Source organism: Megalops cyprinoides, chromosome 7 (genome assembly GCF_013368585.1).
Source record: "Megalops cyprinoides isolate fMegCyp1 chromosome 7, fMegCyp1.pri, whole genome shotgun sequence".
Taxonomy (NCBI): Eukaryota; Metazoa; Chordata; class Actinopteri; order Elopiformes; family Megalopidae; genus Megalops; species Megalops cyprinoides.
The window spans coordinates 30,680,055-30,752,143 of record NC_050589.1 but is presented as its reverse complement, the minus strand read 5'-3'; the positions used below and the strand labels follow the sequence as shown (position 1 = coordinate 30,752,143).

At 41.9% G+C, this 72,089-nt stretch overlaps 2 protein-coding genes across 7 annotated transcripts in view; both read right to left on the bottom strand.

Moving 5' to 3' along the window:
• Nucleotides 1-20,097: 20,097 nt before the first annotated feature.
• Nucleotides 20,098-36,846, bottom strand: znf217 (zinc finger protein 217). 4 transcript variants are annotated; one of them, XM_036534421.1, is made up of 6 exons: nt 36,641-36,846; nt 28,611-30,271; nt 26,141-26,266; nt 23,603-24,985; nt 21,582-21,712; nt 21,396-21,461 (listed from the first exon to the last, which is right to left on the bottom strand). In XM_036534421.1, exons 2-5 carry the CDS (start codon nt 29,929-29,931, stop codon nt 21,603-21,605), a joined length of 2,940 nt encoding a protein of 979 aa, XP_036390314.1. In that variant the 5' UTR covers nt 29,932-30,271; nt 36,641-36,846; the 3' UTR covers nt 21,396-21,461; nt 21,582-21,602. The 4 variants fall into 4 exon arrangements, with proteins under 4 accessions (XP_036390319.1, XP_036390314.1, XP_036390316.1 ...); XM_036534423.1 differs by lacking the exon at nt 36,641-36,846 and adding an exon at nt 35,118-35,131; XM_036534422.1 differs by lacking the exon at nt 36,641-36,846 and adding an exon at nt 34,815-34,887.
• A 21,324-nt stretch (nt 36,847-58,170) lies between these two features.
• Nucleotides 58,171-72,089, bottom strand: part of bcas1 (brain enriched myelin associated protein 1) — a 17,445-nt gene continuing 3,526 nt past the window's right edge. The window contains exons 4-14 of one of the 3 annotated variants that reach the window (XM_036532448.1): nt 70,828-71,291; nt 65,815-66,000; nt 64,252-64,311; nt 63,388-63,543; nt 63,067-63,099; nt 62,175-62,402; nt 61,780-61,839; nt 60,984-61,094; nt 60,761-60,841; nt 59,860-60,102; nt 58,171-59,242 (exon numbers count right to left, since the gene is read on the bottom strand). In XM_036532448.1, coding sequence (XP_036388341.1) covers nt 59,165-59,242; nt 59,860-60,102; nt 60,761-60,841; nt 60,984-61,094; nt 61,780-61,839; nt 62,175-62,402; nt 63,067-63,099; nt 63,388-63,543; nt 64,252-64,311; nt 65,815-66,000; nt 70,828-71,291 — 1,700 coding nt within the window. In that variant the 3' untranslated portion in view covers nt 58,171-59,164. Of the gene's footprint in view, nt 59,243-59,859; nt 60,103-60,385; nt 60,443-60,760; nt 60,842-60,983; nt 61,095-61,779; nt 61,840-62,174; nt 62,403-63,066; nt 63,100-63,387; nt 63,544-64,251; nt 64,312-65,814; nt 66,001-70,827; nt 71,292-72,089 lie in introns of all 3 variants that reach the window. The other 2 variants (XM_036532449.1, XM_036532450.1) reach the window with 2 other exon arrangements.

Below are 72,089 nucleotides of genomic sequence, written 5' to 3'. Positions count from 1 at the left end.
CTCGGCAGTGACGCTTTCAAGTGCGAGGGCAACTCTCACGAAAGGAAGGGAGCGAACTATCTATCCTTTTAAGGGCTGCTCTCCAAACTTTCGGAGGGCCCGGTTGTTGAATTGGAGCGGAGGTGAATACATTTTGCATCTCAGCCCCCCACCAGGGGCTTCTCGCGTGCTTTTAAAGTGCACTTCTGGGCGGGCGCGGCTCCAGCCCTGCCCATAGAGAAACCTCGGCCCAAATCTCCCAGGGTCAAAACACTTGTGCTGGTCCGTGCATTGGGGAGCCAGGAGAACAGCCTTTTGGTCTGCATGGGTGAGCACAGAGAGACGGAGATGGAGGCTCTGAAACAATCACTACGTCACGTACTTCAGCCAGGGACGTAGCTGGCTGCCTAAAAACGGCCAACAGCTCAACTGAGCTGAACAGCAGCAGAGAAGAGAAGAGGTCACGGGGAGCGTATGCACATATGCATGCACCAGTGTGGCACTTTGGATAATTCTGTATCATGCACTACTAAGTCTCTCTTCAGCTCATAATGCTGCTCTGAACCCTTTTACCCCTCCCATAATGCCAGTTTGTGGAGGTTCATTAGTAGTCAGTCATGTGGTACCACATGGTTAAGTGCTGATATCATTTGTGTGATAGGCTCTTAAACAACAAATACAGATTTGATATATTTTATTGTCTCTTATTGCACCCAACAAAAAATACTAATCTGTTGGCTAATAGTTTAGTTCATGACAGTTTAGTACAACTACGCACAAGAGTGCCTGGAAGAACAGTCATTTCTGTGAATCATTTTGAAAAACTGAATGTGGGTCAGCAGTTCACGTCATTCGATATAATAACTCAACTTTGTTGCCTTCCTGATCCACAACCTTACAAAATGTTGAAATTGCTTAATGTCTGCCATATGTTCATAACAGACAATAACTCATCATTACTATTTCAAATTCTCCTTATTGGAATTGTGTTTTTATGTGGTATTTGTAAGAAGGACATACATCTATGGTAGACTTCTCATCATGATTTCTTATGTATAATGAGAGATATTGCAACAGCTTGATGTAAACATGTGGTATGTCTGTTTCATCTCTTTTATTCTCATCTGCAGAGCAGTTCCACACGCTTTTATGTAAATTAGGTGGAGGTGGTATTCAATATGTGATTAGTACCAAGTTGTCTCCCTTCGAGAGATGGGCTTGATTTCTTGAAAATATACAGAAAATATCTTGATGTGATGACAAGTGGAAATAAATGAACACCGCTTTCTCTTGGGCCATTTTTGTTGACTGAACCATGGTTATGGCCCAGAATTTTGCAGATCTTTTTCCCTGAATATGAATATTTACATTTATTCATTTAGCAGACGCTTTTATCCAAAGCGACGTACATAGGTTACAGTTCTTTACAATGTTATCCATTTATACAGCTGGATATTTACTGAGGCAATTGTGGGTTAAGTACCTTGCCCAAGGGTACAGCAGCAGTGTCCCAGCGGGGATCGAACCGGCAACCTTTCGGTTACAAGTCCCGCTCCTTAACCACTATGCTACACTGCCGCCCATATGCATTGTGCCCTTTATGTGTGATGGAATCTAATGGAAACAGCTCTTTGAACAAGATGAATACATCCTTAAATTTCATTAAACTGGCAATGCCTTATCCTTGTATTCACTGGGGCCTGAAACAATGTTCAAAGGTTATAAAAGAAAACAGGGGAAACTAGAATGTTTGGAGCCAAAGCATTAGTATAGCAGTGAAGTTTGAGACTAGAAACCTGAAAGCAGATGTTCTCTATAGTGCAGTGTCCATGGGATTTCAAAATGCTCAAGCCGTTTATGTCCGACCTTCTAGCTGGGCCAAAGAAAACAAACTCATCTGTGACAGGTCTCCCTATCTTAAATTAAATTAAATACTACTCGGGCAGAATCACATTCTGTCCCATTTTACATTCAAATGGGAAATAAATATTAGATAAATGATGTCACTCTTGAATAATAAAAGAGCCACAGAGTGTATTTCGCAAACACTGAGAGTGCTTTTTTTTTCATTCTGTACCATTTGTCAAAAGTCACCTCAGCGTATAAGCTAGCTTTGTGTAATAATGGCCTGTGTTATCTCTGTCATTCAATGGGCCATGCCGTTATGCCTATCCCTCATCTTACCAGGGTAGCAGAAACCTGCTTTCAGGATGGAACGATCACATATGTAATTATTACAAACTTACACAAACGTGCACGCACAGGCACGAGCAAACTCACGCTACTGCGTGGGCACATTCAGGTCTAGCAATTTTATCTGGTTTCATCTTTATTGCCAGAGTCCAATCAGAGCTGACCGGCGGCCATTGTCTGCGGCGCTCTCAGACCATGCCCCCCCCCCCCCCCCCCCCCCATTACAGAAACGTTCCTTCTGATCAGTGGCCTCACTTATCACTTCCCGGGTGACATTGAACTTCCTGTGCCCCGGCCGCGGAGACACATCTCTGAACTCGCACAATTACTCTTCATCCTCGCTAACAATTTAGTAATGAAGTATTGATTTCCAGATTCCTTCTTATGGATGATATTAGATTTTGTTTGATAAACTGTGCCGGGGCTCTAATCTCCACTGAGCCTCTCCCGCTGTCTGTAAAACAAAGTGCCACTGGAGAGATAATGACCAAGGAACATCAATGAACTCATTTCATCAATTTGTAACACTTGACAATGAAAAAGAGTCGCCGTTTTTCAAGCAGCAATGTCAAAGTTTATTGCGCGGGGTACGGTCTTATTGGGAGACGGACATCTTGTGCGGCGTTCGGCTCTGATATATGGCTCCCGGAGTGCCGGTTACTTATAAAGAAAATGTTTGTGCTCTGTGAAGATATTAGTGTTGCACCTGGGTTGTCTGATTTCGCGGCGCACAGGGGATCCATGCGTCATGTCGGACACAGGAAAAGGGAGAGGGGAGACTGAGAGGTTCTGACCATTTCCAAAGTGTGGAAAAAGCTTTGCTCCGCGTTAATCTCGCGCAGATGTGGCCACCTAATCACGCAGACGTGAAGTCACAGCTCCTTAAATAAACCCCATTTCCTGATTTTTTCACCTCCATGCCAGAGTCTCCCAGAGTTCTGTCATGCTATGGAGGAGTTTTCAATAATATTAATGGACTCCTGCAGATAAGCATGAAGAAAAGTGGATACAATGGGTGGCAGTGTAGTATAGTGGTAAGGCGCAGGGCTTGTAACCAAAAGGTTGCTGGTTCAGTTCCCACTGGGGAGCTGCTGCTGTACCTTTGGGTCTTGTACAATTGCCTCAGTAAATATCCAGCTGCATAAATGGATGATATATAAAAAAATTGTAACTTGTGTAAGCTGGTCTTGATAAGAGTGTCTGCTAAATGCAAATAATGTAATGTAAAAGCAAACAATCACAGTAACAGTAAAATAAAGTAATCATGAAGGGCAGAAATCCTCCTGAAGAGTTTCTCATCTGATCCATGATCTTGGACATGCAAGAACCCATCACTTTTATCTTCTCTTAGGATACATGAAAATCACATTGAAATCAATGAGAAAAGCAAAAATGTTGCCTACACCCACCATTAGATCTGGTGTGTTTCACAAACAAAACCCTTTTCCCCAGATTCACCTTTTTATAGGTTAGATTGTCTTTCCAGTGCATCTCTCACATTGCAGATTTCCCAAATATTAGCAACGTGACATGTATCATACAAAAGTCTTACACAGAGTTTACAGTTTTTTTGAAATATTATCCTGCTACTTTTATTTGACTGTGTAATCTTCTGTTGTATGACTGCCATGACTGCATTGTAATTATTGTGGTAATTACCAGGTCCCGTATACCTTTGGAGAAGCAAATCTGCCCAATGATAAGACATTATTACTAGTAGTAGTATTTACAGTAGTAGTAGTAATAGACGTTGTTAGTATTTGTAATGCCCCCCCCCCCCCCCCCCCTTCATTCGACGAAGAGGTCAGAAGTGACTCTACACCATAAAACAAAATGCACTGTAACATAGTGTGGTCATGTGGGAGCTGAATGAATCATGACCAGTCGCTCTCAAGTTGTGCTTGACAGAAAGATTTAATGGCTACAAGGCCAGATGTTTCACCTATGCAAGCACTCAAATTCTGTATGTCTGTGAAATTTGGTAGGAACACTGGCAGCTTCACACAAAATCCAGACCATGCACGCAAATGCACCCTTGTCTTAAAATAATGGTAAAGCAGGGATGAAGTGAAGCTGCTTTTATTCTCCAGACTTGTATTACTCCCAGAAAAGTATCAATAATCCTAGTGTTTAACAGAGTACATCATGACTGCTTGATAGTTTAATAATGTGTTGTCAAGGCAAAAAATAAATTAATTAAATCAAAACGGCGACCTACTATAAACCAGTATCTGGTAATTTAAGACATAACATAAACTGTATCAGCCTGCTGCTTTGTGCTCATCTGTGTTTTATCGAGGTGTCGACCAATCACCTCTTCAAATTAGGATCATGATATTAGATAAATCCCCTTTCTCAGCAGCTACCATAGACAAGCTGTATGCTTCCTAGCATTATGTGGAGTTACTACAAAGGTATATAGTATGGACCACTAAACTGTAAATGCCGGTTTTATAATATATATATATATATATATATATATATATATATAGGCACTTTTAGGGATATTCTTGAGCTCAACGTACATCTGAAGTTGGAAAAGGTGAATTTATAGTGATGTTCCTAAGATCAAACAAAGTTGGATTTTGTAAACAGGACCATGCTTACCTATGCCTAAGCCTATTGTATTGTGTACATCAGCTCTCACTGACCCTAAATATGGTATAGGTACTCCTTCTTCTGCCAAGAGCCTCCATCACTGTAATGGGAGCGGATCACGTCTTCAATGAGCACTTCCATGGGTCTTTATTACTACAGCGGGGCTGACAGCCACACAAACATCTCATCAGCCCTTGATCTCTACGCGGGCCATCTCCGAGACGGGGTAACGTTACACCTAACCAGGCCCGATTGACAGAGGAAGGGTGGGTTTTTTTTCCATCTCCAGCCTTTGTTCCTCACTTACAGCTGTTGAGGCTGTATTTCAGCCCAGCGGAATTTCACAGGTGAACGCGCGGCTATGGAGAGACGCGGGTGAGGAGAGGGAAGGGCGGGGCCGCTCACCGGGCCAGATGGATGACATCTCACTCAGTCCCCGGGCAAGCCACCGTCCACCGGCTCTCACCACATGACCTCCCCGGAATGGCCACTATACTTTACTTAGGGCCCTCCAGCTGTCAAACAGAGGAGATCGTGCTAACCACTTCAGAAGGGCTATACCAGCCGCTGGGCAATAGGCTTTTTTTAATAGATATCACCTCAGTTCTCCGTGACTTCATCAAGGGTTACAATTTAGATTCAAAGTCAAACCGCTTGTCTTAATGACTTCCAAAGAGGTGCGTACACATCTACAGAAACCAAAATCGTTTCAGGCTGACATTCCTGGTCCTGCTAAGAATAATCTGATTTGCCTTCCCTCTCAGAGATCTGCATGCATAGTGGTTTTCAACTGCATTACTGGCAGGTGGAGCAATGTAACCCAATTGTGAGGTTATTAACTTCTGTGTGTGCCGTATTCAGTGTCAAATCGCATAAGAGGAGGCAGGCTATTGCTTTATAGAGAAGGAGTAGCTGTTTCTTCCTCTACAATGCTACACATGCGCTCACCTCCGAATCATATTTGGGTGCAAAGTACAGAAACGGACCTTTGACTGTAAAGAGATTGAACCATGCACTATACACAAACAAAATTTTAACATAACAATTTTAACATGTTAACATGAAGCTGGAGATTACATTTGTCTACATTCAGACCTACAGTAAGTGTCAGCTTCATGGAACTGGGCTAGAAAACTGTTTGCAGATTCAAATCCAGAGTGAGGCATTGCTGTTGTACCCTTGAGCAACCTGAATTGCTGCAGTAAAATAATCAGCTGTTAAATGGATACCATATTCTTTTAAATGTAATCTTGGTAAGTCCTCCTAGAAGAGTGTTTCTACTAAGTATCTCAATAATGTAATGAAAGTATGGTATCAGATTTTTTGACTGACCATTACAGAGTGGGGCCAAAGTACATGAATGAACAGAGAGGATGTTCTTTCATCCAGTTTGATGCTTTTCACATATGCCAAACCTTGCATTCATCAGTACAGACTCTGTATTTGCACTTGCATGTTTGTAACATAGCATTAGGGGCGGCCCTAAGCAATGGTGTGCACACACACCCACAATGCACTGAGTGGGGGGGATACTCTGTGGGCCCATCCCAGGATTGACAGAAGAAAAAGAGAGATTGATTTTTGGCGCAAACGCCACACGCGGCCCCTTGTTCTCCTCCCGCCACCCTCTCCCCAACGTTGGGGCTCATTTACGCAGGACCTCGGCCGGGGCGGGGTGGGGTTATGGATGGCCCCTCCGCCGCCGCCGTTTCATCACGCGAGGTCAATCCCCGCACAAACGAGCCCACCGGCCCCACCGAGGTGATTATGGGTAAAGAACAGCGTGGCGGCGGGGACGCCGGGGGAAATATGCGCGGTGGGCTGGCCGCGGCCGCCTGTCTGCGTTGCAGGCAAGGGACGCCAGGCCTAATGTATAAATATAGGAGGGAGGGAAAAAAAATCGTCCCGCCTCCTTATGAAGCACTTCATCTCCTCTCAGATGAGGACGGAGCGCGGCGGGCAGGTTCGCGGGAAATGTAAGGAGCCATGCTCCCCCCCCCCCCCCCCGTTATAAAAAACCCTTCTGCCTGTCCTCCAGCTCCACTAATCATATCATTGTGAGGAAACAATCATCTTCCCACAAAGCTATTTTTATTGGATTTTTTTCCCCCGTTGCAATGAAATGCTTCATAGTGAAGGTCAGGTTCACGCAGGTCACAGAAAGCTCTTACCACAATGAACAAATGATGGTGGCAGTAAAGTGAAATGTGCATGCCATTCCCGTTCTGCCCGGCTCCCTGCATGAATCTGAACCTCTCACTACTCTGTGCTGAAACTTCAATAGCACTGTGCTGTGCAATTTGTAAGGGAGGGAATTTGATAATGTACCAAATCCCCGGAAATCTCACAGGCAAGCAGCTCGGACACGCTGTATAGTGACACAAATGCGGATGCTTGTGTCAGTACATCACTTCTTTTTCCTGCTTACATGTTTATTGTACAAAATACATGTCTATGCAAAATAGCTTGACAAGACTTTCATATTTTGAAACACTGTAAACAAACAATATAAACTGATTGATTACACAGTATTTTAGAGTAGTACTGTTATGTATTCTTTTGTAAATGCATCAGCCAAATTCACATTTTCTCTGGCAAGAACATATATTACTGAATATGAATGAAACGAACAATGTATACATTCATGTATTCATGTATACATTCAGAAATGAATTCATGTATCCATCTATCAATGAAATCTAACTTTGTGTCACTTCAGCTGGTTCACACTGCCCATGGTGTTTCAAGCTACCCCCTCCTCTTTTTAGCCCCAAACATGATAGACAGTGTGGCCAACCAATCAGATCATTAGAAATGAGTATGATCAGAAAGAGTGGACATAACTTTCTGTTTCACAGACATTTAATTCTGTTGAATCCAGTTCTCTCAGACATGGTCATATATTGGCTCCAACAGGAGGAGGAGAGACCCTACAAAGTGTAGCCTGCTCCCAACACTTGTCTAAATGCCGCATGTGGAATCTGTAGCTGACATGGGAACGTATAATTAATGCTGACTTTTAGGTGGCTCTTTCCAGGCTGAGAGATAAGTATACTATGCTACAGATCTGAGCCCTGGAAAGGCTAGACGTAGATCTTAGCTACTATATTGTTCTGTGGTGGAGGGACAAAGTGCTTTAAGCTGAAACTGAGCACAATTCTCAAAGGCAGTGCATGCTGTGGGATGGTAGGAATTATTTATCTGTAGTGAGATACAGTAATTGTTGTAGAATACTAATCTTAAGACCTTAACATCAGTGAAGTACCCCAGTGTGTCAAGTTCAAACGTTTGTTGGTTTGGCATTTTCCGACGGTGAGAGATGGGAACTGTGAGAGAGACCGAATTTTTTTCCCTCCATATCCTTCTATACATTCTTAAGCAGGGAGCATCTATAAGATCTATCATAATGGGCCTATTCTTCTGAGCGCAGGGTCCAAGGTCACCTAAAGGCCGCTCTAAGGTCATCCCAAGGTAACTCATGTCTTCCTGGGGACCACTTAACCGATCGAACAACAGCGCACGCCCCTGCGGGTAAATCATTAAAGCCCTGCGAGGGTCGCGATCCGCCGTCCCATCAGCGAGCCCTCTCACAGTTTCCATACACTCCTCGCCAGGGTCCAGCACTGCCGAAACAGACGGCAGAGGCATCGCACGACCTCTCCCATCCAGGAAGCCGGGCTCATAATGACTCCGCTAACAGCTCGGAGCAGGGAGTCGTAAAACTGTGCTTTTAGATCCAATTATGCCGCATAAGGTTCCTTGTTTTTATTTCTGTTTATTAGTTTACGCGATAGCCTCCGAGTGATTGCGGAGTATTGTGCAAAGACGGGGACAACGAGGCTGACAGTGACTGATGAACGAACAGCTGGTGGGCGGAAAAGTTACACCATCAATAGCAGCGCCAAATCCCAGCCATCCTTCCTGTTGTTTATTCAATTACAGGAGGCAGTGGCAGAACTGAGAGTGACTTCCATTGAGAGTGAGTGTCCATTGATGTACTAAGCAGCGGAATCTCGATCTCTATCACAGTAATTGCCACAACTTAGCTATCCATGTAAGTAAAAAGATTCTGGTTTCCAAATAAAGAATATCTTTTTGATTTGAACAAAGGTTGTTTTGCTGTGAGAGTACCATGTATTTATTTGCAGTAAAAATGGTAGCATTTGTTTTCAGAGCCCCAATATGCAAAATTGAAAAATATATAGGCGAAGTGAAGCTAGCTTGGACAAGGAAATAACCGGGTTGCTAGGCACTGCTGAGCACAATCTCAGCTGATGGTGCCTACTTTCTTCTGAAACCAAGTATTCTGGCCTTCCAATGGCTACATATGGTGGTCTATTCAAAGCTACCCAGTGCGTGGTGAAATGCATTAGGCTTCCTGCACCTATCCTCCATCCTGGCCTCCACCTTTGCTTAAATGTCCCTGAAGGCCAAATATATAGTCAAAGACAAAGTGTTTCACTGTTATTTCATTTATTATGTATATATGTTTATTTAAAAATGCAATACATTTGTTCTGTAAAAGTATTTTTTTTTCATGATTCTCCTAACTGATCCAGTTCTTCCAACTGATCTGTATTTATAGAATATAGGACAGCATAAGAGGTTTAAAAAAATCTTTCAGGTCACAATGGTGTTTATTATTATTATTTTTTGCTTAGCACAGCAGTAAGGCAAGCACTCCTTAGTTCGTAAGTTAAATCGTTTCTGCCCTTGCTTATTCTAATGGTAGGATTTTGTGTTTGGGTACACTCACAAAAACAGATAAGACATGACATGTTTAGGCCATGAAATAGTACTGCATAATCCATAAATATCCTCTTTCTCTGCACCAACAAAGGGTGCAAAGATACTGCAGTCGGCAGTTGTCAAAGGAAAAAAAAAAGGGAAAAAAAAGAGAGTTTAGGCCAACATAGTTAGGTACATACTTCAGGAGTTGTAAGAGAGTGTGGCTATTAAGTGGGAGAGTCAGTCAGTCAGGCAGCTGGAGTGTAGCTTCTTTTCTCCGAGAGGAGATATGTCCTGAACATCATTCTGTGGCCGTAAGGAGGCTCCAATTGCACCTGAGGGAGAATCTCACGGCTGTCAGCGTCTCGGAACGCCTACTGCACTGACGGTAGCCTACCATCTGCTCTGCATACGAGCAACGAAGAAAGAGAGGAGCCGCTCGAATGAAAGGCTCTTAATTTCCAGCTACCGACGCCGTGCCTCGACGTGCACGGCTGTCCTTCGACGCCACGACATCATGGCGTTCCCCCGGATCGCAGTCCACGCCGTTATCTTCGACTCGGAGGCAAAATCCCAGTATTGCTTAATGGCAGCTAATGATCTGAGCCCGACGCAGTGGGTTCTTCTGGCTCTGTCTGTGAGGAGTACAGACTCCCGCACTGCCCAACGCGTTTTCAATTATAGATACCACCGCCTGGCATCTGAAGACCAGAGCAAAAAAAAAAATACAGCAGTAAGATGCTGCCTGATTCACACTTCCTGTAAACAAGACCCACGATCCTTTTGTTTTATTCTTTTGGGCAAATCAGCCCTGAGCCTTACAGAGTTGCCAAGCAATAGCTTTATCTTATGGCACGGTGAAGAAAAAAAAACAAGACTAAAAAAGACTCAGGGAGAGAAAAGGGGAGAAAAAAAGGGGGGAGACGGGTGGAAAAAAAGGTCCTTGAGGGAACGTGGTGTAAATGAACCTCCAGAAATGACACAGGCGAGCAATGAGGCGTGGATGGAAAATATACGCTGCACATCATGGGATAGAGATGCCAGTGGAAATAGCTTCATTGAAGTGTCAGCCCTCATCCATCAATCAATCATCCGCGAGAAACAATAACGCCGCGGCGACGGGGGCCGGCTTTTATGGGGCTTACTCATGGGCATCGGAAACAGCACTTAAGTGTAGTTCTGACACGGGGGAGAGGGAGAGAGAGAGAGGGAGAGAGAAAGAGAGGCTAGGTGCCGAGTCTATTTCACATGCAGGTGGAGCACAGGGAGACAAAGAGGGAACTGTGTTGTGGGGTGTGCCACGTCCCTTTGCAAAAAAAAAAAAAAAAAAGCCCCCCGCGGCCCACAGCAGAGCGAGTTCTCTCGGAGACGGATGTGAAACAGATCCACGGTGTATTTTCCCCGGCCATTTGCATCTAATCCTCAGCGCCTTCCTCACCGCGGATCTCAGATATTGTTGTCTTTTGAATAATAAGAAGGAATAATAAGGACTAAATGACAGGACGTGTTGCGGGGCTTATCTTGGGAGCAGCATTACTCATCTCGGATATTATTGTGCATTAACGTAAGCGATGTCAGATGTTTTTTTTTTTTTTTGAAGGATTTTTTTTATGTTAGTCAACCATAAAATGTTACCGCTGCGCTATTTGATATTGATTTATACCACTGCATTCGTTATCAAGACCACCTCAACATACAGAGCACGAGGCAGAGTGCTGTGAAATCCGTTTGTGAGCAACCATTTTAAAAGTCATCCTGAAAAGGCACTAAAATGGGTTGCTGGTGGAGCTAACACACAAGTGATTAGAGAGCAACAAAGCTTGTGCCCTGAAAATAACACCGGCAGGTTACCAATGAGTTATGTTTTAACACATATACCTGACTGAAACTTTGGATTATTGTTAGGTTTTCTGAGAAAGGCAACGTGTACTCAGAAAAAGAGCCCTAGGTATACTATTTAGTTGGAAGTACTAAGCGTACTTACAATGACCCCTTTGCAGTATGTAGCCCCCTGATTTACAGTACACATTTGGTGGGTCCAACCAATCACTTTCCCTGAGTTTTATGCTAAACTACAATACAGTATTGTATGCCTTTTAAATAGTGCTTTGAACAGACTTCCTTTTCCCACTAGACCCCAACTCTGAATGTCCTCACTTTGTCCTAAGCAGCAGGTGCTTGGAGTTGCAAAAACCCCTTCGCGCTTATTAATATTTCATGCAATTAGTATGTAAGTGCGATCCTGGGCATCTGTTGTTTAAATACACACCATCTATGAGGAGCCAAGAGTTGCCCTCACCATATATTATGTCAGGACTCAATTACCTCAATGAGTCATAACTCTGTAAAGGGGACGGTCATTTCCATGCATTTCCTTGATGATCACTCCATCTGTAGAGGATCTACGTGAAACCACCACTGGGCAGACAAGATCAAAAAGAACAGTCATCCAAAGAAGGTCTCCTGAAACTACTAGTGTGTTTATTAGGAGGTTTACATTGTGCAAGGGTTAAGTGAGGAGAAAATGCACTGGAAGAGAGAGAGAGCTTGGGAGAGAGGGAGAGAGAGATCATTAAATGCTGCACAGTCGCTTTTGCTGTAAGTATTTCTTTTGATTTCCCTGAACCAAATCTCTTGATGGCTTCTCGGCAACATGAAACATGACACGTCATCCATTATTCTGTACGTATGTCTTGCCATTCTACCCTGCTCCATATGGCCCTCGTTGTCTCCAGACGCCCAAATCCCTTTCCTGAAGCCAGGGGCTGTTTTGTGAAAACCATGACATTACTCCTCTCCCACAGAGGGATAGAGTGGCGATCGAGAGCAGTCACGGCGAGAAGTGAGCTTCTGCCTCGAAATCTGACAGATACTGGACAATCTGACCATGTAAGCTTTGCTGGCCCAATTGCTAATTCATGCAAGTTGACAATCTGGAGGCAACAATTATGTGCAAGGACAGAGCTGAAAATACAAAGCTGGAATGCTTGTAGATAGCCTGCTTTTTGTTTTTAGCGAACGGAAGCATACGGCTGTGACATGAAGAGGGGGGATAATTAGGAACAATCCTAATGGTGAAACTGGAGAGAACAGAGGGAATTAATTTACACTGATATTAGTGAAGTGAAGAATGCTTATTATTGCATTCCGGTGGTATAGGGATATTATACCACTCTGGGGATGGTGATAGTCTACAGCTAAGGCATACTATAGCATTTGGCAATGGTGATGGTCTACAGCTCAGGGATACTATACCACTCTGGGATGGTAATAGTCTACAGCTCAGGGACAGTATACCGCTCAGGGATGGTGATAGTCTACAGCTCAGAAACACTATACCACTCTGGGATGGTGATAGTCAACCTGCTCTACAGCTCAGGGATACTACACCACTGTGGGACAGTGACAGCCTACCACTTTTAACTACCATAGCCTACCATAGTTAACTACTCTGGAGTAGTCTGACACTCAGGGACAGTGGTAATCTAACAATAGCAATAATATACAAAACAGCTTTTCCTCTCCACGTGGGTGACACCAAAATAAAACCTAAGTACATATAAATGATAATTCCTCAGTTCAGCTTTCCACATTCGCAGTTATTTGTTTTCCTCTGACTGTGGCAGCATACGGTTTGAAACAGATGGAGGTCAGGGCTTATGAAATGGTAAATAAAATACAATGCAAAGAGAAAAGACCTTTTTGGAAACAAGTAAGGCTGACAGTTACAGTCATACAACAGATTTAATGCCAGCACTCATGCACACACACACATACACACATGCAGAGAGAGAGAGAGAGAAAGAGATAGAGAGAGGGAGAGAGCTTCCTCTTCTTTTTAAAAAATCCCAGGAGATTCCCTGGTTGGTTTTCATTCATGTTGAGTGTTTGCAAAACTGTACTCAACTCTATGTAAAACTAGCCTTTAGGTACAGCTGAATGAATGTTAAGGTAGGCGTGAAAGAACATTGGGTTCTGAGTTGCGCTCAAAAACTACTGAGTGAGAATTCATCACCGCAATACAAACAAAACAAAAAAGAGCATCTCATTTGAAGACGACTCTGAATACAGCCACACGGTGCTGAATCTACCGTATGGTATAGTTTTTTTTTAATTATTTGGTGACAGAGAGTAGGCTTGGATCCCCTGGATACTTAATGAACTACCTTCTGGGTAAATGAAGGCTGCTACAAAAAAGAAGGTTAGGAGTGGATCTGTGTGGATTTTTTAAAAATCCTTAACAAAAAGGCAAAATGGTCCTATAGGACAGATCAATTTGCCATAGGATTACATTACATTATCATTCACTTGCTTAGCAAACACTCTTCTCCGGAGCGAACCACAGTGCTTTGCAGTTCTACATTTTACACAGTCTCTAAGCCTTTTAAACAGCTGAGTTTTTTATTGAGGCGTGCCCTCAGTTAGGCTTACACCAATTGACTTTGGGATTTACAATATTTAGAAAAGCTTCACCCGTTGCCATATGACATCAGCTGTACCATCCAGCTACCAGGGTTTGGTTCCTGCTGTGAAAACTCATTTCATGAAGCACAGGAAAAAATTTTAAATTTAAAGACGCATTCAAACACACATACACACACGTATATCATATCATTCATATATATATATATATATGATATGATATGATATGTTATACGTGTGTGTGTGTGTATGTGTACTTGAATGTGTCTGATATAATCTACAGTGGATCCTATCTGTGATGGTGAATCTATGATACTATACCACTACTATTTCTGTAATTCAATATATGTTCATGTTTATAATTTTGTGTTAATACTTTCAAATGGTTTCAAACAGAAAGACAAATAATGCCCATTAAATGTCATTTTGTCAGACTGCACAGGGCTACACAGAAGGGACAGGGTCCATAATATGCCAACCTGTCCTTGATCACACCTCCCAGCCACCTCTCACCAACTGCGAATGGTGCTTTGCAAATTTTGCAGCCCCATCTTGGATTTTTTTCCCCTTCTCCCCCGTTGGAATTCAGATTGTGACACCTGACTGCAAATAAAAAAAAGGTTTTGAAATAATGCAGTGTGTTCTGTATGCATTTTTTTAGCCCTCACTGAAAATCAATATGAATGCCATGTTATGATTTTGATATGTATTTCTGGCCATTCCGTACATTTCATCATGTGAAATGAATGAAATCTCTGGCACAGATCCCACATGCAGAAAAATAAATGACTTCTGTGAATAGGTCTAAACCCAGGGGGTAACCTGTCTCTCATCCTTTGAGAATATCCCCTGGCCCAAAATGGCCTCCGGCTACATAGCAGATGTGCGAAAAACATCACAGCAACTGTTATCATCGTTGCAGGATATTGTGCCATAATTTGCATGGGATATACTTCAATACTTTGAAAACAAATGCTAAACTTGTGATGGAAAGCAAGCTGTCAGAGTTGAATATGAGTATGTTTGAAGCAGAGGCAAAATCGGTCCAAGTTGTTGTTTAAACTCAAGTGAGGCATGATAGCATGAAAAAGACAAAGGTGACTGTTACATTTGATTGACCCCATTACGGTCAGAGACACATAACCACATCATCTCCATAGTATAAGTGTCACCACTTGGAGGTAAGGAGGCCCAGTATAGATAAACAGCTTAATGCAATTCCCGAAAAAAATGTTTCATCTTTACAGTTTTCTAACCTTAGGTAAAATTAATTTCGAAAAGAAAGTTCTGTGACGCCCTGTGATTTTCTTCTACCATTTGGATGTCAAAATAATAATTGAAAATGACTGCTTATCCAGGGGGATGGAGCCGTATTAAGGTAGAGGTCTCCCTTTACATATCCTTTTTTGTAATTCTGAAGCCAAATCAGTCAACTTCCCCTTTTTAACATTAATACATTGCGTACACATTACTATGCGAGCTTAAAATACATTTCTGACACAGAGTGGTGCAGATGTCTGAGCTGGTCTGGACCATAATTACAATAAATGTCCCACTGCTATAGTATAGACCCATCTAGAACAGTCTATATTCAGCCTATTACACAGTGTCTGTACCCTACAACAAAGTTTCCTTACCTCAGGAAGTCCTGTGAACACCTTCTGCTGTGTAAACAGGGTAGACAAAATGAGAAATGTAAACTGTACATATTGCAAGTTGCCCTGGACATGAGAGTCTTGCAATGATACACCTGTGCTCATTTTATGTAGCAGAATCTAAACTGATGAAAGGGTGTTCACTTTATAACTACGGCTGTCTGATGGGAAATAGTGACCCCTAGTGCTTAAAAGAGCAACAAATCACTTTATGTAAAAGACGAACTTCCTCGCAATGTGTTTAAATTTTCTGACTGTAAAAAATGGGAAAGGCTGCCATTTCTCTTGAATATTGTTCTTACATTGTTAGCACAATGTACATGACAATGAGCTAAACTAAACCATGAGCCCCGTGCATAATAATGCTTCAAAAAGATTGATTTTATGTGAATTTTAATGTAATTTTCTGAAACATCATGGAACTGTTGCAATTTAATCACAACCTTAATGTAAAGCAGGCATCTGTAAAGAAAGCTTCAGTGATAATTCAAGTGTAGTAATCCCATGAAAATGTTGTTTGCACAGCACTATGTTTTTCTCCTTTAGAGGCCCAATCAACCAGTATTTGTGCAAAGGAAAGGGAAGAAAGGGTGCAATATACTGTGGAAATCAGCTATGCAATTGAAAATGAGAACAGCGTGCGAGTTATGTAAAATATGTTAAAATGTCACCCATTGGTCGAAGTAATTTACACCTTTTGGATGTTTTCACAGGCTGTGTACGTGAAGGCATACACAAAGAGGGATATTATAAATATTTCATTAGAAGGTATGGAATTGCATTTACAGTTCAAATCTTCATTTGCCTGTGTGGAGTCTAACTTCATACACATATACATAAATACCGTTTGATTCCTGTACTTGAACTATACTCAGTTCTTATAAGAGGCACTTTCAATTTTCCAGTTTTCCCTCTACCAGTATCTCAGCTGAAAGATCTGATGTAATACTCTGGTGTAATACCACTGTAATTGACTGTAATATTGACCTCTATGTGACACACCGTATTTCAACTTGAAACTTGAGCTCTACAGCCCACCAAGGGTCTTCTTCCTGTTGGCTGGAGAGAAGCTTTGTAATGTCACTTTCTTAAGGATGAAGCTGATTTTGGAGAGCTACATGCATGGAACCATGTGTATAAGCAAATGTTTTATCTTATGACATGCACTATATCCCTCTAACACAAGATGCCCTATAGACAATAACAAAGGGTAATTCTCTGAAATGTAAGTAAAACTCAAGGAGAGGCTTTCACAGACATGCTTATTGTTAGAAAAAACTACACTTAAAATTACATGAGGATGAGAATTGCTCTGATGAAAGATGCAGAAAATGCATACATATGTAGGGTAAAACTGATATCTTTTGCTTGCTCTCAATGTTTGCATTTGGTCTCATGCCTTACTTAGGGTTTGTAAAACATGTCTCTCATGTTCAATCTGCACCACAAAGCCAAAAAAATGTCTTTTTAAAGAAAACTGAGCTTCCTGGCTTAGGGTCGCGTAGGCGCGTAGGGTCTCCTGCCCACACAATCAGGACTCGTGCAACACACTACAGAAACAGCTGACCCACTGTGCTGAAAATAAGCAAATAAACTATCTGTGAGAGCAGAGAGATCTTGACTTGTTAAAGTCAAAACTTTCAACTTAAAACCCCTGAGCGAATTTCAAGACAGGCGTGGAGACAAAAAAAAAAAAAACCCAAGATGTCCACGAGGGCCATCTCAGACACGGGACTCAGCGTTAAGGAGAGATGTGTCGTAAGCCGAAGTTTGCCTTGGCTGTCGTGCGTCTGCACCAAGTTTGCAGAGTCTGGGGATCTGAGGATGATGCTAAGTGAGTGCTCATTTTGCGTTTGTGATTGCTCAGGCCCATGGGCGATATGCACTAATGTGAGCTAATGCAATAGATTACACAGCACTGGCCCTGGGGAGAAGACAGAAAACAGATGTGGTATAGTTAAAAAAAAAAAAAAAAAAAAAAACTGAAAGTCTTTAATGTGCTGGAGACTGTCCCTTGTAATTTGCTTTTCACAGAGAACATCATTGTGATGCGTTTTGCATGTCTCTCCTTTCCCTGGGTATGTTCCACGCACTGCAGAAATACAGCACATCCACACAAGAAACACTAGAAAACAAAAGGACCGCACAGCTGAGACTGCCTGGTAGGGACCTGCGAAAGTACTGTACAGTATATACTGAGAGGACACTCCACTGCTGAGCGTATGTATTTACATATTATTTATATTTTACATTTTTTATTAATGCCACCAAAAGGATCATTGTTTTGGGATTTAAAAATATAAATAATGCTGCATCAGAACAAATTATGTATTTGTCACCATTTTAACATATTTTGTGCAGCACCACTAAAACAACTGCCTTACAATCAAGTGTTAAATGTCTACAAAAATGGCCCACCACACCTTTTACAGTCTGTTATTGTGTATTGCCTGTCCTGTCAATTGTATATTTTGTAGGCACTGCCCTCTAGTGAAATGTTCAAGACACATGCAAAACATCCAGAGAACTTAAAAACAGTTTCTGGAATATACTGCATTAGTAATTACATTGAACATTATTTTACATCTGCTGTTAAAAAAAGTTTTTAAAACCTATTTTTCACGTTCTGTGTTACAGAATTTTCCACCTACATGTACAGTTTGACTCCATTTAAATGTTTCTGAATGTACTGACAATGTGTGAAGCTAATCAAAGAACACCGGTACTTAAAATAGTACACATTAGAAGACATGTCCTGGACCTGCTCATAAGTAAAGCCTATAGAAACAAGTCAGAATGGCTTAAATATTCGTTTATAAGGTATGGCTTATATACAGGCTTTTTCAAAAAGATGGGGTTGTAACTGCTTCTAAAGAGCTGCTGAATATTTAAAAAGAACAGGATGTACGCTTAAAAAAAATTCAAACAAAGCCAAGTTGCAAAACTCTAAATCTATATTTACATGTGAAAGCAATGACATGATATCAACTCAAGCACAACACACTAGTACTGTATATCACTTACACCAATGTTATTTAGGGCTTACAGAGTCACACATCTTGTAATAAATAAACAATGCTCATGTACCCAGGTATTCAAGCTGTATAAGAAAATATATATCTACCAGTGCATAATACTGATGTATTTACCACTCGAGGCAAACTGCCTTCAAAATTCAGATCGTTCCAAAAAAAGATCTAAGATTTCCACTAGTTTACTCAATTACTTTATTCTGCAAAAAAGGATATCTCCTACAATATACTAGGTTCACTGATAAGCATATCCAGGTAATGTCAAATAATCACACAAATCAGGGAAAAGATGGAATACAGTTAAGGAATTACTGGATGCAAATTATTTCAATAGAACCAACAAAGCAATTCAAATTCTGTTTTTTTAAGGATCTAAACGTATTCATTTCATTTTCGTCCATGAGAATTATTACATTCTTAGGCAGAACAGACCACTGGAGAGGAGGATCGGTGACTGACACTTGCCCACTCTGCTCAAGTGGTAAAATGACCACCTAACCATGTAGCATTTCAAGCAGAAACACGTTCACAGTACGTAGCAGTCACTGAACACGTTTACAACAAAGCATACAGACGTGCTCCATGAAAGTGCAAAACTGAAAAGAAAACACACACAATTAGATACTGGATATGTACATATGGCTCAGCTCAGGAACAAAATCATTTCATTACCAACTCAAATGAGATTACATCTTGAAGACTTATTCATGCAATACTGCCAAAGAAAATGCATTTTCTTGATTTATTTCTACACAAATGAAAATAAGTAGAGCAGCATATGAAAGAACACTGGTGATATTTGGATCAATTCTGATGCAAACAAGTGTTTGTGTGGTGTGTATTTCAAGGTACAATCACATAAAACAATAACTTAATCTGAGCTAATAATTACAACAAAGGAAATGAGGAAATCACATTTCAAATCCCTGTCCTATTACAGTGATTGGCAGAAATCAATACTCCAAAGTAAAACTGACAGCTGTGAAATGGCTACGAGTGGCTTCAAGTTTACATCAGGAAGGAGTAAGAGAGACTAATGTTGCCTGTAAAACCCGTGAACCAGCTCAAAATAACTAACTTTTCTAAGACCGCTAATCTCCAAAACTCCAGGAGAACGATTAAGACCGTACATCATAACAAACCATACAAAAAAACACACACTTCCACACACAGAACCTGTAGACAATTACTTCGATGTTGTTTTACTGAAAGGAATGTAATTTCAACATTCTTGCCAATCAACAGATTTCATCATTGACCTAGATGTCCAGTACTGTTTAGTTTTTTTTTTTTCTTTTTTACATAAATACTCAGAGAAAACAAAAAATGATGAAAAATAAATAAACTGATACACATATAAATCCAGCCATACAAAGTAGTCGTGATTATGGAAAAAAATGACAAAACATTCCTCTATATCAAAATGAAATATTCATTAAAAAAAAAAAAAAAAAAAGTTCAAGATTTGCATTTTCTTAAAAGCACGGCGTTATTGTAGCTGCGGAGCAGATGTCCTGACGGCTCGTGCTGAACTGACACCTGAGACAGGTTCCAACAGTCCTTTTTCAGCATGAACGAAAAGGTTTACGCCCCTGACGAAATCTCACTTTCCCTGACAAGTGTGTTACTGACAGTCTTACTTGACCAACCGGTCGGAGGATATCTTATTGCTGTGGCAGACAGTTAAAGTTAATCAAATCACACTTGAAGGAGAAAGAGGTCAAAACACAAATAATAACCCCAGAGATATTTCAAGACACTGCATAGCAAAAGCAAATCCCCCCGCGCTGGTTGCGTAAACCCCGCGCACAGAATCGGATGTCTTATCATTGATACCTTCCTTCCCTAAAGACTGGAGCTGAGATTTTTTTTGGCACTTGAGTGAGTGACGCCCGCATCGATCTCGGCTGGTTTGGTCAGTGTTTTCAGGCTCCTCGTTACGGCGTTTGGCGCTCTGAAACGTGCGGCAGAGAGTCTCGGCACAGTGTTTTTAAACCGGAGAAGCAGGAGCAGGAGAGCGAGTGCCACTGTGCGAGTCTGCAGTCTCTTTGGCCCTCTGACAGCTGGAGGAGCGTCTTCCGCATCTTCAGCGAATGCAGGCAGCTGTGCAGGCTCAACGGGGAATTCACCGAGATGCGCGGCAGACATGCCGTCATGCGGCCGCCTGCGAGTTCTCCCTTTCGGTACTTGCTAAATAACACAGTAACTACTGTGGCTATACGCGATGGAGCTCAGACCCAGTCTTTTCCTGCGTGAATTCCTTGGGCCGTTAACGGTCAAGATTAATTGTTGAAAGCACTTCTTCCTCGCTCTACCTGTAACCCAACGGGCCATATTCAAGCCTGTTGGTCACCTGTGAAAACCTTGAATCGCCACATTATTGGCTTGTTGATATGGTACCCTTTGTAACTTCACACACGGAGCTCAGCCCTACGTTTGGCTGGCTGCAGCCTCCTGTGATCTGCAGCGTAACTTTCCTGAGCAGCAATCGACAAACTTAACTACACACAACAGACAGCTACTGCCCCCTACTCCCTTGTAATTTTTCGGCTAGGCACGTTACACTTTGAACTTCACATCCTCCCTGTGATCAGGCTTTAGCCACCACATCGGCATTTGCATCTATACACACGCACGCACGCGCACGCACGCGCACACACACACACACACACACACACACACACACACAGATGAATACATTTTAATAGCAATGCCAACACTATTGGAGTAGTGTTCTGAGATATATGCAGGTCACAGCTTATATCGGTGGGTTAAACCTTTCTGTCAGCGGAGGCCTTCGAAGTCGGGCGCACAGATGGCAGGGGCTGCGCGGCATCCTCGGCGTTCTTCGAACCTTGAGGGCGGGAAGACGGAAAGTATATGGATACATTTTCTTTTTAATACTGCCTACCCCCAGGGCACGCTAATCTGAAGCAATTTTCAACAAGCACAGGAGGTCAATCATGAAATTTACCATCGTCTGTCAATTACTGTTTTAAGCGCTCTTATCAGTGGGTCCGCAGCGTGCATTGCTCATAGGGCTGGGATTGTTTCTCCTTTGTAGCACGCTATTCGGGCAATGTTGATAGAGCAACGGCCTATTTCCTAGGAAAAGAGAGGAAACTGCTTAATTAAGTGTCACTAAGAGCATAAAGGAGCCCTTTCATTCAAGAGCAAGGAATGGCTGGTGGTGAGAGACCTCAGTCTCCTGAAACAACTCCTACAAAGAGGGGGACAAACGACAATTTCAACACATCAACATGTTCACCAGAAGCCCCTGCAAAGGACAATACCTTCCAAGATATGAATAACAGGTAGAGTGTGTCCTTAGCCTACACTTGTTTCCTTGTTTCATTATAGTGCCCCCCCCCCTCCCAATATGCCCAAATTAGCTCCTGCCCTCAGCGTTAAATGTCATTTTCTTTTCCCTGCGACGGGAGTCAGAGGGGAGATCGGACTTAAGGCCAAGCCAAGTGACAGGAGACAGGAGGCTGGGAGGACAGCCGGATCGGCTGTCTTTTGTAGGACAATAGGGCAGCTTTTTCAGGGTGGTGTCAGAGAGCTCCATCAAGGCGCTAGGGCCGCCTGGGAGAGAAAATCATGCTCCCGACACCACTGGGCCCAAAGCTCAGGGAACCTCACAGAAGGACCTTTACACAACCAGTGCATTCACACTGTGGCAACACAAGGCTTTACAGCCAAAAACCACTCACCTCCTCAAGCCCAGGAACCATTTAATGAGGCTCCCAGCTGGAATTCTCTGAGCATCCTACATTACATAAGGCATCTGTTATTATGTAGATTTTTTTATAAAATTGGAGAGTTGAGTGCCTGTGCATGAATGAAATGCGTGCATGGTGTGCCTGGATTTTCGTGGAATAATAAAAGCAAAAACTAGTTCGGCAGCAGGAAAAGGCTCAACAGAAGAGCGCTCACTCAAGGGCGTATGAATTCGTCCTTGGGATCAAATATCCTTTAGCCCACATTTCACATTAACACGAATCCTGCTTGCGGCCTGCATGGATTTTGCACCCCCGTAAAACATTAAAACGTCGTGCCAAAACGCCGCGTCCGATTTGGAAGACGGGGCTGCGAGATGGGTCACGCCGTGGGTCAGGCGGCAACGACGCGTCGGCAGGGACTGAGAGGCGGGAGCACCTGGAAGCCAAAACGCTGGCTGCGAAGGGGGCTGCGCTGCGAGCGCACACCTTTCAAAGCGGGGAATAAATAGGCATGGCAGGGGGGGTTTGTCCAGTCTGCCGGGGGACGGCGCGGGCGAACGGTGGGCACGGTGCCAGCTGGCACGGCACTCCCCCGGTCCTGGGAAGAAGCCCTTAGCCTTGTGCAAGCTGGGCTGCTGATTTGTACTACATGATGGCTTTATGATGTAGAATAATGTGCGCCAGGGGCAGGGATCACTAAAGCCATTCTGCCGGAGCCGGGATGAAAAGCCGCCGCGTTGAGAGGGAAGCGGATAGCTGAATGTGCTGAGCCTCTGCTTTTGCTGCGTCAGGCCCACGCGGTTGATCTCCGGTGAGGTAAAGCTGAGAAAAAGCCAAGGACTTTTACTGTAATCCTGCTATTAATGGTTGCCTGAGACTAGCGGCAACAACGCGGTCAGGAAAGCGGCATTCAAATGAAAGCGTTTACCTCAAAGGTACATTCAAGCTCAGGAAATCCTCCTATGCAACTTTCAGACCCTTGTGATGAGGAGCGTGACTTTGAGACGTCACGGGTTGAGTGAACCCTGGATTATCACAGACTGTTTATAGCTAAGTAGACTATGTCCTCTGCAGAGGTTCCTGGTTCAGATGAGGTCATAATGCAAGTTGTTGAACTGAGGGCTCTGAATTGACTTCTGTTCAATGAGACCAAGCGCAATATTCTGAATCCGATGCATACAAAGTCTGATAACTTCAGGATATCTTTTGGGAATCTGTGCTGTAATTACACCTAGAGGGCACAGGATGGCACTTTAAAAAGGGGAGTTTGTACCTGCTGGAGATGTGGAGATGGCCCCATGGCTGGAGCTGGCCATGGGTGCGTGGTACAGTGAGGCCAGGTCGCTGGGGCTGTAGGACCGCAGGATGCTGATCACGTTCCAGTCTGGGTCCACGCTATTCCCCGATGCCGAGGAGCTTGATTTAACAGAGGCCAGGGAGTGGGATACTTTGGAGGGGGGGCTTCCTTGAGAAAGGCCTCTCGTGTTTCTCCCTGCGGGCATCAGCCGGGTGTAGCCGTCTCCCATTCTCACTGCGTCGGCCTCAGGGGTCTCCATCTCTCGAGCCGGGGCCCCGCTGTACTTCAGCCTCTTGGCTGAGGGTTCGGCGAATTCGGCCTGCGCGCCCGGCAGGCTCCCGAACCGGCTGGACAGGGACGCCCTCGTGGCATCAGAGGGCCAGACGGCCCCGTTTTTGGGCGGCCGGACCCCCTGCCCCTGCCTCTCCCTGTCCAGGTTGCTCGGCTTGACGGACACGACGAAGCAGTCTCTCTTTTCGGCGGCGCCGGCATCCGCCTGCTGCTCGGGATACCTGTACGCCGGGGCCCGGGCCCCAATGCTGCTGGAGGGGCCGTCCAGCAGCTTGCGCTGGGTTTCGGACGGGGCGGCCCTTCGGGGCTCCGCCGCCACGGGCGTCCGTTTCAGCCCCTGGGAATTCTGGGAGGGCTGGGCCTTCTCAGCAGGCTTCTCGGGCTGGCGCACCGGGGACTTGGTCCGCCGGGGGTGCTTCCTGTAAAACGGCGGCAGCGGGCTGACGTCCTTCCCCTCCAGGGCAGGGGGGCAGCCCGTGTGCCGCTTCTGCTTGAGCGCGGCAATGGCGCTCCTCGTGATGTTCTTCTTGGCTGCGTCCGGCTTCTCTTTATGGACCAGTTTCTTGTGCATCAGCAGGACTTCTGGATAGAGCGTTTTATAGGTGCACAAAGGGCAGGCGTTGCTGATTAATGCACTCTTCGGCACTGAGGTAGCGGAGACGGACGAGGACAAGGACAAATTTAATGGCATCTCTGACGGTTCCTCCTTGATTTCTTGTCCCTCCATCTTCAGGGTGACCGGCACGGGGCACTTCTGTCGCACCTCGTCGGCCGCCGGCTTCCCTTGCTCGGGTTTCGTGGGGAAGCTCGGGGCTTCAGCTTTCACAGGTGGGCAGGGCGCGGTCCCCCCGCCGCCCGAGGACGCCTTCGCACTCTGCCTGCCGTCAGGGTTCCTGGCCGGGTCGTAGGACACTTTCTCCTTGGTGTCGCTGAGGGTGGGGGACATGGGCACCAGTTTGGAGAGGTCGATGTCGGGCTTGTCCTTGTGACGTCTGTCCAAGTGGTAGCGAAGTGAGGTTTTCTGAGCCGCAGCATAGTCACAGTACGCACACTTATACGGTTTTTCACCTGGAATGCAAACAGAATACGTGAGTGGAGGCAAGAATACTGAGACGACACTGATATTGTTTTTTTAAATAAGCTAAATAAGGATTTTTTAGAATGAAAATAATCAACCTAAAAAGTCAATATCAAAGTTCTACACAAAATAACTCCTTACAACCATGGGAACTTAAACACCAATTAACTTATCTGAAGTACTTCCAAATATAGTGTTTCGTTTACTTGTTACAAGCATATGCTCGGTAAAGGATTCCATGTTCTACAGTGCTGTAGATCAGGCATCAGCCTCAATCAAGCCCCATTTGGCATGATCATTTATGGCCCTGCAGGTCATGAGCCGGAAGGAACTCCCAGATCCACAGACCTGCAGCCCAAATGATTGACTCATTTGTGCTTGATGTTCCTGTTCTTCTGACCTATAACCGTCAATGTTACTGTACTCAAGATGGACTCAAAAGATCACTGTTCAAATGCCAATGCAACTGTTGTATGACTCTCAATACAGGTCCCAAATTATTCTCAGAGTACCGTTAAGATTTGAAAATCAAGGGAAAATAAAAGAATTTTTACATTTAAAATAAAAAAAATTACTTTAAATTTCTTTACAATTAGATGAACAGAGTAAATCACTAGAATGGCTGGTAAGGAAAGTCCACATTTTCTTTTTTTTTTTTTTTGTTTTGACCTGACTGCAAAGACAATGAAATCTTAGTGTAAGAACTACGGTTACAAGTGTATTTTTCCTGTTTGCCTCAAGCAGCAACTTGGTGATTAAAAGGCCTGATATTATTATAACATGAATACACCGATCATTATGCCTTGGCAGATACATGTTCTGGAATATAAGAACATTTCCTTCAGCATTTAAGATGTCTGTGCTGACTAGATGCACTTTAAACACCCACTGTGAGCAGTTTAAATTTGAATCACACACTGCATTAGAAGAACAAGCACTACTCTATCACACTTTCCATCATCAATCAACTTGTATTACAGAAAACATAATTATATATATATATATATATATATATATATATATGGGTACACTGGTTTGTTAAAAAAAGAATATACATATATATATATAAAATGCAAGCACCATCATAAAAGGTTATAACCAAGGTGAAAATGTGTAAATGACTTCTTTTAAAAGATACAGCTTACCTGTATGTGTTCTGAGATGAATGTTGAGGTAATAATTTGAACGGAAAGACTTCCCACAGTAACTGCACTCCTTTGAGGGGGCCAGAATCTTGAGCTTTGATTTATCAAAATAATCTTCACTTTTATCTGTTGGAAAATAAAGAAAGCAGTAGCATTAAAAAGTGCACCATCATGGTCATCAGGGCATAGACTGCAAAAACCAAACTAAATGAGGCCAAGATGTCATGCACATGAAATTTTTATATGTTCAGCTGGCAGCCAAGCTGCTGAAATTTTGGTCCAGTGCTTTGGGTTTAGTAGCTATCAGCAGTCAGACAGAAAAACAACGCTGCTCAAATTATGCTCAAATCCTAATAAACGGACAAGGCAAGTTCATTTGCTAGTCAAACATGGGGTGTGCAGTTAGTCCAAAATTTACCAGCAGAGGGCGCTGACACCTAGACAACTGAACAAGTATTGTAGTGGGCATGAGGCCTTCTTTTCACTGAGGTTAGTCCTTCTCAGCAGCCAAAACAAATTCCACACTTCATTTCCATGAAACAGAGTACATTCAACATATTTAGAAACTACCATATACATCAGATTTTGATTGATTTTAATATGCTGCAGCATCATACCTCATCATCAAACTTCTGCATTTCAAAAGTGTGTTGCAATATGCGATGTCTAAAGAGAAAGTTTAACAACTTTCTTTGTTGTTAACAACTTAACAACAAACATTCTAAAGGTTGGAGAGTAAGCAGCTTGTTTGGGAAAAATAAAACTGCCCTCATGTCATCTGATGAGACATTACACAACATGTGGGAAACATAAGTTATAGACAAGTTGAACATATTTTAACCCAGATGCAGATTTTTAAGTGTAGATTTTAACAGAAAACGAACAAACAAATCTCTCAAACTGTATATTCTATGGTACTACAGGGTGCCGTTACAGGGTTAATAAGGTAGTCAGTTTCCAAAATAAAAAAAGACTTTTTTCTTCAAATGCGGTTTGTGCTACAGGTAGTGGTTTATCACGTGATCAACTTTCACAATACTCGTATGAAAGCAGAATCATACACTCAACTAGAAATGAAGGCTTATGAATTCGCTTGTTCCGGAGTGTTTTGAGGGGGCTGCTGACATCATAAACACGGTCGCCAGCCCACCACCTGATGAACAGGAGACGGTTTATACCACACCCACATGAAAAGAGCGACAGGGTTAAAAAGATATCGGTGGAAATACTGCTCCACTTCCCTATGTCTGTGACATGTCTTCTTTGTTCAAGAGCAGCCACATTCTTGTACAAACAAGACATTCATTCAGCTCTACGGGGACCCAAAAACCCCTCCTATCCAGTTCCCATTCCATATGCCAGAGAAACAAGAAAAGCAATGCGTGCTCACTGGATACTGCAACTCTTACTGCATGCAGGGCCCAGTTATATTTTTAAACATGCAAACATACTCATACTTCATATATGAATAACATTTCTGCTTTATATTACCGAACTTTTTCGCAGTAAATACTGAAGTTAGCATTACTTCAGATTCATTAAGAACAAGACCTCTTTAGTATTTATGACAGTTAGAATGTGCAATTGGAGTTTTCAGATTCCTGTCATACTTTGCATACACGACATTGTGTCAACCGCTCCGATAAAGAGCCAGGGCTCTATAACGTGCAGATGTTTTCTGAGCGATTTGTCAGAGAGCTGGTGTCAGACTGTTCCCTAAAATGATAAACTGACTCAACAAAAGATTTTAGCTAAATAGAGCTACACATAGGGCCATTTTAATAAAACATTCAGCTGGCACACACTTTCATAAACAAACCAATACATCTCTGCCATTTTCTTTTAAAAATTAAGCTATTCATTTCAAGTGTCTTTGTCATACTGCAATGCAATTTATAAAAACTTTTTTTTTTTTTTAATAATCCAATTGTATTAAGCCACCTCAATGGCCAGGCTCTTCAGACACTCAGAACAGGCCTTTAACAGGACACAATCCCCCACGATGCAGAACAGATCATTCCCTTACTGTGGCCACACCTGACTGTGGGTTCTGATCAATCCTGATAATGCCAAGTACACAGCCACATGCATATTTATGGAATTTTGTGTATTGAATCAAACAGGAATATATAGAGAAGACTACTAATAACTATTTACATTTAAGTTTCCCCCCATAAGTCTTAAACCATAATCTGCTCATATTATTTCTAACTATTTGTATGATTATACACTATTTATATGATTATGCACAGAGTATTTCTGGTTATCATGTCAGTGAGCATGACTAAGGTAGACCTGTCATGTAAAGACTCAGAGAGGGGAATTCTGACAGTACACACTGTCAAAATGAGAAACACTTTTTTCATGCATTCAATCAAAACCTGCACATCTTGAAGTTGTTTGTTACGGTAAAATGGTCGAGCTGAGTGTTCCACTGGTTTCGATTCCTGAAATCGTGTACAGTATTTACCTGAATGAACGGTGTCTCCTGGCCCGCCCTCTTCTGACCCGTCTTCGGAGTACTCCTCGGCCCTGTCCAAAGCGCCGGCCTGCTTTCCGTCGATGGAGGCGGTGGGGCTCTCGGCGCCGCCCCGGTCCTTCTTGTGGACCCTGGAGTGCAGCACCAGCTGGTGGTAGGTCCGGAAGGTCTTGCCACAGTCCCTGCAGTGGGTGGGCTTCTCTTTGCTCATCAGGGACTTCTGGTCCACCTCGGGTGACGGGGTGTCCCCTCCGCCGTGCTTTGATTTCAGCTCGCTCCTGAGCCCCTCCCTGAGAGACTTGGCCCCCCGGCCCCCGGACCAGATCTCGCCCAGCTCCTCCTTGTCCGAGCACGAGTCCTCGTTGTCCGAGCTGGCGTCGGGACCCAGCTCCTTGGCCTGGCTGGGGCCGACGGCGATCTTGCCCTTGGTGGCCAGCTGCCAGGCCTGGTAGGTGTTGAAGGGGTCGAGCTGCGCGATCCACTTGGCCGACTTCTCAGGCTGCGCGGCCGTTTCCGAGGACAGGGAGCGCAGCTCGAAGAGCTGCAGGAAGGACTGCTGGGTGAGGGGGGCCTCAGCGGCGGGCTGGCTGTTGGCCGGCGGCTCCTCGTCTTCGTTCTCCTCCGACTCGCGGTTGTGCACTTTGCTGTGCTCGGCCAGAGTCTCTTTGCTGGGGAAGAAGAAGCCACACACCATGCACATCCTGTAGGGGGAGCTCACGGACGCGGGCGCCTGGTCCTGCACCACGTCGTTGATGGTGGCGGGCGTCTCCAGGTCCTGCTGGGCCTTGTTCCTGGAGCCCGCCTTGCCCACGTGCGTCCTCATGTGGTTCTTGAGGAACCAGGGCTCCTTGAAGCGCCGGCCGCAGACGCTGCAGCTGTAGGTGAAAGAGTCCTTGTGCTTCCTCATGTGGCCCTCCAGCTCGGCGGGGTCGTCCAGGGCCTGCCCGCACACCAGGCAGCTGACGCGCTCCTCCTTGTCGGCGGCGGGGGCGGCGGCGAGCGCGGCCCGGGCCCTCTCGCCCGGGCTGAGGAACTCGGCCTCCACGCGCAGCACGGCCGGCTCGTACAGCGTGGTGGGGTGCTGGGTCAGCACGTGCGGGCTCAGGTCCTCCTGCCGCTGGAAGGTCTTGTCGCAGAACATGCAGTCCAGCGGCAGGCTCCCCTCGGGCTGGCCCGGGGGCTTCTCCGCCAGGCTGCCGTGCGGGGTCATGCTGGAGCCGGTGCCCGGCATGCTGGCGCTGCTGCTGCTCAGGATGTCCTGGGCCAGCCCGTCAGGGCTCTCCATGTACGATATCAACGGGTGAGTGGGCATGTCTAACCAGAGTGCCAACAGCCAGCAGAAACAGTATATTTAAAGTGTATCACAGATCAGTCAGTAAGGGGTCAGCACACCAGGGGGGGATGAAAAATGGTTATTGGGATACAGAGAGGTACTGTTGAGAATGCTTTTGGTCTTCTCACAGCACTTTGGCATGTCCAGGTGTCCTTAAAAGCACGTTTATACTTCAGCCCTCCCGGCTTTCTGTACAACACTGTGCTTTGCCATGTTGGTATCCTGAAATTAAGGCTTGCCGATCGGGTGTGCCAGGGAAAGTACTCCGACGATCTCTTTCACGACACATTCAGCACTGTCAAGTCTTGACATGAAGCACCTGCAACAAAAAACGCCAAGCAAAAAAACATTAGGTGTCACCTCTCCTAATCAAACAGAAATGCATACTCCATGCAGAAAGCTCTATGCGTGAATTAGCTCAGAGTAACACCTCATTAGGGAAGGGAGAACTTCTGACACCCAGGATTCACTGCAGATCTTTTTTTGAAGACCAGTATCATAAAACACGCCCGCTGAAGTTTCATCCAAAAATGTTTCAGGTTACACAACACGCAACAGGAAATATATCTTCTGCCAGCATTTTACACAAGTATTTCCTCAATTTAAGCAGGTGGCAAGTTAGAACATTCAGTAATTTTGTGAAATAATTCCCAGCGTACAGGAGCCTTCCTGTTTTACCCTGTTGTCTGACATGTGTGAATTTGTACTTCAATCACTAGGCCTATGTTCCTCTGCGTGGAAAAACACTCTGCAGAATGGTACTATTTTTTCCACAGCGAAGAGGCAGAGACATAGCTATGTAAATCCGAGGAACTCCCTCTACCCACACAGGGGTGGGACGGTCTGAAACACACCAGATGAAAGAAATAGAGACACCAAAAAAATGGTGCCGCTTATAAAACATAGCTACATAAATGACATTCATTTAGTGGTGTGCACCAGTTATTGTAAAGACTGAACACCTCATGATGGGTGTAAAAAAAAAGTTTAAAATGTATGGGCCTTACAATATGGTATTTACTCAGTGTTATAACTCCTTAAATGGTACCATGCTGAGACACAGAGTCATGCAAGAGTGAATATTACTACTTCAGATACTAGTCAGTCAGCATGGCTAATATGACAAGAGAATGGCATCAATGACAAGAGAATAACCTTAAGGTTTTGTGTGGTTTCAACTGCTGCATTGTTCCAAGAGGTTCACCTTGACACACCCATTATTACTGCAAATCCTTCACATTCCAAAACGACATAAATACATTTCCATACAGTAAGCTGGAAGCTGAACTTGGCATTTAATATTTTCAAAACTCTGAACTTCTCTATACTACCTGCTCTGGTATTGCTGAAAATTGGAAACCTTTTTCTTCCTCTTGAGATGGGCCCACACAAATTCAACCAAGGACACCACCATGAGTACTTCAGACACCTAAGCTCCCAAACTCATGGCTGTGTCCTCATAGTGTCCACTCACTGCGCTTCATGTTAGATGAGTCTGATATATTTCTTTCCCTGTAATCTGATAATACTGCACTGTCTGTATATACTACAGCTCTTTGAGAGGCTCTGCTCAGCAGAAGCATGTGCCTCACTTTCATGACCATTAACAGGAAACCATGAAACAGCCCTAGTTGTCACCTCTACATCACACAAGGTGCTTTAAAAACAAAACCATTAAACAAGCCAAAAAAGTATATTTAGCAAGTGCCATTTAAAAATGGATACAAACCAAGAGGCACCTAATTCCAGAGGACCTCTGTGTGTCGTGTGTGTGTGTGTGTGTGTGTGTGTGTGTGTAGTGTGTGTGTGTGTGTGTGTGTGTGTGTGTACATGCATATCTACACGCATCTTAGAGTTCTAACGCTTCAGGTTATTGCCTTACTGAATATCAACAATTGTAAAGTAATGAGTAGAATGAAAGATACATAGAGAGGTATGTGCGCCATCATCCAGAATATTGGTCATTAGCTCCAAACCCTTTTTAGTAAGTCAGGAATATTTCACTACTGATCTATACATAACCATAACCATATAAAAAACAATATATTGTGTTGATTAAACTTCGTTAATTAGCAGCAACTAGCAAACTATAACTATCAGCTAAGCTTTGAGTGGGCTATGTAGCTGACCTTACATATCTAAGCAACTCACAAGGCACATGCAAAGTTAACTAGTTACATGGCTAATCAACACATGACACCATGCTGACAAAAATGTACATGTAATATTATGCAGACAAAGCACATCAAATGTACCCAACTTGCAACTGTTTGCTGGCAAAAGTTAACAAATGACTGCTTAGCCATTCTAAATGCACACCGCTTCCTCATGGTTTAAGACTAATTTCTGAGCATGTATCCAGCTATTATCCATGGGGACAGATGCCAAAAAAAAAAAATGCACAAAAGGAAGTTGGACCGTTTTAAACCACACGCATCATTCTTAACAACCCTTAAGCACACTGAAATCAATGGATTGACCAACATGGAGGACAAGTAGTTCCTCTGAACTACTGAAGACCCCATGTTCTTCTACACTGTGAGGGGCAGAGGCTATTTATAGTATGACCTTACAATTAACCAAGAAACTTAGTGCATGCAACTAATAACCTCACAAACATCACTTTACAACAAGATAAACAGCCACTTATCTTTGCATTGAGCAGCAGGCATAAAAATAAAATATACATTCACCTGAAGCCAAACAAAGAAAAGCAGTCCACAGATGGTTATTTTGATTGAACTGCTCCACTTCACTATGGAAGTACCCAAAAGCTTGTAAATTCACTGTAAACTGAGCACTTCAGTGTGGGAAACCACCACTAATAAGGACACATAGTAGAACTCCACAAAAGCTGGCAAACCTATAGTACATGCAATTTCTACAGTTGACATTTCTCAATACAATCTTCAAAAGGAAACTGCTTTGAATATGGAGCACACACCATGAGATCAACTGCGTACAAACACAGGAAAAAGGTTTCTTCAAACAGACCTACAGTGCCTTTGGGTAAAAGGTGTCTCCTCATGAAACTGAACATTACTCTTCTAGGGACAGTCTTTTAGTTTTAAACATGTCAAAGATAAGGGGGGCACATTCCCATTTGAACAGTACTTCCCCTTCTGCCAGCTTCAAGAAGAACCTAAGTAACTGTGGATAGAATGAGAGAAAAAAAAAAAGGAAAGTGAAACAGATAAAATCTAGTGCAGTTCCATTTTTGTCTCCTGCCTCACTCCCCTCTAGTAGACACCAACACTTTGACAAGATGATTTTTAATATAGGCCTGCCAAGTGTTCCCCATTTCCTCTATGTGTGAAGACACACTTCCTCATGCTGACTGACAGTGCACCACATGGAATGCCGAGGTAATGTGTTCTTCAACAATACTTTTACAACTACTTCAGTCTGCAATATACTGCAAGTCTGGCAAGGTAATGGGAGGAAATACCCAATTTTTATTTCATTATAATCAGGTAGTCAACACAATATCATGCATTTTGAAAATATGTGTTCAGCTTACAAAAACAAATTCACATAAACATGTTAAGATAAAAACACTTAAAAGTGCCTCATGGTATAAAGGCATCACCTATTAATAATATTATAACTCATCAGTATCACAAAATAACACCAGCAATAACGCCACTGAAACACATTCATTCATTAGGCACATTTATTAAAGTATGTGCATTATCGGATAGTATTACCAGTAAGCACTCAATATAAAAGCATTAAAACCATACTAATTGTTTAGTACATGTTGGGTCCTTTGTAAAGTGTCTAACAGTTGATCAAGTATAACAAGTTACATGGCCTAAGCTAACTCTGGCTGCTCTGAATATGGCAATAAGCCAACACCCTTCAGGCCCAAACCTCATCGCCTATCCCATCTTCTCCAAAGAATTAACGTTAGGGGTTCCTGATCAGTGCCCTGCCTATTCTCGTAAGGATGTGCAGCTTGCGAACAATTAGAATAACTTCAAATAATACAGGTAGCTACATCTGGAAAACTACGAGTACCAGTATATAAACCGCTAACGTTATCCAATATGAATTTGTATGAATCCGTTGTAAACTTAAAAAAAAACATACGCGTCGCTCATTCTGATCCCTACTTAGTAATCTGACCACATGGTCACACGGTTAATGTTAAACGTACGTTGAAAATGTTATTCACCTGTGGAATCCGCCATAGGCACAGCTACAATACAAGTCACTTACATCTGCATGGCAAAAAAACAGGGAATAATTGTAAGTCGTTCGTTCTCGCAGGGAGCAGGTCTAGAGGCCAGCTGTTGCTTCCCTCACTTCGCCAGTTCTTTTGTTGCAAGGCTCCCCGTGAATCACTTGGGACTCATACAAAAGACCCAGCACTTTATATTCTAGAAACACCATCGCTTTCGAAGTTCACACAATGTGAGAATACGTTGCTAGCTAAAAAGAAAAAAAATCGTTATGCCCTCAAATACACCAAGCCACTGACTTCACAAACAACTACACCAATCAATAGCTAGCTAGTTATCGAGGTAAAACCGGTTACGCGTTGAGCGATCTAAAATTAGGGGGGGAAGCACGCTGAAGATTTAGCGGAGGTATATTCATTTCCGAAAAACTTTGGAAGTTCGGCACACGTCCTCAAACAAACGTAAAATGTTGTATAATAGCAAATAGTCACATATTGTCTGCATGTTCCAACAATTGACGATATTAGCTAGCTAGCCAATAAGTTAACCAGCTAGCAGTAACAAGTTCGTAAACTTAGAAACAAACAACCGCACCCTTCAATTATATAGCGGAACTAATGCAGGAGTGCATCAATCATATCGCATTATGAAATAACCACGACATAGTAGAAATCAAACCTGTTATTCTTGATGGAGCTAACTAGTTAGCTAGCTAGCCTGCTCCCGTATGAGCGCGTCCCGACAGTGCGGCTGATGGCGTGGGGGGTTTTGCGTAGACCATTGTCATGTTATTCATAGTGGATACCTAGCAGACACCCACCAACCAGCAGCATCTGATTCATTACACATCAAGTCACTGCCTGCTAGTTGCAATTATTCCTCTCATTTTACTCGTGTCCTTATAAAAAAAAAAAACACCAGGCAACAAGCGCCCTCTTACTGTACCGTGTGTTGCCAAGACATTTTATTATAATTCTTTACCTTCCTCGCTAGCGAAGTATTTTAAGGATTGACTGAAAATCGCCCATAGGTCCACATTGGGTTTCTAGCTAATTGGAAAGAAAACTTTCTTTTCTGCCTCGAAACATGCTACCTAATCTGCAAGCTAGTGGGCAAAACAGTTAGAGCGTGAATCTGGTAGCATTTCCTGACACGTGTGTAACTAACATTCGTGTAGCAGACTGCATGCTTTATCACTGGCTAACTCACTAGGCAGCTGTCTCTTCAATATCCAGTTATCTTGCTATCAATATTGAATGCGTATGTCTTTGGCTGAAAAAGTGTGCACGTTATCTTATCGTTTCACCATTCACATGTTAAGTTAGGTAGTACTTTTAAAACCATTAATTAGAGCCATAATTCATAAGTGGCCAACTATAGTTATTTTACTGTAAACTGAATTGGCCATGTTGCGCGACATTGTTTCAGCAAAATAAATGCCGTTTTGTGGAGGCTTGCACAGAACATACAAGCTAACGACTGTCAGAAAACTATTACCCACCTATACTTGGTGCAGAGGCTGTGACTGAATCTCGACTTAAAACGAAATCATTCTCCAAATATGCATGCATGACGAGACAAAAGCAATTCATCAGATCAATAGCCTGTCTGATTTGGTATAGCTAACTTAGCTCGATAGCTAACATTAGCGGTTGTTGAATAACCTGACATAAAACATGTTAGCTACCTAAGTAATCACTTAAACTATAATGTTAGCTTATAGTTCACTTACTTGGCACTTACTTAAACAAAAAACTATCTACTAATGCCAACATAGTTAGCTGGCTCTACCTATCCAGTTAACTTGTTGATAAACTAACGTCAGCTAAGACGCAGATAAACCAAAGCTACCATAACTAGTCTCGTCTAACTAGTAGGCAAAGTTAAAAGCAACTTTAGCCAGTTAGTCAGCTCTCTACAATTTTTATGCATCAGTACACTTCAACAACAACTACAAAACGTTTAGATAATTAGCCATCATTTTATTAATCAACCTGGAAAACTACTTTAAACACATGAAACTATAATAATGTAGTATTAGCTAACTCTATATTAGTTTTATAGATAATTACTACTGTTTCCATTCATTCCAAATACAGAAAGTCGTTGCAAGTTTTTAGATTTAGTACAAATAACTGTCAGAAAAGTAGTCTCATTTCTTATTTATGAAACAGGGCTCATTTTCACTTTTATAATACTTACTAGCTAGCTAGCAGTCTTCTTGTTTTAAGAGGTGAGATAAAGGCGAGGGGAAGCTAGCTATCTGACCAAGTATTTCCTGCTTTGACTTTAACTTATGTGCTTGGAGTAGCTAGTCAGCGTTATTGTACAAACTGCCCAGGTCCTTGCAAAATTGTTTGCGAGTCTCTAAAATGCATAATGGAATAGAATTATCGTTAGGTAGCTAGCGATTAACTAACGACGTTATCAATATCAGTGACTGACTAACGCTATACGTTACACTAACTTAGCTCGCTATAAAAGAAGAACTCACCAATACCCACCAGGTTATTCTCAAACTCGCCAGGATCTGTCTAAATTGACAGGGTGTTTTGTTTCTTTAGTCTGCTAAGTGGAATGTGTATAGCCTGCTTTCCATTTCCTCAGTAGTTTAGGCGATTTGGAGTTGGCCGGCTTGCTTAACTTGATTACCTATTATCTCTGTTTGTAAATCTCACTACTATGCAGCTGTTGCACTCCGAGGCGCGCGCGCTGTACCACAACGTTTCTGTGGACGTCACGGCGCGTGCACATGCAGCGCAGCCAGGGGGGGTGATCACGTGGCTTTAACTTTTTAATTTGCCGGCCTTCGAGCGCTCCGCGATTCCTCCTTCCGTTGAACGTTCGGGGTGTAGCTTGGAGTGACAGGAGATGATGGGGAATTATTGTTTAAAAGTGTGTGTTGAATACTGCGTGTTACTGTCTGTTAAATAGTGTGTTATATAAATAATACGTGTCATTGTCATGGTGAAGTATGTTGCAATATTAACTGATGGAAAAAACACCTCACTTTTCATCCAAACTATACCTTTGATTAATTGAAAATAGCCTTCATTATTATTATTATTATTATTATTATTATTATTATTACTGCTGTTGTTTTATTATTATTATTATTATTGTTGTTGTTGTTGTTGTTATTATCATCATCATCATTCGTGATAATGGTGATGTTTCTGAATAAGTAGGTCAAAACCTTGTGGTGAGATGTGAGAATGGTTTGATACTAACTCTAAAGCTTGATTGCTACTAACTCTTTGATTGCTACACCCCCCGACCCCCCCCCCCCCCCCAACACACACACACACACACACACACAAACATACACACAGCTAATTGAACACAATTGAGCAGATCACAATAATCCATTTATATCCATTTATATCAACAATCTATCTATTTATGAACAAATGTAAAAATCCTACAACAAAAGCTTACACAAGCCTTCATAACATAAAACACAAGATGTTAGGGCTTGTTAGTCAAAATACCCTCTCACTTAACTGCAAGACTTCACATTAAAAAGGACATACACTGTTGGACGTATAACAATTTTCACTCAGCAAGAACAGCAGAGGCTTCCTGTAATTCCTGGATCTACCTCTGCATTTGCTCAGTATTTTCACTTTACTGTTTATGGATGCTTAAGGATATCAACAGTCTCAATAAGAGTAATACAGTCCAACCTGAACTCATGCATGCCTAGACAAAACAATGGCATGCAATCATCAAGTGTTTCATTGCCTGCCTATTTGAATTGAGCAATTGTCTTATGACTACTGTCTGTCTTAATCTTGAAATGTTCATTTTATTTTACATTGTATTATTGTAAAGTCAGGTTTCACTGGCACTCTTTGCTATTATTACTATATAGTTCTATAGGAGAAGTGTACTAGTTCTGTTATATCATCCACATCTTGTGCTGTGATGTCATCATTATTAAGTTTTGCTATATAGGATTACATCTCGATCTCTCTCTCTCTATCTTTCTCTCTCTCTCTATCTGGGTTAAGTTAAAATCATTAGAAATTGTCTAATACATGTAACTAAATACACTCATACGTGATCTCGTAGTGCCTTGTAAACCACAGGCATTGTACAGTTCAAAAGGGAACGGTTGCTGCAAAAATAGTGAGCTCAATTTAGGCCGGCAGCCTCCTGCCTTCTTCGACAGCCTCGCAGCCGCTCTTGAAACAGCAGGAAACTGAGCGTTGTTTGAGAATAGAGGGCGACTGATGTCTTTTACATGTCCACAGCACCACTTCCCACAGCACACCGTGGGGGAGGGGGAGGGGGAGGGCATGGCTGACTGCAGATCTGCTGCTCTCAGCCACATGTGGGGCTACACAAGGTCCTCTGTGGCCAATCTGAGCAGCTGTATGTATTGAGCTCTAAGCATGCAGTAAATTATGGAGATGGATGTCAAATGAGGTGCAGAGGCTAAGGCCATTCACTCAAGTGTAAGCTAATACGGTCAAAAAATTGTGCTTGTGTATATTGTGATTTCCCATTTCCCATTTCCCAAAACATGACCATGTATTCAGTAGAGGGTGATTTTTTTAAAAATTGTATTAGTGTTTATAGTTCACGGTGAATAGTAACTGTACAAAATAACAGTAATAAATAGTTTACAAACCTGTGTAGGTTAGATTTACTATATTATTGCCATTCTTCTCCCATTCATTTTGATATTTTATCTGTTAAAACTTAATGTGGCTGCTCTGTCAGATCTGTCTATGAGGAGCTCTGTACATTTTTTTTGTTATGAGCACTGTACTAGGATTTGACCAACTTCATTTCATAAACTTTGTTACATATGTAAGATTTCACTGAATGTATTTTGAGAAGTAAATGTATGAAACAGTTCTGCTGACACAATGTTAATTGTGATGTTAATCAGAGATTAATACCTCTTTACAGAATATATTTATTCTTCATTTTACATGTGTTTGTGAGTGTGTGTGTGCATACATGTATGTACATGCCTTTGTTTACATTGTGTAGATACATTTGTGTAGGAGGATTGCTTTTGTTTACCTCTATGCAATTCAACTCATTTTTCATGGAAAGGTGCCAAACTTGTGCTGGCAAGACACATACTTTAATTTCATATTAACAAAACAATATGCAAATAAATAGTCAATATAAACAATGTTAGCACATTCTTAAAGTATGCATGGCTATTATTCATCAAACAGAGCATCAATGTTGTCCTCATTTTTTATTTATTCTCTTTTGTTTCTCTTTCATGTAGTTTCTTATTTGTGGTAAATGATAAATTAAGAACAGGTCAAGTGTTTATTAAACAAATAAAACAATGCTAAATACATGTATTTCGGGGCCACAAGCATTAGCAAATAGGACACCAAGCTAACAGGAATAGCAGTGTTAGTGAATAATAGTGCATGTTAACAACAGGAAAAACTGGTGAATACACTGGTCTTTAGTTGGATAGCTGTGGTTTACACCTATCTGTACATGTATTACTTGTCTTGTTGGGGGAAAAGTTCATCATATCTACTGGAGGAAGGAAAGGAAATGGATGACTCTGAGGTTGGCTGGTCTAATTAAAGATATCTTCTTTTGAAGTGCCTGTGTTTCGTGATTTTTTGAGATGGAATGCATAGTACCACCTTCATTCAGTGAGTAAGTGCCAATAGGAAAGCGGACTGAACTTCACAAAACAAGTAGGTGCTGCTTCAGGAAATATCTGGGTATCTACAAAGCGACAAGCATTTCCTCTTTGAGAGTCTCCTAAATTCAGAAAAAATGTCTGCAGAGAAACCAACCACACCTTTGTAAATAAACATTTCATGTCTACTTTTTCATAGTATTCACATTTTTCATATTTTTTGAATGAACATAATATGCTTGTACAACAAAAACAGAAATATACATACAGACATTGTTGTTAGTCATTTTAATACAAGTAACTTTTTCAAAGATGTTTGTTGAAGACAGTTGTCCTATATGAATCTTCATTAAGTAATTGAACAGTCAACACTGAACATCCTTTAAAGAGATTTCAGTGGCTGTGTAGATTTGTGTATGACTCTGACCTAATTTGTGAAGGAATGACATTTACAGCAGTTACAAAATACCACAACAATGTTTGACAATGATGAAGCCAAAGCCCTTGTGTTAGCCCTATCTCTGACTGCCCCATTGCATGCTGGAACATTGCCTATGGTAGAGCAGCCTCACTTTCATAAAGACACAATCTTCAACTGAATGAATCAATGGATTGTTGACTTCTGGGGGAAAAAAAGCTTCCATTTACAGAAAGAAACTGCTAAGACTCTGAGGGAAGTAACCTTTGCTTTCAACTACATGCAACATTTTCCTTCTGTTGCAACCACACATTTATCAGAACAGTAATCCTTAAAACACATGGGTTATCTCTGTTTTGCTATTTGAACCTGAATCTATATACTGTTCTGCAACATGACAGTACTTATGCCACAGTTACTAGTGTTTCTTTATTCAATTAAGCACAATTCATATAAATTACAACAACCAACATACTTTACGTTGTGTATATCTATGACCTTATTGTTACAAAACAGATGTTTATATATAAAGTAGATTAAATGTTTAAGTCAAAAATATTGATACATTTTTCAAAACAAACAAATGTAAACAGTACAAAGAAATTCATGAAATGAGAGTGAATATACATGTTAAACAACAGGATCAAAACCTTTTTAGAAGCTTACGTCCATAAAGGAGAAAATGGAGATGAGAATCATGGATATTTTCCTGCATGAACAATGGAGATAGAATACAGTTTAATTATACTTCCATTATGTAATACTAAACCAACAGTAAGTTTACATTCCTTTAAAATTTGTTGAAAGCTATAGTGTACCGCAGAAATGTATTGCAATAGTCTTATCCAGATGCAGTCAGAGTTGAAAGTCCTCCTCATCTACTGTTAATCACCTTGGCTGCTCTGCTCAACTGTGATACCAAGCATGTCAGCTCTACACAACCCATCCCCCAACACCCACACCCAGCACCGCCTGTTAGCAAAGAGCTGCCTTCTCAAAGCTCCCCAAAACTGCACTCTTCAGTAGAACTGATAGCTTTCCCACAGGCTCATGAATTAATGGTTTTCTCCAAAAATTCCAAGCACTTTAAACGGTGGCGTATGAAAAGGCACAATAACAAAAAAAAGATAAGTGATTCCTCCCAGTAATTTCGATACAAGTATGCTGAAAGCGAGTAATGCATATTGCTTAATGTCCACCTCATTGTCTGCATGCAAATCACATCAGTGAAGACAGCCTAAAGTTTGATTGCCTTTACACGCCCTCAACCCCCCCCCCCCCCCTTCTAAACAGTGGCAATCTGATAAACAAACACGCTTGGTCCTAAATGGACACTTTAATTAGGAACTGGGCCCTCTGAGCTTATATAAACAACACAGTTGTGCCAAAAAAGTCTAACATTTCAATACAGCTTTGTCAGTTTTTGCTGACTTGGAGTGGCATGGAGGCTTTAAGTGAAATGGCACAGGTCTCAGAGCTGTTGAGTCTAAGTGTCTTTTTAATTTGCAGTGTCAGGGGAATGAACAATACCTTGCACAGTACTAAGTTACTTAAAATACAAATAGAAAAAAAGCTCAGTCTATATGGAACAAACTTTTCTCAGAAACGGACCAATGTCCATTGGTCACAATAATGGTTACCAAGATGGAAGGAGTCTCAGTTAAGCAATATAAAAGCAGATAAAGTTCTTATGAAGTTGTACTCTACAAATAAAGGAAACATTGTATATCTGCATACATCATCAGATATAACCTATCAGCAGTTTTACATATGAAAAAAGCAATTTCTTGACTGTAGAGCTGACAGCTGACATGTTGGACTATACTATATATACTTTATGTTTGTTTTTCTTATTTAAATAAGGAGGTGTTGTGTTGTTGTTTTTCTGTTAAGAAAAAGGGGAATGTACTCAACTGAAAATATCATGTTGTACTGCTTACACCATTCATTTATACAGGCTCCAAAGGTAAAAATATTTTAGGTTGAAGTTTATATAGAACACACCTGTAATAAAAATAAAAATCATTCAATGTTGCAAATAGCCTTTACACCAAAAAGCACCAATTCTTTTGTAGAGTATATTGTTTTTTTATGACATGAACGATTCTGCCTAGCACGAGCTTCCTCTCCCACGCCGAGGAAGGCTGTGTTAAACCAAAACATACACATGACACAAAAAATCTAGACCACAAAAGAATGAGAGTGGATTCCAAAAGTACTGAAATTCAGGTGCTCCAATGAAGATCTCTGCGACGTCACTGTCTACTATAGATTTGTTAAAAAAAAAAAAACTCTGCAGTCTTGCAAGAAGAAGAGTGAAGAAGTTGTTCTCTTTTGCAACTGCAGTATGTTTTTTTTTTTCCAGCTGTGCAAATATAAGTTGTTTATTTTATTATTGTGCATTTTTTCTATTTTAATATAATTTTTATTATTTAAAAAAAAATCCAACATTTGAAAACACGTTCATATCAGTAAAAACAGGTGATCCGGGCAAGGCTGTTTGCTGTTTTTGCAATGGCTCACTCTAGTCTCGTGGATCTTTTCATCTAGACTGAAAGCAGCATCAATATCAGGCCCCAAAGCCTTTCTCCATTTCACTGCCTGGGACACTGGATGCGCTTCTTTTGTCACACAAAGACTAATCAGTTCAAACTTGCATCATTTATTTACTTGGCAGCAGACACCCTTATCCTGAGCTTCTTATAAATGCACACATTCAGTTACTGGAATACAGCTGGATTACTATGAATGGGACTGAGATAACATAGCCTGGACCAGCAGCAGTGCCTCAGCTGGACTTACAACCTACGACCCTAAGGTTCAGAGTCCAGTAGGCTGACCAATCATATCAAATGGATGCCCTACAAACCGAAAGCTAAAAAATTACAGTGAAAGTGAAAACAGCAACCCAAACAAGCTTTATTTATTTACCCACTTGCTACGACTTACGGAGACCACAATATCTACCAAGCACAAAAGACAGGTTAACATGTGGCCAGTTGGTTTGTTTAATACTCAGGGGTATCATTTTGCAGGATGGGCTCAAGCAAGGCCAAATACAGACTGCTCAGCCAACTGACTAAAAGGCAGGGCTCTCCATAGCTGTGGAGGCTGCGCTGCTGTGGCGCGACTCGCCCATGACGGCATTTGTTTTCTGAGCGCCGGCTGAAAGGAGGCACGGCGCGCTGCTGGAGTCAGTGAGAGAGAGTGCTCAGTCGCAGGCCGCAGCTGTCCGAATGGGGGAGCAGCAGACAGGCCAGCATCGACCGGTGTCAGTAGGCATTTGCCAAAGCATCGGCCAACAGCTGGCTGGAACACGGCCACAACGCTCCCCGGGCCGCTGAAAACAAGCGTCCGACACCGACCCGGAGAACACGCCAAGCTCTCACAGAGAGCTCCCTGAAGCTGTCTTTCTTAGCCCCCTGTGTGGCACAGAGCAGAATTAGGACCACAGAGGCCAGAAAAATCAGGCATTGTGGGATGGAAAAAAGCATGTGACTGGGTCTTTGGTGCATGTAACATTGTAAGTGGATGCAACCACAAGCCAAGCAATTTATTATTTTTTTTTTGCATAGCTGCATTCACAATACGAATTATCACTGAGATTTTGAAAAGGAAACAAAGGGGTGTGATCTAGATACAATTATGCTTACTTGGTGCTATCAGAGAGTTAAACAGAACACAAGGTCACAATCAAGATGAGACCGGCAGAGAATGTGGTTAAAGCAATGAAGAAGAATATCGAAAGGGAATAAACGATCCAAAACAATTACATCACAGAGCAGAAACATGCCATAGGATGGAGCAAACTGGAAGAGAGAATAACATCATGAGAGAGAAAAAAAACACTAATAAAACAGGTCAGAGTAAAAGCAATGCAAACAGGAAGACTTCAAATAACAGCGGAGACAAACTAGATCATTGCAAGATCATAGAATAACAAAGCCAGCACAAAGATAATAATGAAGACGTAATGAGAGGGTTAGCTGCACCACCTAAACAGCATTTACCCTGATTGTGTTTATAGAGCTAAACTGAGTAAAACAATCCAATGGCTAGGCGCAAAGCCTTTTCAGGAAGAGGGTTAAGTAGAAGATATTCTTTCCAGGACTGAATCAACATGCCTTCAACTGTAGCCAGCATTCAGCAACTGTATATGTATAAATAATGACTACATGAGTAAGCAGCACCTCTTTTACAGTAGATGTTATTGAAAGGCACAACTGCACTACTTGCATTGATTTCTTGTTTTTTTTTTTTTACTCCCATAGACAAATACAAAAAGGGTTGCATGGCCATATCTGCAGTATTTCACATTTTATGTTTAGAGATTGTTTGTTTATGGGTTGGACCTCTCTCCAGTTATGGCTTCATCTTTGTTGCTCTGTAGCTTACTGATATTGTGATAATTTTTGGAATAAGAACAGATTATTCTTTTGTCATTTTTAATCCTGTTGCGAAAACATGGTGCACAGAAGAGGTAGGCTGTGTTAATTTGGCATAATGCAGCTGTTCCAAGTCTCACTCTGCATCTGAAACACCAATTACACTGAAGCCTGTTGAATTCAGTGAGCCATATGTCTGATTGCAGCAATATGATACTTTCCAGAAGCCCTATGGAAATGGTCCCTGCAGCAAAACCAAAAGCATCTGGGCAACGTACTTGCATTTAGATTGGTATGACAGCCTTAATAGGAAAAATAAAACACAAGTACACACAATAAACATAATAGAAAAAAACATGGTTTCATATTTTATACAATAAAAAACATTAACACATCAGCTGGGGGATGCTTTTCTTTTTTTCTCGGACAGTTTAGATTAGACAGACATATAATGTTAAGAAAACTGCACTTTTTGATAGAAATTACATTACATAGCAACACTGAGGAAATATTATAAGGCTCATTGTAAAGCCTATATCTTTTTAACTTTTTAACTAAAAAACAGTTCATAAAATGGATGTCAAAATCCATGCATAACACTATGGAAAACAAACAACTGTACCTCCTACTGTTGTTTCTCCTTTTTGCTTGGCTACGAAAAGGATGTGAAACATTTGGGCGAATGCACCTTGCATTTAGTTCTTTTTTGGTGTTCTTGCTTCGGGCACAGTTTCCGTCATACAAACCAGTTGAGAATGTTAATCAAAGGTCGCATGTGACAGACTGAGGCCTCCCGCTCGTTTCCCATTGTTCTGGGACGACAAAGGCTTTGTGAAAAGCCACTAATCTGGAATGGCATTATTATGTCTGAGGATGATGAAACGCTCTGAAATAAAACGTCCTCCTTCACAATAGATATGTACAGGTTTACTGTCGAAACGAATGCGCATAGAATAATTGCTATCCTAATGTTCATTCTGTAAACAGTGTTAAGAGTTTTTCCTCCGGTTTCTTTTTTTTATCCACAGATCGCATGTACCGCCCATTTCAAGATGAGAACTTTTCCTCAAAACTTCTTTCCTTCTTTCGTGAATGGAGACATGGTTCTTACTAGACGTAACGCCGTCGTAAACAGACAGGAACTTCGTATCGTTCACTTTCCACACTATTGTTTAACATGAAGTTGTGCAGGAAACATTCTTCGATTTGAAAATTCTACTTTTTTGTTTCATTTTGAAATACCAGCCCGACCACGCTAAGGACAGTATATATTACAATTAATTACATAGTATATGTGAAACATATAAAAATCGCCATGGGTTAATTAAATACACGGGGAAACATTAAAAACACGTGGTTCAGGTAGTTGAAAAAAAGTCTCAGGGAATAGTCCCGAAAAATAAATAAACCATATCATACAAGAAGAAGAAGATCATCAAAAGCAACAAGAAATTGTTTTGTATGTGTGCGCAATGTTGCAAATTAAGACTGAGTGCAATAAATTAGTCATTTCCTGTTTAGTGTGGTGTCATACTTTATCTTTATCTTAGAAAGAAGGGAGAAGTACCCCCGAGAGAATCACGTCAATCCTGAAAAGGTGTTCTCCACAGCCAGGAGTGATGAGAACAAGTGGGACATGCTGCCTGTTTGTGACGGCTGTTAAAAAAAGAAAAAAAAAATCCATGCGGACAAAAACGCATGCAGGCCACCTCCCAGTCATTTTGTGTGGAACGCAAATGAAGACACCCCAAAAATCTGAGAAACTCCAACCAGACATCTAACAAGAGCGAGAGAGAGAGACAGAAAAAGAATGTGGGTGCACATCTTTCATCTTCGGTTGATTGCAGAGATAGAATGACATGTAGTTCCACTTGAGGTTCAGCCCACAGCCCTGACTCTGGATGGAGGGGACTGTGGGTGCGGCCCAAACAGACTGAGCAGCCGTACTTTTGTCTTGAGGTGTCAGGAGCAGCTGACGACATTGTTCTCCTCCAGACGTACAGCTTCGGTCTCCAACAATTGGTATGCTGCTCTTGAAAAGGCTCCAGTGGAAACCCCAGTAGTAAATAATCTTTCCACTGTTTCCTCATGCTGCACCAGGAGACACTCCACCATAACCTGGGCTGAACTTTAGAGAATTTAATTTCCTTACCACTGTATTTATCTGGAACTGAACGTACCCTGACAACACATTGCAAGGGATTTCATTAGACACCTTTTAAATGCCGTTTTCTGAATAGGTATGTTGCCAAGTTTAAATATCTATTAGATGGCGTTCACAGTATCCCTTGTCAGTTCAAAATGTGATTTACCTGTCAAGCTGTTACCTAATGTTTCTTTTTTGTTTGTTTAAGAAGTTGCAAAGAGTTGCAAACAGTGTTTGAAGCTGGCCCTGACAGCCCCAATGAGATGCAAATGTTTCTAGATTGCAGTGTGGATCAGACTCCTTTGCAGTCGCTCTCACTGGCGTTCCCTGGACAGTTTTGGCTGTAGGGCTGCACTGCGCAGTGACCGATTGTCAGCAGCAGTGCCTGTGAGTCACCACCCAGCTGAAGTGACAGGGACACAAAGGCAGTGAACAAACTAACAATTCACAGGAGCAGGTGACAGCCATTGCCCTGTTTATTTCACCCACTGTTGTGGCTTAAACACAAGATCCTGTTTTTTTTTCTTCAACTAAAGGTTTATTACAGCTTACGCTGGGAAAACACTCCAAATATCATTTAAACTAGTGACCGAGTGCACAAGAACGGAGTTCTTTGTTCAGTGAAATAAAGATCTATTTAAAGATGTGTTGTTATTACAGTTTTCACGCTGTAAGGCATTTTGAATTGTGTCTGTTGAAATGATCTTTTAAACTGTGGCATGTATGAACAAACATTCAAGGATCGGGGAATGGAACACAAAGAAGGGCGTTTGGAAAGTGCAGCAACCATTTGAGAGGGGGGGGGGGGACACAGGGCTGGGGACAAAACTAATTGATGCAAACCGCAAAGTTTAGACAGCCCTGACTTCATAGCCTGGGGCAGGCCTTGTATATAGAATAGTTTTGCTCAATGGCTACGCGAGGACTCCAAACATCCTCAGAATCAAATATCGTTATTGTGTCCTTTTCTCTCTTGCTGCTGGTCGGAGTCATCATGACTGACATTTATTTTGCTGATGATCAAGAAAAAACGCAGGGGGACACAAAACGATAGGATCTGTGTCAGGTTAGTGGCGAAGCAGTCTTTTGTCCTGCAAATCCACCATTGAGTTCCGAGCTAAAACCCCGATCTGTGGGCTTTTGAAATGGAAACGGTGCTACTGGATGTAATCTGACATGACAAGGGACTGGATGATCAGTCTCAAATGTCATTCCATTCCACTGTTACTCAGCACACACCTCAAGTTACCACCTCAAAATGGCTGCTGTAGCAGTGAGCAGAAACAGCCTTTCATTTATCCTGAAACATCATTAGTACCTAAAGTGATTTGTCACCATATTAATTTAATGTAGCACATTTTTATCCCCTATTTTTCTGAAATAATTTGTGATGGTATATCATTGATTAAGCAATGTGTTGATCAGAGGAGGTATAATGTACTATCATGGGGTAAAATTATGTCACTATAAGAGGTGTGTGTGTGTGTGTGTGTGTGTGGGGGGGGGGGGGGGGGGGGGGGGGGGTTGCATTTTTTACGTGTATTAGCGTGTGCTGTAAAAGTTTCACAATCATGTTCAGTCTGATCCACAGTGAGTCATGCCTATTCTCTAAAAGAAGGTAAGCAAAGCAGCAGTATTCGAAATAAATTCCAGTGAAACAACTGTAAGGTTTATAGTGTTAAAATTTGAAAGATTCAGGATAAAGATTGAATCAGATGGATTAAAATTTTAAAAAAGGGAATGAACAGGTATGTTTCAGATATCCAATTTATGGTTTGATACATACATATATATATATATATATATATATATATATATATATATATATATATGTGTGTGTGTGTGTGTGTGTGTTTGTGTGTGTGTATTGAAATTATAATTATTGTTATTTGTAATTATTCTAAGGGTACTTTTCTGTGGAAATATTTAATAACTAATAAAATCCAAGAATATATCAGTTTTTTCCACAAAATGAATGCCACAAGCATCAGCAGAAGTTTCAATTTCAATTTCAATCAATGGTCTCAACTGAAGGTGTTACTGCTGAACAATCATGAGGTATACATTTCTGAGGGTGTGCTTGTTTTTTGATATAGAAATACAATTGAGAAAGAAGAGTCCATTGACATTTCCAAGAACTGTGCTCGCTCTTCTCATATGCACCCTGTTCTGATGATTCATATCTTGTATTTTCCAAGTAGATCTGAACTACATGACGCCACAGGAAGGATATCCTCAGATAGCGAGAAGTCCTTTGTGATCCAGTGCAGTGCTTTGAGATTGATACTGTGCGACCCCCTGTGGCAAAAACGTCCATAGCACGTCCAACGTCCATTATTTCCCTTTGTATTAAACTTTATTTTCTTTATTAAAGGCATACAACTATTGTTCTCTAAACTAGTTCTGCAACTTCTTCGATCCCCATGTATACTCAGTCAAATGTTTCTGAACTGAATTTGAATACGCAGAATGTGGCCATGGATAATCAGCTTAGATCTGTAAAGCAAGCCCTACAAATCACTTGTAAAGACTTGTCTGAAAAGTCAAGGAATCTGCCCATCTTCAATGACCTGCCCCCATACAAACAGTCTTCCAAAAACTTTATGCAAATCATTGCAATATCTTGCATACCTTTCAGAACAGTATCAGCTGGTTCTTGTGTTTGTCTGAGCAACAGCCCATTTTTGGCCCACTGGGTTTAATGTGTCATTTAAGAATTCTAGGGAATAGTGTGTCACTTCTTCACAAGTAAGAAGTGAATGCATTGTAACTTGCATATATATACATTATACATATATACATACATATATAACATTAACAAACAAACTAACCAAAGCAAACCCTGAAACTGACTAAAATCTGAGTGTACATAGAAGTCAGATAAAATAAGAAAGACTATTTAATTTTTTCAAAATCTGAAAAAAAATCTGAACCCTGTGTGTGGCACACAAAATACCCCAGACAAAATAACCACAGAATAGTTGGGTGGATGCAGTTGTAATGTATGTAAATGCAAGTGGTATAACCTGTTCTTCATGGCTGGGATGTGTGGAAAAAAACAACTGAGAGGACAAAATAGGAAATCAATTTCTCAAATCGTTGGAAATGTCCACTGTAATCCTGTGCAAGTGCCATGATTGCTAGGGATGAGAAGATGGACAAGACATATGTGCAAATACCATTTAAACTATTTCTTCTCCGCAACAAATTTACAAGGGACCCTATAATGTCCTGCTACCGTGAGAACATCCCAAAATCAGGCTTTACACCAGCTCTTTGAACAGATTTTGTCATTCACTTCAAAAAAATTTTAACAATGTATTGATTAATTTATATATATATTAATTTTATATGTTTTTTGGGCTTTGACAACACACATATTTCTAATGGGAGTGTGTGTATGGTAGTGCTTATATAATACTACATTTATGTTACAAACAAGGGAGTACTGGGAGTCAGGAACAGCTATAAAACAATTTATGTACTATATATATATATATATATATATATATATATATATATATATATATATATATATGTATTTTTTTTTTTTTTTTTTTTTTTCAATATAGTTAAAAGGACCTCAACTTTCAGGTCTCCTGTTTGAGGCAATTAGAAGCTAAATCTATAGCCTTGTACCACCTTACTTTGAAATGAACATCCTAGTTCCTCTCTTGCCTTTGTTGTTGTGTAATTTATGTATTTGGCCATTATGGCACATTTTCTTGCGTAAGCACCGAGAGGGAATACCATGCTGTGCAATAATCTACCTCCCACCAGTGACCCTTAAGAGCCCTGAACAGTAAACCCACTATATTAACACAACACAGTTGTCAAGGTGTCAACAACCAGGGGGCCAAGCACATACTTCCTGTTTGCTACTCCTGCTTCTACTCTTCCATCTTGCATAATGAAAACGGTGCAAGTATAACATTATGTGATGTTATGAGTTGACTTTGTTACCAGTAAAAAAGAGGACATGGTGACTACAGAAAGAATGTTTTTATTTGTTGTTGTTTGTGAAAGCAATTTGTCTCTTCTTCTTCTAAAATGTAGTTCGCCTTTTTTACGGGGAGATATTTTTCCGCAACACCGCTCATACTTCCAAATCGCATGCCAGGTTTTTTTTCCCACTTCGCTGAAAAAATAAATTTTGAAATCTAAAAACTCACGCGAAAGGAAGACTTTGACATATAGTTAGGGTGTACAGGTTTTACTGTAGGATTAAATAAAAATTATATGTCATGCGTAGATTCTAGACTAAGCGGTATACTTAGCACCACGAACGCCAAATAATTTTAATATGAAAAAAAAAGTTAGAAAAGCTGTTGCATTTTATAGACATCCCCTCACAATCCATTCGGGCGTACGGAAAGGTAACACAAAATACACCATGAAAGAACCCCCTTGAGTCAATCCAGAACATATGTTGGAAGCCCTTGCTACATTCACATATCACTCTGATGGGGTAGGTCATAGCGTTAAGACAATTACGTGAGCTTCAATCACCGAGCCACCCGGACAATGGAGGCAGTGTTCCCTCCCTTTCATGTAACTCTGTCAGTGCACCGGCTCGGGGGCTCAGGGGAGTAGAGCTACAACCCCACTGCAGAAATACAGTTGAGCCCTTACAGAAAACTGAAGCAACATTCGTACACCCATCCTTGGCGGTCTACGTCCGTTTTCAGAAAGGAACATCTCTGTGGCTTTTTTTTTTTTGCATTGCAGAATATTTCCCAGCGCCGATCGGAGGGTAATTTGTCTCGCAGTCTGAGTAAATTGCTAAGTAATTCGATAATTAGGGTTACACGAAGGTGGTTGCTGAGAGACCGCTGAGCGCTTTAAAAATTTGCCGTTAGGTTGGGACGCGCGCCCGCGCTCCCGCTCGCTCTCGGCGGCTCCTGAAATTCGATCCCCTTTCCCTTACCCTCCAGATACTCCGCTGTGACAAACATTTGTGCTGACAGGAGAGCCTCCTGCCTGCTGTTTCAACCCCCCGCTCTTTCCCCCAGAGCCATGAGCATTCACACAGCTGCCGTTATTGTCCCTCATTCAGCCTCAAAAAAGCAGCGCGGCCGCAGATGAGCTCTCCGCCGCCGTTTCAAGTTATCTCACTGATTCATTGTTGTTATTTGTAATGTAGCAGCACAGTAGGGTAGAATATGTACGGTGTCCAAATCAGTTATCCTTCTATTTTTGTAGAGAAATATGTTGGTTTCCTGAAAGAAAAGGTTGTTTCCATAATGTGTTAAAAAAAAAAAAAAAAAAAAAAACCTCATGCTGTATGCTATGCTTATCTTTGAAAGGGGCGGTCCAAAATGAGCTGTAAGGTATAATGTGCCCAAAGAACACAACGTAGAAAATGCAGAAGCTGTGGGTGTTTTAAGTGCATATAATATGAAATGTTGGTGTCACTCTGTATCCCACAGTCCTATCTGCCATTCATTTAATATTGTTTGGTTCCTTTTGTGCAAGACCTTTTGGATTTACCAGGGGAGCTGTGGCCTCAGGCCTACAGAGAAACAGAAAATATACAAAACACATCTGTACTGCTGAGGAAGTGAAGCTAATAGAGCTCTTTTTCAGCAGTCAGTGCACTCTGAGCCAAAGAATAGGTTTCTTGGGGAACAAAAAACAAAACAAAAAAATGTCTCAGGGGGCCAAACTGCATGCAGGACTCCAATGGTTTGGTGCGGGGGAGGGCAGGGACTACTGGAGCTGTGACGTGTGCCATGTTTGGAGGCAGTTCCTTTGCACTTAGTTGCCATGTCCCACCCCTGAGCAGGGTGGGGGGTGTTAGTGAGGTACTGTCCAAGGAACTGGATTGTCAACGTGGAGGTTGTATGGTTGAATCCTGTATGCCGTGCTGAGTTTGTTAACCTGTGCAAGTTACTCAGCCTGCTTGATTTTAGTAAACATGTAGCTGTGTGAAATGAATATATTTACATCTGTGATATGAAAGAGGCCTTAGATGAGCGGGTCTGTTTGGCAAACGGGCAATGAGACATGAATATTGTATGTGGCATTAGGCAAGATGCAGACTGTTGAGGAAGCTGAGATAGTTCCTCTTCTAAATTTGTTTGGGGCAGCTGCTTCCCTTTTTTCTTGAACAGCGGGTGTGCATGAGCTTCAGAGAAAAACAAGCCATTAATTTGTTACATCCAATTATCATCATTACAGGGGCCTGCTGTATTAGGGCTGCAGCACACCTCCAACTGAGGGACTGGGGGGGTTTACGTGCAGCGGTGGCCTTGCCACACACCTGTTTGGTGAGGACCTGTTGGGGATGGTCTCTCTGCAGGCGGCCTGATGTCAGCAGCTGTGGCTGTTGATGCAAATCCAGCGCGAGCTCTGAAAGAGTGTGGAGGACAGATAAGGCTGCACCTCTGCACCACTCGAAATGTGTCCTCTCAAAACTAACCATATGTCAATACGACAGTTCCTGTCATTACATTTCAAGTAGCTATATACTCTACACAGATTGTACATTGGCGTTGTATCTATTCTGTATTCTGTACATCTACACACAGACACCCGCCTCCATATATATATATATATATATATATATATATATATATATATGTGTGTGTGTGTGTGTGTATGTGTATATATATTCAATGCAAAGAACTAAAATGATTACATTGCGACATTATATTTTTGATTTTTGCCTTGGTTATCATCTTTAGCACAATAGGAGTTAACCAAAGCATTTTCTTGTTCTCTACTTTACATATATAGCTGTACTTGAGGTGGGGTAAAGGTGTGGCGCCATACTGGAGCTGGATATGACCTCTTGGAATCGCAGCAGATCTGGAACCAATAAATCCCGGGCTCATGCCTTGGCGCAATATCTTTGTTCGCAATAATCACAAGTAGATAATCTATCAGCTCTCAGACATCATTTGCATGATAAGTCATTATCCTGCCTCTCTACCTTTTAATTAGACATCATCGAAGACAAAAACGTTCAAAGTGGCAAGAGAGAATGAGAGTTTCGCGCTAATGGATGTGCGCGCCACATCTGCTGAGCGCTCCTTGCCAAATCACCCCTCCCACTCATTGTAATGTGCACCATTACACTTTCACTTTCCGGGGAAGGTGAAAGGCATTGCACACAGGGCAGCACACTGCTCTGTTTTCATAATGTTCCTCTCTTTTTTAGCCTGACCCTATTTAGGATGACTTTCAATTTTCATACTGCACACACTAGACGCCACTTAATGTACACAGCTGGACCCACACTGAAGATAAATTGAGGTGATGTCCTTAGCTCAGATGTATGGCATGTCACCTGAGACTGAATCTCATGAGCCTTAGGCCCAGAGTCAAGCACTGTTATCCTGACATCACACAAGGTATGGAGGAGCCCTGGAGTACCATTCCTTTTTCTCATGCTCAAGCACTGAATGCAATCGTAAGAACTGTGCAGTGCAAACTCCGGAGGTGGTTCTCCACAGCAAACTCACTCTGTTGCCACACTTTATTTCAGCGCTGACACTTGTGATGCATAATCCTCCCAGCGATTGACAACACAGGAAATATTAATGTGATTCCTGTGGATTATTGGGGGATAAATCGGTTTCTGTCTTCAGTTTCCATCTGTCTTTGTGCGCCTTCTCGGGCTAAGTGTCTCAAACATTTTTCCGTTTCCATTTCAGAAGTGCCCCCCACCTCCACTGTGACAGGTTTCCCGTCCTTAAAACATAGCAAAGAAGAATAAAGCCGCCGTGCTGTGCATTAGCACCCCGGTCCAAATACAGGAAGGAGCCAAGGGGGAGACAAAGAGAAATGATTGCTTCTGCCTGGAACCATTAGCGCTGTGTCGCTGTCACAGCAAAGGTGAGATCACATCATAAACAGACATGAGCCTGCGAACAAAGGCAGGCACTTGACTGGGAAAAAAATGACTCCCTGACAGAGCTTTTTTACCCATTTTTTTCCATTCCCAGCAATTACTTAAATGCACAATTCTGAATGATCGCACCTATTATGACGGTAATGCAGGAACGCCTGGATGCAGATAACAAAGGAGCCGGTGTGAGTTATGGAGTCTGCAGCCGCGGCGCATCGCTAATGCAGGATGAGCTCTGACAGATCCGTCCCAAACACATTCTTCCAGAGACTGACTTCATGATGCTAACCGGCATGAATCATACGAATTAGTATTATGAGTTTTAAAGATTAAAGGCACTTCCGTGTCGCAGGAACGCAATGTTTCAAAGTGGCCTTAATCTAATTTGCTGGCGATGATTTTTCAGATGCAGTCCGGGGGCTTTTCACTATCCGGCTGATAAATGGAAAAATATTCTGCAAAATCAACTGGCAATTGACATTTTGTTTCTGAGGATCAGACTCTCCGCCTGCTTGTTATTCCGGCGGTGAAGGCACTTAAAATCCCCCAATCATTAAGCCGTCTATTAATGTGATTTCCTCTCAGCAGCCGGTCGTTTGTCTCCACCTCAGCAGAACGATCGTCGGGGGGTTATTTGTAACCTCATCAGATCTGTGTGGCTGAATGACAATGCTGGGTCAAGCAGAGATGAACCGTGGTTGACTTTTGAGAAATCGTGCCCCGGTCCCACATCAAAAGAGCACCTCTTTTCACTGCAGATCAACCCTGAGGTGTCTTTTAGGGGTCCGGCCTGTCCCAGAGGTTAGCTGTGGTTAGGAGGTTCCATGGTTTCAAATGTAGCATGTGAACCACGCATGTTGCTGGTTCACATGCTGTCCTGCCATTGCCATCCATTGAGAAAGACAAAAGGCCTCCATTTGGCTGGATTTGAAGTAACATTTGTACTTGATCTTGATTAGAAGCCCAACCCATCCCCCCAGTGCAACTCTATGTAGCTACGTACCAACACATTGTATGGATGTAGATACATGATTTTTGTATCAGTCAATTGAAGCAGAATGCTCAAGTTCCCCTTAGTTTGGGGACTCAAATGGTAGACAAGCTCTCTTCACAGAACGGTTGTGCTTTTACAATCCAAATAAAGAATCTGTTGTGACTCACTTGGGTGTGTTCACTGTGGTGCAGGCCTTTCGAGCCTGTTTGCTAGAATGGGCCTTACCCAGTTTAGAGGCTCAGGAACAAGCCTTACTCTTTCAAGGCGTAAAGCAAACCACACGATTCTAAAGGAGGTTTGTCTTGTCTTTCTTATCAGGTTGACAAGCATCGCATGACACATATTTACGGCAGCACAGTATGGCACATTTTCAGCATGTGAGAGACCGTCCCCATTTTAGCATGTGTCTGGCAGTGTCTGGATCACATAATAAAGCAAGAGGCAAGGAAATTTTCTTTACTTTCATTTCAGCAATAAAGAAATTCATAATAATTTTGGTATGTACATATAACAAAAAATTTACTAGTTTTGTTTAATGTTGAATACAAAGTAAATTGTGATTAGACTCCAACCTCAGGCACAGGTATCTGAACCTCTGAAGTGAACAGAGCATCACTGTGCTCTTGCCTTTAATGCAAGGTACTTCACCAGCAAACAAATCTGCATTTCGTACGCTTTATTTTAAGCAACATGCAACATATGTGTATGAATTAATCCCAGAAGACATATTATGAACGCAAAATGAAAAATACAGACAAGGACACAAATTGTATGTAGGTTTGTTCCGTTTAAATGGTTCGTGTGACAAAGCAGTCTGCCTTAAAGCAATTTACATATACAGCATTAAATCCTGAAGCACTTGTTACATGAAGGACAGACTTGCAGTTTAAGACATTTGTTGCCAACTCATTTTCATGGATATATTACACACAGATTTTCTTGTAAATATATCTGTAATAGAAGGCATATGTACAGTGATTTTACAGCAGTATATTTGACTTTATTCCTACTGTTCAATTAGTTCATTGGCCATTCTTCTCTACACACTGCATAGGATGTAGATGGATAACCAGAAAGCTTTCAATTTGGCCACTATAAAAAATGAAACATCCTTATAGATTTACACAGTTTACACTCTAAAAGAAAGTACAAGCAAAATAATTTAGACTGATGACCATTAACAAAAAACTGATCACTGATCTGTAAATTTACCTGACCAACACTGATGCTTTAACAAACTGTTAGTGTGAAAATAACTATGGTTATATTTCTTGTTATTTTTTTACTTTTAAATTGTGTAATTCATAATTTTAAATCATTCTGAAAACTTGGTCTCAAAACAAAAGGCATCTGTGTCTCAGCCTGTCCCATGAACACCCTTCATCAAGGTTACACAATACAGCCCTTGGGTATAGGCGTGTTGCTTAGAGGGGATGTGATGTATTTTTGGTCAGCAGTGCTCATTTTCTTTTCCAAAAATAATACTACCTTCCAAAACAGCTCTGTACTGTGTGAAACGGGGAGTGGAGATGTAGATAGCACAAAATGAATATTACACAATGCCTATCTGTACATGGGCCTTTTGCAGCATCCATCCAAAGATCTGTCCCTATCATTTGTGTTCTGTAATGGCATGCATTTTCCATGTGCTCATGGTCCACTCTGAATTGTAAGCTGCAAGTAGAGAAATGAGAAAGTACCTCTATAAAATAGCACACTTACTGCATGATATCTCTGCCTAATTTAGGCCAGTGGTCTAATTTAGGGTGTGGCACGGGGGCACTGCTGCTGTACCCTTGGGCAAGGTACTTAACCCAGAACTGCCTCAGTAAATATCCAGCTATATAAATGGATAACATGTAAAAACCTGTAATTGATGTAAGTCGCTCTGGATAAGAGTGCCTGCTAAATACCAACAATGTGATGCAGTGGTGGGGAGCTGGAAACAGGGGAAGCCCGAACACTACCTTTAAATCTATCATTACTTTCAACCTGGTCCCCTTTATCCTCCTTGATTAACAATAAAACAAATAATTCACAGAATATTCGACACCAATTGCATAATTAGAATAAATGATTATGCCAGCAAAATACAGTGGATTGTCTGAAATTTGTGTGCTATTGCGAAAGCTACAGCATGAGATTGTTTAATTAACAAGGATGGCAGTTTGAATAATTAAGTGGCAAGTAATCCCAAAACTTTCTCTTATATGTTTCACATTATAGCTTTCTTGTGTTACAAAATTCAAATTACAAAATGGAGCCAAATTTAATTAAATTGATTTAAATTACTGAGAATAAACTTTTAGGTTAGGCTGAGTGCAATGAACAATAATGTTTACAAAAGCTGTGATGTGTCATGAGCATTTAACATAATTTAAATCGATAAATGCCATCCTTGTTAATTAAACAATCTCACGTTGTAGCTTTCACAAGCACACAAACTACAGACAATCTGCGGTGTTTCGCGAGCATAATCATTTATTCTAATTACACAATTGGTGTCGATTATTCTGTGAATTATTTGTTTTATTGTTAATCAAGGAGGATAAAGGGGAACAGGTTGACAGTAATGATAGATTTAAAGGTAGTGTTCAGGCTTCCCCTGTTTCCAACTCACCCACCATCACTGATGTAATTTAATATCTAGCTGCAGCTAGTCCTTAACTTTGAGTAAAATTATATACAACAAAATAGAGAGCAATTGTTAGATTATGTCATTTCTTGCCCATACTTTGGGGTTAGTATCAGTAAGTGCCATCCTTACAACATAATGTATGACAGCTTGATGTATGCTTGCTTAAATTCGTTACTCACAGTTAAGGACTGCACTGAGGGTAAAATTGCCTAAAGGCCTCAGGCAGTTTGCCTACACAATACTGGCCCAACTGTTTTCACTGTGGTTCCATGCAGGTAGGATTTCTATGGCATCAGATCACATTCAAGCTGAGGAGCATGGGTTTAAGGTCCAGAGCGTCTATTAATTACATGACAGGGTGTTCAGGACTTCATCACTTAAAATTCCCTCATATGTACAGCATAAACACGTGTGTTTGTTTCACTGAAAAGGATAGGTGAAAGCATCTCCAAAATCGTTTTAATGCTCAAAGGCAAACCTTTCTTTCACAAAGGGAGAAAAACAGATAAATTAAAACTTAACGTATTAGGCTACAAAGCAAATAAGTAAAGATGAACTTGAGTTTAGAATTATTTCTGTTTACAAGAACAGGCTATGCTTAAGACACCTCATTCCCTTGATGTGAAAAAGAATACCCCTCCAGGCATTACACAGGCTTACTTCTCACCATGTTTACTATCATGCGCTTTTAATCACAAAATGCCTTCAACTTCTATGGTGACATAACCTACCAATTAACCCTTTACATGGCAGCTCCTCCCCTTTCTCCATCCCCCCGATCACCCACTAACAGTCCTGAACCACTTGCTTTTATCTCTGTAGGTAAGCCCGTCTCCCAGATTCCTTCCATACTTTTATCTGATGCAAAAAAGAAAAGCCATATCAAAATAAAAGTCCATTTGCTGTCTTGTTGTTTTTCCCTGGAACAGTCAGTAGGCACTCGAAGCTCATGATGTGGTGGTGTTATTTGGCCTTCTCAGCTGGGTAGGTTATGGTCACAGGGTCGGTTTGCACTCCAGTGTCTGACAGCCGTTTTGGACCCTGGGCATAAACATTTGGCTGGGTTTACCTCAAAGGTTCAGCAGTGCACACTGGGATATTAATATCTGCTCCCATGCACTTACAGATGAAATGTTTCAAGCAAATATGAAAGTGATAATTTTTTCCTGAAAACATTAGCACAGGCTAATGTACACTGAATGTAATATATTTCACTCAGAGTGTAAAAGCTTCTGTGGTATGCATTTCAGTTTTGTTTGCTCTTCTTCAAAAATCGCTGCATATAATTTGTTTGACACGCGGTAAACTATTCTACTCTCAAACGAGCTGCTGCTGCCATCTAGTGGATCAGCATAGAAACATGTATGAAATCATCAGGAACTTGAGACTGAAGGAACATTTTCCCTAGCAGGAAAAGAAAATAATTTTTCAAACTGTGAATTTGATACATTGATTTCAAAAACTAAAACACACTGAAAGCAGTAGTCATCTATGAGCTTGATAAGATACAACTCTTACAAGTAACAAGTAAATGCTTTTGCTCCAGCAATTTTGCTGTGTGGTCAGTGAATGACTGCTTTGCGTCCATGATTCTCTGCAGTACCTGTACTGATAAACAGAGGTGCAGTTAGGATGCGGGAGAGGGAACCTTGACCTACCAGGCTTTTAAAGAACATATGGATGGAATTCCTTTTCTCCAGTTTCTTGCCGACGCTGACTGTGGTGTCTTCTCCAGTCTGCGATGCCTCAGAGACAGATCTGTTGTCCACGGGGGCCACCTCTACCTTCTTCTCCGCCTCGGCGCTGGGCTTCGGCTCCACCTTGGCCTGCACGCTCTGGCTGGCATCCACGGCAATGGCCGCACCTGCCGATGTGCTTTCCTTGGCTTTGGCTTCGGGGCTCTTGAGGGAACGATGCACAAAAAAGGTGTCTCAAACAAAGCCCCTGGGGAAGCTCGTACGGCATACAGATTACTAAAATGCATTCAGTTCGGCCACATGAGAGCAGAACTCAAAGCAGATCTTTATGAAGTCAAATTCATGCAATGGTGATGGCGTAGATGATGTTAATGAAACAACACGTAGATCCAGATCCTTTCAGCAACGCCCAAAGAATATGGTTGATTGTGTGGGCTGTAGATATGCTGAGCCAAAAATTACAACTACTGTCAAAACCATCACTTACTGTTGAATCGGGAACCTCTCCATCTGCCTTTGTGTGATTTTCTTCCTTTTGGACAGACTAAATTCACAAGGGTTAGTGGTTATGTATGGTGCACAGACAAAGTGAATGGGAGATGAAGAACATTATCTTCTGACCCCTAGTGACTGCTTTAGCTGAAAATAGCACAGAAAGTGGCCCAGTGAATTAGGGATGTTTGCATGTAAATGTATGGCCTATTTTATTTTTAGTGACAGATGCGTTAACCGTGACACATTAACGATCATGGATGAACAGAACAGTAGCAATGCAGCCTGGTCCGAATCTGTACCACCAGGAACCGAGCCCATTAATGTGATGTTAATAAATGAGGGGCTGGTGTGTTTTTTTCCCATTTACCAGTGCGCCGGGGCGGGCCTGGGTGCTGTTCCCAATTGCAGAAGCAGCCTGGACAGCAGAGGCGTGCAGGCGTTGCAGTACCTCAAATTCACATCACTCTGTTACGATCTGATGCATCACACCGCTTTCAGTCTGGCTAACACAAAGGGCCAACGGCACAAGTCCCACCTCTGTCCCACTCAGAGGAGAAGAGATGGAGAGAGAGAGTAAGCGGTGTCCTTACCTTGGGCTTAAAGAAGGAGATGATGGACTTTCCTGACTTCTTCTCCTCTGTTTTTGAAGGTTGGTCTGGTGCAGCTGGGACCTCAGCGGTCTTTTCCTTGGAAGCGCCCGCCTTTAACATGAAAGAACAAGAGTAAATATCCAAATTCTGATTGTTGACTGTCATTATGGATAATTACCAGCATTTGGGGACAGAGAGTAATGCAGTGTGGAGAAAAAACCACCACCACCTGAATCCCAGAAATATTTCAAAGGAAAAAGAAAGACAATTTAAGCTTCATTAGCTTAGGTACAGTATCATCATATTACCCAATCCAATTACCAATGGAGTGATCTGACTTGACAGTCTTTATTGTCTTTGTATGGATCGATCAAAAACAAGATAAAAGGTCACCTAGAGAACAGGCTTTTGGAAACAATTCTCAGCAGTTTTCCAGAAAAGGACTGTTTCACTTACAGTAAATGGAAACTTTAAACACATTTTCTGGAAAAAGTCAATAAACACTTGAAAATGAACCCCAAGGGAAAGTATATACATTTACAATACATTTACATTTTGTCATTTAACAGATGCTCTTATCCAATGAGACTTCCAAAGAACTAGTACAAATATAGACACATACATTTAATACCAACAGAATGCTCAGTCCATGGCCCTTAGGAGGCTCATTTGTAAATGTCTGGTTCATCCATCCAGATGTTTTCCCTGGATTTGATTTTCTGACAGAAAGGCCCCCTCACAGCCCATAAGAAAGAAGAAAAAAGCTGTGGAGTATGAGAGGAGATCAAACCAAGACCTTGTCTATCTCGGGTACCTCCTCCTCAACTGGCTGGGGCTCCTCCTCCACCTCCTCTGTCTGGAGGAAACCAGAGGGATGTTAACCTGACATTAATCCGACGTTAACCTGATGTTTACCTGAGGCAGTCTGACTCATCACGTAAACATGCACACTGGGTGTGGAATAAAAACTCCCCGACCGGTACAGAGACTGCATGTCCATCAAAAACACTCCAGAGAGCCTGAACATTGAAAAGGAAAGTGCCACACACATTCTGGTGTGAGTGAGAGTGCAGTCTACCACCTCTGTTTCAACCTTAACACAAACAACATAGTCAACAGCTCCAAAACGGTCAATTTTTCATCATGGACTTTCTTTGTAACGGTTGACAGTGTCTCCTACTGGTGGCTTACCTTTGTTGGGCGGAACAGACTAAGGAAGGGACTGCCTTTAGCGGATTTCTGCTTGGTGGAGGTCTCTGGCTCCTTTGGTGCCTCTTTCGGCGCTTCTTTCTGGGTGCTGTTCACAGTCTTGGCAGCCACTTCACCTTTGGCATCTGGTTTGGGCGGCTCTGGAGGTGGTGGTGGTGGAGGGGGCTTGGCGGCTTTGGCGGCTGCTGACGCATCTACTTCCTGTGTGACCTGATCAAGGGAGGTGAAGTACAGCCATTTCAGGTGGAAATGTACTGCTATCACCTTGATGCCTTGTCAAACAGTGGAATAACTATAGAGAATTTGCTTCAACAGGCACGGTGAATGTTGGAGGAAACTAAATATCGGTTCTTTTGGAGAAGCAGTTCTTAAAGATTTTGACACAGAGACCCAAAGCGAAATACAGTATCAGTACCTTCTCACAATGCTTCACAGACTACAAAAAATAAATATGCAGGAAATGAAAAAGATATTTATATTTCAATCAAATATCAAATAAAAAACATTTGGAATGGACAAGTTTTTCTAACATGGTTTTCAGTACATCTTGTGATAGACGTATAAAGCAGACTGTATTAGAAGTGTTCACTGTTTGTTCACATACTGCTTGATTCTGCTTGAGTCTGCTACAAAAAATGACATCACCTCTCATATTCATAACAAAAGTCTGAAAAGTACCATAAGTTCCCTTAACCAGGCACCTGGGTCTTTAGTCTGGATAATGCTATCTCTCTAAATATCCCGCAGTTTGAGCTCCTGCATTAACCCACCCAGCTATGCAAGGCCCATTACAAACAGACTGAAAGTTGAACTGAAAGTTGAAAGTTGTCTCTGAAACTGTCTAAAAATTAATTTAGAAAAACTACATACTTACAGTTGTTGTAGCTGGTTGGACTTCCTTTGAAGACTGCATGAGAATTATTTAAAAAGAAACATGAACAACAACATATGACACAATGGTCAACATCACCTATTTATGACAGTAACATATACATACACATTAAACGTGTTTTCATTTTTAAATATATGTCCATGTTAAACATCAATGATATACTGGTGGCAGATACAATAGTTCTGTTAAGATTATGAGCCTGGACTATGAACACTGCCCCCTTGTGACAAAGCTGCAACAGCAACCTGCTAACAGCAAAAGATCTCTTATGTTTGGTGTTGTAACTTTGCACATAGTAAGTACCTTCCCCTTGAAGAGCTTGCTGAACGGACTAGCCACTGAGATTTTCACAGCAGGTCGCGGCTCTTTGGGTGGTTCTGGTGGTGCCGGAGCGGTCGCCACAGCAGCCGCGCTGGTCTCCGCTTTGGCCGTACCCTCTGGTTCCCCGCCGCCCTTCACCTGCGACAGAGGGATAACGGAGACCGGATATACCACGATAGCAAGACCTTCTCTTAGTCCCTCTGCTTTGGTTCTCTGCCACTTTGGATCACATGCCAGGCCCTGAAAACAGGAAAGAGCCGCCGCGACAGCCATATGGCGCATTGCTCATTCCAAACAAGACGTGTGAGAGGGACAAACAGGACAGTGTACTCAAGAGCAACACGGATGTGCAAAACCTCCCCTCTGTTAACCATTTCCGAAGCAGCCAAAACCACAAGAAGTGAAACATGCCAGTCATTTTGCTGTTTTTGCTGTGATTCCTGATAAGTCATGCATGACTGTGCTCCTCATGGAAGGTGATTGGTATGAAACAATGGGCAGTGTTTGCATCACGGCAGTACGGTGAGCAGGAAAGATGTCATGAGAATGAAAGGCTGTTTGATTAGACCATAGCACCACACACACATAAACGCGCGTAAATACAGAAGTCCACACACACAAACTGTCGAAGGCCATGCATGAAAATCATTTGCGTTCAGAGCTAAAGTGATATGGAAAAATTGAAAACAAAGAGTTTAATAAAAAAAAAAGCCTTCTCCCATGATATTCAAGATCACCTCCAGAATCTGAAAGTGACATAGACAACTGCCAGATTTAGCCAGCCGGAGTTTTTTGTTTTGCTTTTTCTTGTTAATGGATAGTACCACATCAGTTGGGGTGATTTACCTCTTCAGTGGAGACAGCAGGGGGTGCCCCCTCTTCTTTGGGAGTTTTACTTGGGGTCACCTATGCCAGGAAAATGGGACAGAAGACATGCATATCTACAGAGTTTATCACCTCAGCACAATACTCGGTCCAGAAGCTAGAGGACACATCACTCTCACAGTTTGTGATCCATACCAGCCTATAACATTTCACTATTTGGACTAGTGGTTTCCAGATCGGTTTTAAAGAAAAGGTTTTGCCAAATGCTCAAAAACCCTGAGGAACGTGTAGTGAGGGAGATATAGGGAGATCTCATTATTATGTTTATTGTGGAGGTAGAATAAGCTAAATATCGAGTGCCGGTCTACTTTTATAGCCTCCCTGATGAACGTGGCAGGGTTACGCGTTGTGAAGATAGGAATCTGCATACTGCCTCACGCACACACACACTCTCTCTCTCACACACACACCAGCACACAAAGAGCCCCTGGCGCACCACATACATGCTCCCTATTGTGCTCCCGTCTTTGTGCTCTGGAGACGGCGTAGGCCAGCCCTTCCTCCTTCTCGCCACATCTCAGACTGCCATCTCACAGGCCTCCCTTGTGACCTCATACATCAGGCCTCGTAAAAAGGCCTGCCATGTGCTGACATCTTCCGAGACCGGGCCCAGGCACAGGCCTATCTGAGCCCCTCAGAGAGGGGTCCAGCGGACTCCTCAAACAGCTGCGCTGTAAGACGCAGGGCAAATGTGTTCTCGCGTAAAGGCAGAGAGAAAGTATCTCTTGTGAGGGCTCTAGGCCCGCGCCCGCTGTTGAATAAATTTCCGCGGGACGCCCTCGCTGTCCGCCCCCCACCCCCCCTGCCTCCCTGCAGGCCCTCGGTCCTCTGTGCCGCACGTATTCACGCACACAATGAGAGCGATCGCTGACAGCACTATACAGTCTCAACACAATGACATCAGCCCTGGCTCACTGCACTCTGGATTAATCATCTTCTGTCTCCACTCTGCTGAATATCTGACCCACAGCTGGCTGCAAACAAATGACAACAGCAGCAAAAATACAACTATTTTTTTTAGGTCAGCTGTGAGGTAGACCTACTTCTTAAGACATTATTGTTCCTTTAATGTATAGGCAAAGTAGACTTTGCTAATGAGTATGGGTTATTGATTATTTTACTAACATAGATTTTAGATTGTTTCATAAATATTTATTAAATATAGAAATATAAATATTAATATGTAAGTAAGCCTCCCATATTAATTATAAAAGCATCTGGAGCATGTATCAATAACCCCCACCAACAAAATGCAAATAGTAATTCTCTGCTGACTGGATCTGAATCATTATAACAACCACTCTAAACTACTATAACTGATTTTTAAGTTTTTTTCTTAGTTTTTTGATATTGTCACAGAGTATATTTTTAAACAGGGTGAATGTCAGAAGGTTTTGAAAAATACATCTTAGATCATTGTCAACCATGCAACTGCGAGGAATTTGCTCCATCTCAAATGCTGGCAATACCACCTTTGGGTCGACAACCAAGCAACGCAAGAACATCCACGCGAACGAAACTTACGAGTGTTTTGAAAAAGTTCATCACTGGACTCTCTTCCACGAGGCTCTCCCCCTGTGCGGTGTCCTCCGGGTGGGCGCTTTCGCTGTCAGCGTCGAGGGTTTCGCTTCCCGCGGGGCCACCGTTCGGAGACGGACCTTCTGGAACCTCCTTCGCCGCGGCGGTGCTCTCCCCTGCGTCTCCAGGCTCCTATAGACAAACCCAAAGAACCGTGCGTCGGGGACGTATTGGAGCTGAGCAGCTGATGCGCAATCCCTTCACTTGTTAATCGTGGCATTGAAATGGGAGCACAAATATTCCAGCCATGCCACTGCCCACTCGGGGCAGCATCAACAATCACTCTTTTATTAATCCGCAGCTTTTTCCCTGCTCCATTGGTATTCAGTAATGTTCTGGTCTTGCAGCCTATGTGCTCCCTGGGGTTTGAGCAATGTCAGGACACTCAAAAACGGTCAGGCAATCGAGTTTTAATGTGGTCACCTGACTTCATAAACGCCTTTGGATCGATTAACAAAACATACACAGAGGTGCTTTAAGATGATGCCAAATGGGATACCAGGTTCAAGTGATGAGGTCACTACAGTGCACACATTCAGACAGACAGGTATTACTATGGTATTACTATTGAAACATTTCATGAATATACCAAATTCAAAAACACAAGCTGTTGGCCATCAACAGAGATTAGCTGAGACTAATATCCCTCAGTTCAGAGCAAGGTAAAATCTTCCATACCAATGTTAGAGCAAACTCTTTTTGTTGGCATTTTGTAGAATATCAGATGCGTGATTGTAATTTGGAATGGAGATTAACTAAAAGCGACAAACCTTGCCTTTCATAATCTTTGTACTCTTCCTCTGTCTCTTGTTCATCACTGTTTTTTTAATAAGTGAACAATTCAGCCTGACATTCTTGGCAACGTGGGAATGGACTTTTTATAGCAGTTAAACGTCTCAGTACACTATTGGCAGCTGTGTGGATTTTGCAGCAGTCATTGAGTAAAGTTTTCTCAGGCATTAAGTTATAATAACTGTCTATCTCCACAAACAAGAGTTTTAACTGTGTTTGCCCACACTGTCAGATAATCCATAAGCACACCATTATTCTACCACTCTTTCTACCATAGTCTTTCAGGCACAAACAGGGCTCTGTCTGCTTCTTCTGGTGACTTGTTTTCTTCACCCAAGCTCGCAGAGAGCAGCATTACCATAAATGCATTTAATTTCAGGCAAAAGGTCTCCACTGCTCATGTTATGAACCAAAACACAGTCTAAGTCTCCCTGTGAAATTAGACAGACCCTTTACGTGCATGTTTAACCATGTTCATCTCCCTTTGCGTTTGTATTAAAAGTGAAGATGATTGTATAAAAAGATGAAAGGTTTCAAAAGCTACAGTGCTATATTCTGTGAAACTCTGTGCTAATGGAAACAAAACATCTATCTTTCAGGAGTTTGTGCGCACAACAATAAATGCTAAAGAAAAATTAACTGACAAGGAATAATCTAATGTATCTGTCAGCCTTTCTTTCTTGTTTAGTTTGCTTTAACGCTATCTGTTAATTTATCGCTTGGTGAAAGTTACCCAAAACTTCCAGATTTTCCTTTCTTTTCCCTTTTTTGAGAAGTGACATCAAATATCAGTCATAGTTAGACACATATTTTATATTTTTAAATTATGACTATTTATCCAATTTAAATACCTTATATATTTTAAGTATTATACATTGATATAGCTGGATACTGGGAGATGCTATCTCAGTTAAATATCTTCCTCAGGAGAACAACAGCAGTGCACCATCTAAGATTTGAACCCCTTGGCTTCTTGACCTTGGCACTACATTTCTTCCCTTTGGCAAAGATTGTTTAAAATGCAAGAGAGTGTACCAAACCAATTTGTCCAAAATGAGAATTTATTGCATATTTCTTGGCTGCTTGTCATGATTCACATCACATTATGAATTACAAATAAATAATTATGTATCTTTTAGGAGACATAATGGACTGGTAATTTCACATTATCAGGTTCTCACATTTGGAGTGACACTTGAAATTCTGTTTAACACTGTTCAAGTAACACCTGAAAGCCTGTTTAATACAATACAACATAAGACATTCTCCTTACTAGCATGCTCTCACCTGTCCAAAAACAATACATTTACAACTACCTTCTAAAATCAGGCATCAGTTTTATGAGACAGATGGAGACTAATAGGGAGGCGGGGGCAAGCAAAGTATGCATCATGCAGATTAATGATCATTTTGTTCCAAAGATTCCTCTTTTGAAGCTACACACAGCAACTGGTTACCTCCCATTTCTGTTACTGTCGACATTTTGTTCCCCTCCATAGTTTCAAAGATCACACCAGGATGGTTATCCTTGACCCTTAAAAATCTATTTTGTTCAGATGGTCAGGCAATTACAAAATGAATGTAAAAAAAAAACATCCACACAAAGCCAACTGACAAAGCTGGTGATGATCATTAATGCGTGCACATGCTTCAACACATTACAGCAGCTTCAAGGATTTCATTGCAAGATGATTTCAGTGGAGAGAGCACCTTCAAGTACCACTTCCTCTGACATTTGGAAAACAGCATTGTCTACTTCATCCCTGGCGATGGTGTTCAAGTCCTCCTTTGGTAAGCTAATACCGGCTGCTGTAGAGTCCTCAGCACTGAAGGGAGATTCTGTAGATTCAGATTCTTCAGTGCTATCTGAATCCACACCAGAGTCAGATGGCATGGAATCAGGCACTGTTACTGGAGGCGTTAAACCTTCTGATTCAGCTTCAGATATGAGGATTTTATCCTCAACAAACACTTGGCAAGGTCTGATGAAGAAGCTTCTGAGATTTCAGTCACAGATGACTCCATCTGTACAACCATCTGCAAAGCTTCAATCTCTTCTTTTGGGAGCTTTGTGTCACTCTGATCCCTCGGCGTATCATCTTCAGAGGTAGGAATCCTTCTGGACTCTGCTTCTGGTGGATCTGTGTTGCTTTCAGACTTTTCAATTTCACATTCATCTACAGTCATGGGGCTTGTCTCAGTCTGGACGAAACCATTTTCCTCAAAAGCACACACCTCTACACTTGCAGGCTGAGGTGTAGTCATTTCACTGATGACAGAAGATGTCATTTGAGATTCTTCAGTGCTATCTGACTCCACAGTTGAATCTGATGGCGAGGAATCAGACTCTGCCTCTGGTAGGTCTGTCTTGCTTTCAGACTTCTCAACTTCACATTCATCTAAAGTCGTGGTGCTCGTCTCTGTCTGGCAGAAATCAGTTTCCTCCACGGTGGACACCTCTACACTGGCAGGCTGAGATGTAATTATTTCAAGGGCTTCAGTGGCATTTGATTCCTCTTTTGGGTCGGCTGGCAGGGACTGTGGCTCAGTTTCTGGCTTTGGACCATCCACTTCATCCACTGATCTGTAGATTCTGTCCTCAGATCTCACCAGGCTCTGAAAAGGACGCTTCAGAGATTTCACTCCTGGATACTTCCAGTTGAGTGGTCATCTCCAAGGCTTCAGTTTCTGCTTCTGGCATTGGGAGGTTAGTTTCATTCTGATCATTGTGCACACCATCTTCAGAAGTAAGAATCACCCCATTTGCAGGGGAAACAGTCTGATCATCAGAGGATACCTCAGCACTAATTTGTTCTGGTGTTGAAGCTTCAGGCTCTTCTTCTTGCGCTAGGGGTTCAAGTTCATTCTGATCCCTCTGCATATTATTCTCCAAGGTAAGAACTACACTGTCCAAAGGGTTAACAGGTAGATTCTCTGTGACTACCTCACCATTGGCTGGCTCTTCAATTGATGTTTCTGGAATATCTGCACTGGTAATTGATAGCAAGGCTTCTGACCCTTCTACTGAGGCAAGCTCAGATGCATGTTCAACACTTTCCCATCTTCAGTGCTAGGGCTTAGGCTTTCAGCACAGAACTCCTCGTTCACAATCCGTGATGATGAGACATCAATTTCACCAGGTGTGGTTTCCTCACATAAGGGACTGGCTTCCAGTTTAATGGTGGTTGTCATCTCTGTGGACCCATCAGGGCAGGCCAGTTGTAATGCAGGGTCTTCAGGTAATCCGCAAATTAGTGACTCAAACTCAACAGTTTGCAAAGAAATGACCTCTTCCATTAGCTTGTTGAGATCATCTCCAACAAAATCTGCCTCCTTCCCAAGCGTAGAGCTTGTCTCCTTTTTTAACAAGAATGAGCAATTTAGTTAAGGCCAGAATGGACAGAACCTAGGAAAACACTGGAACACTTTTGATGTGTTGATTGATAAACATTAAAATATTATAAATATATATTATGAATATATTGTAAATATGAAATATAAATAAACATTAAAATATTCAATAAAATAAATCATCAAAATACTAAAAACAGTTAATGCTGGATTCTCTTAAAACTGCCAAGGCATGTCAAAAATCTCAGTTTGTTGTCACATGACAGAAGATTATTCTTTTTTTAAATAAAAAAAAAAAACATCACACCTGCACTTGGCAGGTTCATTTGAATCTAGAGGTAAGTGTTTTGTTGTTTTTCCCTTCTTTGTTTATTATAATCAACATAGTAGTAGTTTTTCCTTGTGTTTTCATGCTTAACTCATTTATGTTGAATGTGCAGGTATGCAGCAATAGGGCAACAGCAAACTCAATGTTCTTACATAAATTCCTGTGGAATCTGTATTTATATTCCTGTGGAATCTGTATCTGTATTTATATTTATTTTTCTATATTTATAAACCTACCATGTGCCTGGATGCCCTTGCTGTAAATATTTGTAGCTTGTTTTCTGTGAAAATTCTCTCAGTGTCATTGTGTTATGTCGAACTGTTGTATTGTCACCGTGGGCCTGAGAGAAACGCAATTTCAATCCTCCGTATGTCCTGTGCATATTGGAGAATTGACAATAAAGTTGACTTTGACTTTGACTAAATCTCTAAAAACCATTTTGGAAATTGGAACTGAATGGTTCACTGCATTGTTCTTGGGATACTTACAGAATGGAGGCCATTGCTTACAATCACTGGGGCCTCTACAGCGGGCTCCTGAACTTCAGCTGAACCATCACACTCTGCCACAGTTGCTTCCTCCTGAGTCTTGTCCTTGTTTTTCTTCTTTAAAAGTTTGTCAAATAAATTGGTCTTCTTCGGTGCTTTTTCCTTGGGCTCCTCCTCATTGGAGGCTGGGACAGGGACAGCGGGTGTGTCCTGTTCAGGGTTAACGCTCTGGGAGGTGGTCTCCTTGGTGGAGATGTTGATGCTGACAGACTGGAGTGATGGATCTGCAGGGACGTCAGTACTGGGTGGTACTGTTGTGGAGACTTTGAGCAAGACAACAGGCGAGGATCCCTTGCCTTGGTTCCTACCGCTGTCAACATCCTCCCCTGGTGGGGGGCTTGTCCCCTTTGTGAGGAGGGATGAGGGGACCTCACTGTTTTGCTGTACAGCTGCATCACAGGCAACTGCAAGAGAGAGGGGGGTCAATTATGCAATGTGACAGGAAACAGCAAAGCAATCCCCGTGCTGGAGTGATAACTGTAAACCATACTGTAGTGACTGGACAATGTGCTTGGCTTGGCAAAAAGGTCATTCTTTGGCAACTGATGGCTGTCCAGTCACTCTGGGTAAAAGTGTCTGCTAAATGAATGTAATGTAAATCAATGTTCATCTCATGGGTAGCCTCTGTCTGGCTACTGATAGAAAACATTACCAGGTGAATGGTTAAGATTCTACACTGATTTACACCTTAACTAAAAACAAAAAGAAAGGGCAGGTTCACTCAGACTGAAAAGGCTGAAATGGACATCCCTTCCCAACACACAATTAACATTGTAAGAGTTAGTTCTGAACAAACACAGCATCACTCACAACAATGGCTCCTTTGTATTATTTGCTGACTGGGAGGAGATGTTTCAACCCTGCATGACTGATACAGTAAACCACAGACCAAGCTAATATTTCATCCTTATACAATGCACGGAGAGTTTGCAAGGGACTGGGTCAATGCAGACTGTGAAGCTCTCTGCCATCTCGGCAATGCAAAAGCATTTTGTTGTTGCTGATAACTCTTACAAGGACCCCTGTCATTTAGTTAAGCCTGAGGGCATGCCATGAGATGATTTGCAAATAGGAAAACAGGTTTAATACAAATAAGAAGGTGAAGGCATCACAAATATACAAAGTTAAGGTAAGGGCATTTTCAGAAGCATAACATCTGTATAATCTGAAAACTGGCAAAAAAGTCCCCTTGCCTGCACAGA

Bases quoted from the DNA above. Each gene is read 5' to 3' on its own strand.
- znf217 (XM_036534421.1), bottom strand. From the start codon at position 29,931: ATGCCCACTCACCCGTTGATATCGTACATGGAGAGCCCTGACGGGCTG. The intron at 26,267-28,610 runs GTAAATACTGTA...ATTTTCCAACAG, and splicing joins AGGAGACACCGTTCATTCAG to ATAAAAGTGAAGATTATTTT. The intron at 24,986-26,140 runs GTAAGCTGTATC...TTTGCATTCCAG, and splicing joins TCATCTCAGAACACATACAG to GTGAAAAACCGTATAAGTGT.